At 44.8% G+C, this 60,948-nt stretch overlaps 1 protein-coding gene across 2 annotated transcripts; it reads right to left on the bottom strand.

The window, feature by feature from the left end:
* Positions 1-2,108: 2,108 nt before the first annotated feature.
* Positions 2,109-30,268, bottom strand: NGF (nerve growth factor). 2 transcript variants are annotated; one of them, XM_071578671.1, is made up of 3 exons: positions 29,964-30,268; positions 5,889-6,026; positions 2,109-2,935 (listed from the first exon to the last, which is right to left on the bottom strand). In XM_071578671.1, the coding sequence occupies exon 3, from the start codon at positions 2,921-2,923 to the stop codon at positions 2,237-2,239; it is 687 nt and encodes a 228-aa protein (XP_071434772.1). In that variant the 5' UTR covers positions 2,924-2,935; positions 5,889-6,026; positions 29,964-30,268; the 3' UTR covers positions 2,109-2,236. The 2 variants fall into 2 exon arrangements, with proteins under 2 accessions (XP_071434772.1, XP_071434773.1); XM_071578672.1 differs by lacking the exon at positions 5,889-6,026.
* Between the last annotated feature and the right edge of the window lie 30,680 nt (positions 30,269-60,948).

Raw genomic sequence — 60,948 nt, 5'->3', positions numbered from 1 at the left:
CGATGATCCTTGTGGGTCCCTTCCAGCTCAGGATAGTCTGTGATTCTGCTTTAAGGCCACTGAAGAGCACAAGTGGGATTCTGCTCCCATTCCAGCTTTTCCTTTGCTTCAGGACACTCAGTGTCACTGATGTTCCTCCACCCCTCCTGGGATGGCAGGGAGGTGGGTGCCACTGCCCCGGGTTAGAATCATAGAATAGAATCACAGAACCAATTGGGTTGGAAAAGATCTCCGAGATCATCAAGTCCAACCCTTGGGCCAACTCCAGTCCCTTTACCAGATCATGGCACTCAGTGCCACGGCCAAGCTCAGCTGAAAAACCTCCAGGGATGGGGAATCCACTCCCTCTCTGGGCAGCCTATTCCAATGCCTGAGCACTCTCTCTGCAAACAAGTTTTTCCTGATCTCCAGCTTCAATTTCCCCTGGCAGAGCTTGAGCCCATCGTGCCCCCTTGTCCTATTGCTGAGTGCCTGGGAGAAGAGACCAACCCCCACCTGGCCAGAACTTCCCTTCAGGGTTCTGCTGCTGCGTCAGGGCACCTGATTCCTGTGTGACTGCACTCAAAGTGCCTTTCCTTAGCCTTCCTTGCTCCCCCTGCCCCAGAACAGGGAGTTATTTGGAGGCTGTAGGACAGCCAGGAGCCTTCCTCCCTTCTCCTCGACCTTTCAAACTGGCTACTCCTGCAAACATCACAAATATGTGGTTCTGGACACAGCAAAACATTCTCCCTTGGGTGCTGCTGCCCCACACCATGACCACCTATCAGAGAGTGAAAAGTGATGGTCAGGAATGGTCTCAGTGCCTTCCACATCACACAGACTGGCACTACCCCACCAGGAAGCACATCTTGCCTGGGTTTGGTTCATTCCACTGCCATTATTCTGCCCCAGAACGTTTTCTCTGGAGATCTGCTGCCCTTCTGAGCCTCTTACATGGAGGAAGCAAATGTCAGCTCTGCTTTTGTCATTAAAGAACTGTGCACGAGGGAGGGCAGGGGTGAAAGTGCCCTCTAGGATTTGGGAGGGACCAAGATGAAAAACCTTGCTGGTATTTGTTTTGAAACAGTTTCTGCAGTTGAGAACAGCTGCCCTTCCAAAGGAAACAACAAGAGAATCTGCAGCTTTTTTTGAGTGTGCAGTGACTGGAATGCTCATCACAGGCCTTGGGTTCCACCGTGTGTTTTTGTAGACTGATGTTCCCCAACACACAGAAATTTTGAGCATCAGGTGATTCTGGGTCCTTGTTAAAACACAGCCTCAGTGGGAGGTTTTTATTTTCATTTTTTAATTTTAATTTTCTTCTGTCATGCATGAAAAGAGTCACTCCTATGTCAGATCCCTGTTGCCAAAATCCTGCCTTGAGAGAATTATCAAATTTGAATTATAACCCACATGAACTTTTTAGATTTATGTGAGTATATTGACATTTGTAATCCCATCACTGTAATACAGCTCAGAAGTAATGGGCTGTAAAATACCATTTTATCACAAAAACACACACTTCTAGATTCTATTCTTGTGCAGGCAAATCTTCCAAAATAATTCAAAATGGATTTTTTTTGCAATGGAAATAATTTGGCAATTTTAAAATATGCACTAAAGATCTTACTGAGAAATTCATCTGGCAACTGTGAAGAATTAGTGTGTCTATCAGGAGTTCCCTAAGATGATTAATTGTATGTGATTAATATCCTTATGGATAATTAGCAACACTGAGAGAGAGTTTTGAAACTTCTCTTTCGTTTTCTTGGTATTTGGACAAAACATTTTAATTTGAAGTAAACCCACAGTAAACTGGCAGGTTTTCTGAGGAACATTTTCTTGTGGAAAAGAGGGATATGTGTGACCCTGAGATCAGCTCAGCTGGTTAAATCTTGGTTGTAATGATGCCAAGGTCATGGGTTCAATCCCCCCTGTGGGCCATTGCCTTGAGCTGGACTCGATGATCCTTGTGGGTCCCTTCCAACTCAGAATGTTCTGGGATTCTGTGAAAACTGTGTGAGAAATGCCTTTTTCTTTGTGGAAAGCCCATTCAGTGGCTCTGTGAACACTTCAGACTGTAGGGATGACTCTTTTCAAAGCAAATAAACCACCAAAACACAAAAGCTTCCCAAAAGAGTTTAATAAATAACGAGGTCCTTTCTGTACTGTATAAACTATAAATATACCATGCAGTCCTTTATAACTTAAAATAATTTACAGACTGAGGTAGGGGGGTCGGAGGGTGCTGGAGGGCTCAGGCTCTGCCTGTTTTCCTGCTGAGCACACACACACAGGCCGTGTCGATGCGGATGAACCTCCAGGCCGCCTGTTTGCCCTCCATGGTCAGCGCCTTGACGAAGGTGTGGGTGGTGGTGCAATAGGAGTTCCAGTGCTTGGCGTCAATGCCGCGGCACCCGCCCGACACCGGCTTGGGCTCCCTGCACTTGGTCTCGAAGAAGTACTGCTTGAAGACGTTGTTGTTGATGTTGACCTCTCCCAACACCGTCACCTCCTTGCCCTTAATGTCCGTGGCCGTGGTTTTGTCCCCGACCCACATGCTGACGCTGTCGCACACCGAGAACTCCCCGCGGTGCAGCACGGGGTGCGCCGACCGCTTGGTCCTGGAGGTCCTGTTGAGGGAACCCTCGGCGCTGAGGAAGCCCAAAGCCTGTGCTTGCCCTGCCAGGGGCGGGGGCTCCGTGCTGAACAGCACCCGAGGGGAGCGGAACCGCCTCTTCCGAAAGAGTTTGGGGTCCACGGTGACGTTCACGGCGTGTGCTCTGTCGGGGGTTGCCTCGGGAACGGGGCGCCTGTGGCTCCGGGGGGGACCGAGCAGGGAGTGTTCTGCAGGGGACTCCAGGGGAACATTGTCCTCTGCCTTTGGAGCTGCCTGTGTGCCGATCAAAAAAGCTACAATCAGAGTGTAGTACAGCATGGACATTACGTTATGCACCTAGAACGAGAGAGAAAGGCACTGTTACTGCGGGCCATGTGGGCACAAAGTGCTGCTCCTCCTCCTGCTGCTGCTGCTGCTGCCCAGAAACTTCCAAGATACCCAGGATCATACGGATTTCATCAGGTATTCATGTGGGTGCCAGATGTCCTTCCGGAAGAGCTCATTCAGACGGCATAAATGTTCTTAATAAAGCGAGAACATTAGAAAATAATAGCTAGATTATTATTAATTCCTCTGGTATTTGTTATTAGAGCACTGTTTATGAAGCACTTGTTTGGTGTTATTAATGTGGAGACCATATGGCGACAGCATGTTCCCAGGAGTGGAATCTCCAGTGATTTTTGCAGCAACCTTTTTGGCCAGGGCTGCTCTCTTGGCTGCAAATACCCTGCAGAGGAGTGAAACTGGAAGCTGAACCAGGCTAAACCAGCTGTCCATCCCCTACACTTGTCTGCAGATGTGTCCCACCAAGGCAGGACCTTGTGCCATCATCACACCCTGGGCAGCCACTCTCACCTGCCCTGTGGCCAGGCCCCACCACTGGCTGCCTCAGCAGCCTCCAGCTGCTTCCAGCTGTGCCACCTGCCCTTTCAGGACACACCACACGGCTGACTCAGGGCAGATAAAGCCCAGGCTCTGTCCCCAAAGAGCTCAGGTATCCATGTCACAAAGGCAGGTGGGATTTTCCCACATTCAAGAACAAATATGGGTATTACACAGAAGCACTGTGGGTGCCTCTGGATTGGCATCTTAGGTACAGCAAAGCTAAAGCTGTTGTGGCCACAGTGCTGGGAATTCTGGCCAGGGAAACACCTGCCTTTATTCAGAATGCCACGAGCAAGAAGCTCCTCAAAGGTCCCTGCAGAGCAGATGCCGTGCCAGTGCTAGTCCTCCTTCCATCCAGAGGTTCTGCACATCTGTTTGGGTGTGGAAAAGCGTCAGCCAAATGTCTAAACCTTTGCTAAGACCCATTTTATGCTGGAAGAGCAGCAGCAGCAGCAATACCTCATTGGGCAACTACCAGGTGCTGACTAATTCAGCCACATGTCGGGAACAAGAGACAGTGAAAAACGCTCTGAGAATTGCAGTGAAGGGCAGACATTGTATTTCCTCTGTTAAGGCTTAATGAGCAGAGACGGGGTATAAACAGAGAAGCCCAAGCAAGGCTCCTCCCCGTCTCTTTGCCTTGTTTTCCTGACATGTCTCAGCTGGCCTCGAGCTCCTCTGTGTCCAGCCAGCAGGCAGGAGGCCCCACAGCCACTGGACAAACAGGGTTTGTACAGGAGGAATTGGGCTCTGCAGTTCCACTGTGATTTCCCAGCATGTCCTGATGTTTTTTCTGGGTGTTGGTCAGTTATTGTAGCAGTTTCCCCCTCTCTGTTCAGCTTTCTCAGACTAAAATACCAAACAGGACTGAAGGACTTGACTGGGGTTTTAGCTTTGCCAGAGAACAATCCTGTAGGAAATGCAGAATAACCCTAAGAGATCCCATAGGAGCTTGTGTGTCTTATCTCAGACAGGAGCTGAAATGACATAAACAGCAGGGTTTGTCCAGGGCTGAGCAAACAGTCAGGAAATCAGCAGGAGATGCCAAGTGAAGGTGGTGACTGAGGAGGGTGGAGATGCAGCCCCTGCTCCAGGGAAGGAACGAGGAGAAAGACCCAAAGCCACATGAGAACTTGTCTGTGCAACAGTTGGGCTGGAGGAACCGGGGGCAAAATGATCAAAATGATGACGAGCAGAGTCAAATCTCTGTCCCAGAGAAACCCCAAAGCTCCTTTAATTTGCCTGAAGCAAAGCTGAGGGTTCTGCTTCCCCACGTGCTGCTCGTGCTGGAGAAGTCGGCACCGTGAGCTGGGTGAGGAAACAGAGCTGGGTGTAGCTCACAGAGAGTAACCCCTTGTTCTACAACCAAATTAGAATCAGATGGTTCATTACACGTCTCAAGAATTAGCTTTCCCGACAGAAATGTTAATGGAAAAGGTTTGCAGAGTGAAATCCAGGCACAATTCAGCCATGCCAATAGCAGCCTCAACCTATTGTGTTTATACATAACCCCCTTTTTTATTATTTCCTTCTATAGGAAAGAAACGTTGCAATGTCAGCAAAGAGCTGGTTCTGGTTTTGTGCTCTACAAGATTTGCTGCTCTAAAATGCAGCTACATTTATGTCCCTTCTCCACATTGCTTGTGTTGCACGTGCTGACATTTTTGCTTTGAGGTCATTAACACAAAAGCAGAAAGATCCCCCCTGCTTGCCTTTTTCTTTTTTTTTTTTAAATTGCCTTGTATTTCCTCTCTTTGTAGCAAAACTTTCTGTGGAGTATGGCACAAACACAGACAAAATGTATTTAGGATGTGTGGCAGTTTTGCTGAAGATTCAGAGCTGAATCTTTTTGTCAGTTATTTTTTTAGTGGAGAACAGACAGTGAAACAAAACCAACAAGTGGACAAGACTTGATGACAACACAAGCAAGACAAGTTAAGATTTAAAGGACAGGCTGTGAGGGCTGTGGACTCTTTTGCTGGCATGGAGAGGTATTTTACAGGCTATTTTGGGGTGTTCAAAGGGGCTGGTGGGGTGGAAGGTGTCCCTGCCCAGGGCGGGGGGTGGGATGAGCTGAGCTTTGATGTCCCTTCCAACCCAAACCATTCCATGCTCCTACATCTAAACCTTGTCACATCCTGAGGTAATGGACCCTTTCATGGTGCTTTCTGGAGATGTCCTCAGTGCAGCCACCTGAGCCAGCAGGACGAGGAGCAGCTGCCAGTCCTGCTGCTGGTGGTGCTCGGGTGTCTGTGGGTGGTATTGGCCACAAAGGCATTTAGACCCCACAATTACAAACCCCACTTTTATGCTGGTCGAGTGTCATTCAGCCACTTTGCTGTGGTGCGGCTGCTGTGAGAGGCTGGTTTGAGGCTGCTGTGGGCAGGGACAGCTCTGTGCTTACCTGGGAGTGCTCTGCACCAAGAACTGCTCCCCCAGCAAGGTCCTGCTTTCATCCAGAGCTGAGCCACACTGGGCTGCAGTTTGCCATCGGGCCCTGGGCTGCACAGCTGAGCCTGGCACGTCCTTGGGCTGCCTTTCACTAGAAGGAGAAGGATTTGTTTCACTAATCAGCCAGCAAATCAGTGTTTTCAGCACCATTCCCCACTCGACAGCAGGAGGACAGGGACAAACCCACTTGCTTGGCTCTCTGAGCTGTGCCTTTTCCCTGCTGCTTGCCTAAAGTAGTTCCAGACTTTGCAGAGCAGCTGCCTTTATTCAGCACCTTCACCAATCCTGTTTCCCACCCCTCTGAGACCTCTCCCAGGCTCACCCAACCTGTGCAGGGCAGCAGAACCTGCTGATGGCACTGCCCAGATGGACACATGGGGGCTCACACCCCCAGCATCTGTGCCTGGGAAGCAAATCTGTTTCCAATTAAATTCAGGAGGAGAATCACAGATTGCCATTTATTGGCAGAGAGTTGTCTGATGGTGGCTGATATTTGAGAAGAATTGAAGACACCAAACTTTCAGACACATGAAGGCACTTCCTTAAATATTTGTCATCTTGCTACTGTAGGGGCAGAAATAACTCCAGTCTTAATTATTCTGCTGTGAATGGTCATACAGACCCCAGTTAAAAGAAAATCATTATTTTCTTCACCAATTAAATCCAGCACACTGACACTTTCTCAGCAAAGTACATTTTGGCTGTAAATTCCTGAGAGCCACTGAAAGGGATTTTATTAATCTTATATATTAAATAGCTTGTCTGTTCCATTTAATAAGGCTAATAGAGGTTGTATAAGGTACTCCTGTACTGCAGAAATGCTGCTGGAGTCAGTGTGGGGATTGAGGTGCATTTGCTAAGAGGGGCATTCTGCTCATGCCAAAGCATGAACTGGATTCTTTTTACACCTGCACAGTGTCTGTCCTCGGGTGAAGGGACTGCCAGCAAAGGCAGCCACTGGGTTGGGCTCTGGGACCAGCTCCTTGATGCTTAAAACTGTAACTGGAATCTCCTCAGCCCATTTTCATCAGTGCAGGGGTTTGACCCCTCTGGATTTGCTGCTCTGTGTGGATCCTGCTCAGGTTCTCCCACATTGTGTTGCAGGACCTGAGAGCTGAGATAGGTACAATGACACCAACATGTCAGGAAGGTCAGTCAGAGCTCCTAAATCCAAAACTTCAGGCCACAGATGGAGAGTGCTGCATTTTTGCAGGAATGTACCAGAGAAGCACTAACCCTTTCAGTGAACTCTGGAGGGTTTAGTACCAGTAATGACAGAGCTATAATGTGCTGGCCACTGCCAAAAATAATCCAACAACTTTTCCAACTGTTCTACCACCCTAAGAAAACACTGTTTCAGTTCCAACTGGCCAGTTTTTAACCACAAAAGAGTTTATTTTCAGCAGGACTTCTTTATTTTCCAAGCTCTTTTACCGTCTTTTTCCCGGATTCCTGGTTGTGGCAGAATCCAGTAAATGATGTGGTGTTATTCAGCATCCATGTACTATTCCTTTGTACCTACCACTCCCAGACACTCATAAAATATCCTACTCAACTAAGTATTTGTTCAGATTTACGTGTATTCAGGATGACAGACCTGGGGGGTAAAAAAAATCTCACTTTGATCTTATTTCCTAGTCTGAGCTCATATAGAATAGTCATAGAATCCCAGAATGGTTTGGGTTGGAAGGACCTTAAATCTCACCTCGTTCCACCCCTGCCATGGGCAGGGACACCTTCCACTATCCCAGATTGCTCCAAGCCCTGTCCAGCCTGGTCTTGGACACTTCCAGGGATGGGGCAGCCACAGCTTCTCTGGGCAACCAAACACAGCAGGAGTTGTGGCACTTTATAAATGTCTAAAATGCTGTTTGCACATGAATCTTCACAAGGGTTTACAATAAAACAAAGTCATCAGTATTTACCAATGGATCTAAGGGCTGTCTGAAAAAGGTAATGATCAAAATACAGGTGAGGCCCTGGCACAGGTTTGGCAGAGAAGCTGTGGCTGCCCCATCCCTGGAAGTGTCCAAGGCCAGGTTGGATAAATATGGAGCAACCTGGGCTGTCCCTGCCCATGGCAGGGGGTGAGACAAGATGGGCTTTAAAGTCCCTTCCAACCCAAACCACTCTGGGATTCTGGAGAGTGAATAAATGGGTCACATGAGAAAGCAATTGGTTCTGTGTCTTGAAAAACTCTTTGCTTGCAGGACCTGTAAAACTCCACAGGTGCCAAACAAAACAAGTGTAGGGAATTCCCTTTTTCCTGAAGTTACCCACAGAATCTGAGGAAAAAATGAACAAAACAGAGCGTGTTGCCTGGAAACTTATTAGAAGTGAAAATTTAATAAATTGCCTAAATTAATTGCTTGCAATAAGAATAGCAGTCAGTGCAGCCTCCTAATTGCACATTGATCAGATGCCATAAAGTAGCTCCTACACGAGTGGGAGAAAAGATAAATTAATGCTCAGTTTGGCTCAATCAAACACAGCAAGGACACCATTTTCTAAATAAAAATAAACACAGGGGATAAACACAAGCATAGAATGTTGTAATCCAAAGCAGGACACAACGTGGAATGTTGTTTTCTGTCATTCTCGGAGTTGTTGGCGTATTTCAGGGCTGTGCAAAAAATAAACAGAAGTGCTTGGCTGTCAGTGCAGCAAAAGGGATCGTGGAGGTCACCAAAAGAAGCAACAAGTGGGGCTTGAGTTTTGTCTCAGTTCTCTGGTGGCAGGAGAGGGATGAGGGAGGAGCTGGTGCTGGAGCTGCTGGTGAAGGGAAGGTGCCTCTGGCACATTTTCCTTGTGGAAACATTTGAAGAGTCGTATGAATGACATGAATTAAAACGTAGCATTAGCGATTCAGGGAAATGATTCCTCAGCCCTGGGAGGGCTGGAAGGGAATCCTGGAGCTGTTATGACTAAGAGCAGTGTCAGAGGCAAAGCTTTGCCTTGATCTTCAGTGATGAGCAAGAAAACGGGAATTTCTAATGGGCTCAACGTTTCATTCCTCTGTTCTATCTGCAGTGACTCAGCCTGCAGAAAGGAGCTTTCTGGGTGCTGCAGAGCCAGCTGGAAGATACCTGTGTCTCATACACTTCCTTTTTTTTTTTTTTCCCCCAAATGCCTCCAGCACTGAAATATTCCTTTGAGGATTTCTAGGGAGTGCAGCAGACTGAGAAAAATGCTGCCCTGCAGCAACGAGCATCGTGTCACCCTGATCCTCCTCATCACAGGATGTACAACGAGTATCTCCCTCCAGATCTCTGAGTCATGGGGAGCAGAGATAAAGATAATAACAGGGATGCTTCATAGGCCATTGTGCAGCTGTTAATTTGGGGTAATTAAGGGAGAGCAGCACTATGAGTGTTGCCCCATCCCTGGGGGTGTTCAAGGCCAGGCTGGATGGGGCTTGGAACACCTGGGCTAGTGGAACATTCCCTGCCCATGGCAGGGGGGTGGGATCAGATGGTCTTTGAGGTCACTTCCAAACCACAGCAGTCAGTGATTCTGTAATTCTGCAATTCTGCAGGGTGGGGATTCACCAAATCAGAAACTGGTAAGGCTTTGGAAAATGATTCTTAAGGTTTATTGTAGGCTTTTGAGGGGCATAAGTAACAGAAATCACTGAAGGGAAGTTCTGGCCAGGTGGGGGTTGGTCTCTTCTCCCCGGCACTCAGCAATAGGACAAGGGGGCATGATGGGCTCAAGCTCTGCCAGGGGAAATTGAAGTTGGAGATCAGGTAGAAATTCTTTGCAGAGAGAGTGCTCAGGCATTGGAATGGGCTGCCCAGAGAGGGGGTGGATTCCCCATCCCTGGAGGTTTTTCAACTGAGCTTGGCCGTGGCACTGAGTGCCATGATCTGGTAAAGGGACTGGAGTTGGCCCAAGGGTTGGACTTGATGATCTCGGAGGTCTTTTCCAACCCAATCCATTCTAGGATTCTATGAAATATTTTATTTACAGCAGTCTGATCTTATCCCTTCTGTCCTCCTGACCCAGTACAAAAAAATTTTAATTGCTGGTGTCTCTGTGGAGAAGCCCCAAAAGAGGAAAAGAACTTTATTGCCCATTGCCCTCATTGACACCCAGTTCCCTCAAGGGTGCTGAGTGAAGCCACCTGATGGGAGACATCCAGCCTGGAGCCACAGCTGGGGCTTCCTCACAGTAGGTGACAGCTCTGGTGACACAGGACAGGCAGAGCTCACCTTTAGAAGCCTCACTTTGTAACCCCCAATTGGTCAAACAAAATCAAGACTTGCATTTGTAAGAACGTCCCCATTTGTTTTGCAACTCGAATTCGTTTGACAGGGTTTGGCATCGTGATGCTCTCACTTCTAGAACGTGCTCCTGGGAATTTAGAGGCACCAACAGCATCAAAAATGTGGTTCCTTTGGCAAAAAAATATGGGATCTTCAGGTTATCATGGCCATCCCAGCAAAGACTTGCCATGGGCTGCAGCTCTGGCTGGGACAGATTGGCTGTTGGGAAGTGTTAAAGGTGCACAGAAGAGAAAAGTTTATCCCAGTTAAGATAACAAACTGACAGTCTTTAAATAAAAGATAAAGAAATTGCCTCTGCCAAGATAAAAACCTCTGTAAATACAGTGAAGGGAAAACAGTCACTTATAAAACCAGTGAGAAATCTCTGAAAATAAATAACAGAAAACAGCCTTTGGAAGAGCATGTGAAGCTGATCCTCCTGAAGCCAATGACCTCAAGGGCAGAAAAGTGGTCAAATTAAATAAGCTAGGAGTAAAAATCCTGGCTAGAAATACGCTCCCTGAGCATACCACAAGTTGTATATCATTCCTATATTATCATCCTAAAATTAATGATTGGCATGTGGTGATTGCTTTGGAACTTTCCATGTGGCCTCGAAGCTGGGGATGTATTTTATAGGACTCCAGGGTTTCGTATTTCCTAATTCACAGGCACAAAGGAGTGACTAAAGACATGAGGCATTAACTGACAGCAAAACTGCTGCGGGATAAATGGGAGAAATCCATCCCACTCACACCAAGTTGGAAGCCTCCATCCTACCCAATTGCTGCTCCCTGTAATTCCTCTCCAGGATTCATTCCCTGGTTTCTGCTTGAACAGTAAGTCCAAAGATCTTAATGAGGTTGGTGCATGGCCTGTCCTTCCCTCTACACCCTTCCCAAATGGATTAATATTTGGGGTTTTTTGGCTTGCTATATTTGACCCTGAGGTTTCCAACACAAAATGACCGGGAATGAAATAACTGGAATTTCAGACTTCACGAAACGACCCAAATCAAACTGGAATTCATCTGGGAGCAGAAAATATGAGGGCAGTCAGACTGTGATGTTACTATCCCATCTTACAGCCAAAAGCAGTTAAGGCAGAAAAATACAATATCTTTAGGGCCAGTAAACTTTTCCAACTAGTGATCTTATTCCAGCTATTCAGAAGGGAATAGAAATCCTGATTCTTGGCCAAACCCTGATTAATAAGAACCAGCTGAATCCCAGCAGCAATGTAAGCCTTTAGTTTTTATTCAAGCTCGTAATTTTCATTTATATTCTCCTTTTTCACTTTTCTACAACTGTACAGACAGATTTGTAGCAAAGGAGATTTCTCAGCGCTGCACAAAGTTGTGGTGGCTCCAGAGGGGAGACAGAAAACAAAAAATGAGCTGGGATGTCGTGAGAAGATTCCCAAAGGTGGATTCCATCATCTAGATCTTGAATTTGGAAAAGAACATTATGTGAGGAGGAGGAGCATCCCTAAATTATGGCTGAGATCCTCAGCTTTTCAGGCTTTTAATTATTTATGTCCAAGAGGAATTTTATCTTCTACAAATGTTTTCTAACAGTTTTAAATGACTCAAGGATATTTTAATGGTGCAGGAATTCTGAAAAATACCAAAGGGAACCTGAAGTGTGTCTGTACTTGGCAATCAAAGTGCAGAAAGAAGCAGCAAAGAAGGCAGGAGTTGAGAGAACTTTAAAACCTTTATTTTACTGAAGCTGAGGATGCAGCTGCACCTGATAAAAAATCCTGTGGCTGGAGCTGTTCAAACTGAGGTGTTGGGTGTTTTTTTTTTCCATAAAAAACCCCAAACCCTTCAGGACATGGTGAAAAGTCTACAAAATAAAACCTTCTGAAATGGAGGTGCTCTTGTGTCTGCTGAGATTGCTGAGATAGCAAAGGAACACTGAACACTGAGACAGAACATTGCTCTGCCTATGCAGGATGTTCCATCCAAAAATGTCAAGTTATTCTCCAAACACTTAATAAAATGATCCTCCCCACTCACTTATGGTCAATAGAATTTACTTCTGCAGCAAGAGAAGAACCCAAAGAACAACACAGGACCTTGCCAAGCAGTAGCAACGTTCCTCTTCTCCCTTGCCCCCTTCCTTTTATTTTTTTTTTAACTCCTAGGATATTCTTTCCTATTTCTAAATCTATTTTACCTTCCTGAGACCTACAGAACTGAATTACTTTCTTAATGACTGAAATTCCCTCTCTCCTGATTTACTTTACATGCAAAATATGGGAATGATGGGAAGAAATTTCAAATGAGACCTTTGGAATTGGAATTCCTCCTTTTCCTTGCAGCTGGAGATGGGTGTTGACCCCACAGCAGTCACAGTCCTTCTGTGCCCTCCTTACTGTAATTCCATATAACTCACGAGCTATGGGGATAACACCTTAAATTACATTTAAATGTCAAATCCAGCTGGTGGCCGGTCACCAGTGGTGTCCCCAGGGGTCTGTGTTGGGTCCAGTCCTGTTTAACATCTTCATTGATGATTTAGATGAGGGGATTGAGTCCATCATCAGCATATTTGCTGATGACACCAAGTGTCGAGCTGCTGGAAGGGAGGAGGGACCTGCAGAGGGATCTGGAGAGACTTGAGAGATGGGCTGATTCCAATGGGATGGAGTTCAACAAGGCCAAGTGCAGGTCCTGCCCTTTGGCCACTCCAACCACTGCAGCGCTCCAGGCTGGACACAGAGTGGCTGGAGAGCAGCCAGGCAGAGCCAACATGAGCCACCAGTGTGCCCAGGTGGCCAAGAAGGCCAATGGGATCCTGGCCTGGATCAAAACTAGCATGGCCAGCAGGCCCAGGGCAGTGACCCTTCCCCTGGACTCTGCCTTGGGGAGGCCACACCTTGAGTGTTGTGTTCAGTTCTGGGCCCCTGAGTTGAGGAAAGAGATTGAGGGGCTGGAGCGGGGCCAGAGAAGAGCAACGAGGCTGGAGAAGGGACTGGAGCACAAGTGCTGTGGGGAGAGGCTGAGGGAGCTGGGGGTGTTCAGCCTGGAGAAGAGGAGGCTCAGAGGTGACCTCAGCACTGTCTGGAACTGCCTGAAGGGAAGTTCTGGCCAGGTGGGGGTTGGTCTCTTCTCCCAGACACTCAGCAATAGGACAAGGGGGCACGATGGGCTCAAGCTCTGCCAGGGGAAATTGAAGTTGGAGATCAGAAGGAAATTCTTTGCAGAGAGAGTGCTCAGGCATTGGAATGGGCTGCCCAGAGAGGGGGTGGATTCCCCATCCCTGGAGGTTTTTCAACTGAGCTTGGCCGTGGCACTGAGTGCCATGATCTGGTAAAGGGACTGGAGTTGGCCCAAGGGTTGGACTTGATGATCTTGGAGGTCTTTTCCAACCCAATCCATTCTATGATTCTGTGATTCTTCAAATTAACGTGGCCGAAGTTGAATGGAATGTATAAAACTCTGAGTAATTGGGCTGTTGTTCATTATCAGTTTGATTTCTGTATCCTTGGACACATCCTGTAAAATTGAGAAGTGTGATTCCAGGATTTCTGGATGCCTGGACATTATCAGTGAGGGCAGGTCCTGCTGTGGGTGGGCTGGAATTAAAGATTTGAGCAGATATTTTTGCACCTCCTCATGGCAAACCTTGAGCTTGTCCCGCAGACTGTAAAGTTGGAGGGATGTTCAAACCCTTGTGCTCCACCTGCCTTTCCCCTCTAACTTGAGTTCAAACCAATTTCCTTAGAATTCCTAAACACTCCACCACAGAAATGTGAAACGTGGTGGGTTTTGCCCTCTAAACTCAGCAAATGCTTCAGTTGGGTGCAAGAAAAACTTTCAGCTTTGAAGGTTTTTTTTACCACTTGCTGGTGGCTTAAAAATTTAGTTCCTAAAGAGGTGGAAAAGAGGGGTTTGTTTCCCTGCACAGCAAGACCCTTTTAGATGTGGTGCAGCTTTGAAATGAGAGGGTAAAACCTCCTCAGAAAGAGGGTTGTAATAGGGCTGTCCACAAAACTCTGGAGACACCACCAAATAAAACAAAGCCAACCACAGGAGCACTGAAGGAGTTCTCAGGTTGCAGTGGCATCTGGTGGCTCTTGTTCACCAGCACAAGGAGTTCTCTCAGGAGAAACAGGAGACATCCAGGGTATTCTACCAAAAACCCCACGAATTTTTTACTATTGCTCTAGACCTTTGAGATATTCCTTCCAATGTTTTGGCTGATCTGAACACGACCAGAAAAAAGGAACAAGTAAACAGCGTTTCACCTTCGACTTGCAGCTTCCTGTGCAGAGGCAGAGCTGGTTTGGAAACTGTGGTGGTGCTGCTGGAATTTTTCCCCCTGGGCTTTCATACTTTGTATGTTTGTACTCAGCACTTGCTGAGGATTAAAGGACACTCTCTGTGCAAGTGTGTTGACACTACAAAATGCTCCATACCTACATTTTTTTCTCTGTATGTTTTTCTGAGTTCAGCCTGGAGGATCATCCTGATTAATTGGCACCAGAGTCAACCGCTGCAGAGCAGAAGAGTCCAGGGAAACAGATCCTGTTTCTTCACATGCTTTTTTTTTTGGCCTTATTGTCCTTATTTGTTCATTGTATTTTGCTCCGTGTGTGCCTCGAGTGGTCCAAAAACAAATGTGGTTTTACCAGGGTTTGTAATCCATATGAGCAAACCATATGAGTACCATCTTTCTCTCTTTACCAAAATCCTTTCCTGCACCTTTCTTTATGGAAGGAATTGATTAAAAAGCAGAAGGGTGGGAATTCCATCCCCAGGTGCATCAAACAGCTCCTGGTGCAGGAGCAAACACACACACTGTGCACTTGCACTGGATTATCTGCTGGTGGGGGGCCAGCCTGAGCTGAGCACCCTCCTGTGAGCAGACCAGCCCTGCTGAGCAGCCCTTGTGCCCCTTTGGTGATGGATTATCTCCTGGTGGAGGGTCAGGCAGGGCTGAACATCCTCCTGTGGGCAGAACAGCCCTGCTGGGCAGCCCTTGTGCCCCTTTGGTGATGGTTTATCTCTTGGTGGGGAGCCAGGCAGAGCTGAGCACTCCCTGTGAGCAGAACAGCCCTGCTGGGCAGCCCTTGTGCCTCTTTGGTGATGGCTTGCACTGGATTATCTCCTGATGGAGGGCCAGGCTGAGCTGAGCACTCCCTGTGGGCAGAACAGCCCTGCTTGACATCACTTGTGCCCCTTTGGTGATGGATTATCTCCTGATGGAGGGTCAGGCTGAGCTGAGCACTCCCTGTGGGCAGAACAGCCCTGCTGAGCAGCCCTTGTGCCCCTTTGGTGATGGTTTATCTCCTGATGGAGGGTCAGGCAGAGCTGAACATCCTCCTGTGGGCAGAACAGCCCTGCTGGGCAGCCCTTGTGCCCCTTTGGAGATGGATTGCTGGACAGCCCCCTCGAGGGTCCAGCTCCACAATCCTGTTCTCTGCATCCCAGCCCTGTCCTGGTCATGCCCATGTCTTAACAGACTGTTTTGTTCCCTCTGCAGCTCCAAGTGCTGGTCCACATGCTCTGACTCGTGTCTTTGCAGGTCTCTGTGCCTTCTCCTCTCACACATTGAGAGCAGCTGCCTCAGAGTTCCTGCCCCACACAATCAGCACACGTGGAACCTCTGCTTGTCTCCAGCTTTCCTGTGCTGGGGAAGGTATTTACTCACTGCTGTGTGATTGTATTAATTCTTTGCTGTCTTAAACTCCCCTGGTTGCAGCCCCAGACAACTCCTGGCAGCCCTGAAGAGGGGTGGGAACAAAGTGTAATGGATTCTGTACATTAGCAACAAAATATATTTTCAGAACTAATTCCAGCCACATTTTCTTGCTCTGAATAAGGACAGAGACTTGATTTAGGAGTTCCCTCATTCCTGTGCTCTGAGAATCTCAGCTGGGCTCCTGACACTAAACCTGGGAGAGCAGAGCCATGTGAGCTGGTCCATATCTCAGCTCTGCTGTGGGATGTGGGCTCAGGCCCAGGGAGAAATGGGGAGTTGGAGTTTTCCATCTTCCCATTCTGTCAGAGTTTGAGGCGAGGCAGCTGCTGTGGAGCTTTGAAGATGGGAGGGTTTTATTCCCCACTCAGCCATTTAAGGTGAAATGAATTTTAAGGTAACATTTCCATGTGTTTGTCTGCACCTGGAATATCCTCACCTCCCACAAAGCTTGACTGATGAGCAGAGGAACAGGCAGAGAAGAGGAGGATGTTGCAGAGAGCAGGGTGTCCTCTCTTGCTGGGAACCTGCAGCTGGCTCTGAAATCAATGCCTTGGCTCTGAACAGTTCCCCTGGTCACAGAGTTCCTCTGTGAAAAAGGACAGTTCAACACAAAAGGGTTTGAAAAGGAAAGGTCTGATCCTCTCTTGTACTGTGGGAATCCTTCAAGCAAAGAGCAGAGCTCGAAGAAGTTTAAATGGAGTTCAGCAACCTTTGCTTAAGAACAGGAAACAGGGAGTTGGACAGACCTGGCAGCCTCAGCACTTCTTATAAATCTGTATTTGGCAACTCAGTTGTTTTAGGAGCATTTGAAGGGTATTTATGTATTCTGTTTTCTGGCATCATCTGGTTGCTGAAAGCATTTTTTTGATACACTCAAAAAGTATAATGGGGATATGCATCTTTTCCCTTTAAACTGGGCCCTTGGAGGTTTCTGTCGTGCTTTCTAGAACTCTCTCTGGCCCTGCTCTGAGACTGGATAACTCCAAGTGCCTAAATTACAACAGGATGCTGATGGTGTTGGATGTCTTTGTGCTGTTCACACTTCAGCTTTCTGTGGGGTTCACTGACTTCCCTGATGTGCAGCCCTGGAAATGTGGGAATTCTCATAAAAGCAGGCCAGGATTAGAAGATCACTGTTACTGTGTTTGCCAGCACATTATTTTCCTTGCTGCCTTTTGTTATATTAGAGATGAACCTTTTTTCTATTTCCATAGTGAGACCCATCAATAGATTGGATGTTGGAACTCTTGGAACTGGGAGGACTGAAGTGCTGGAACAAGTTTCCTCATCCTACATTCATCAAAACATCATCTTGCAGAAGCTGATTAAACAAACCCTTCCCTTAGTGCTGTGTCCCAACCTCACAGAAAATACAGGGCAAGGAGTGAAAGTGGGAGGAGGAACTTGTGAAAGTTCTGGAGTGGTACTTTCCTGTAGGAAGGAGAAGCTACAGGACTAATAACTTGGAAATAACTTTTAGGCTGCAGCTGGTAAGTGAAATACAGCTTGGAGTTCCCAGGATCATGAAGGTTGGAAAAGACCTTTAAAGTCATGGAGTCCAAGCATTAACCCAGCACTGCCAAGCCCACCACTGACCCAAGTCCCTCAGCATCACATCCATGTGGTTCTTGGACATTTACAGGGGTGGTGACCCCCCACTGCCCTGGGCAGCTCTGCCAGAGTCTCATCACCCACTCAGGAATGAATTTCTCCCTAAAACCTGATCAAAGTCTCTTCTCTTTCAGTTTGAAACCACCCCCCTTGTCCCATCACTCTCTGCCTGTGTCCAAAGTCCCTCTCCCTCATTTTCTGAGCCCACTTCAGGTACTGAAAGGCTGCAATGAGACCTCTAAGGTGTCCCCTGAGCCTCCTCCAGGTTGAACACCCTCAGCTCTCCCAGCAGGAGAAGATGTTGATCCCACTACTACAAAATAAAGTGTGTTATTCCAGCCCATGTGGATAAAAAGTCGTGGCCTGCATGGAAAAGAGCTATCTCTGTGCAAGCTTTGATGGTAAAAAATAGTAACTTGAACTCACAGATGTACTGATTACCCTGCTAAAAGAAGACGTGGAATCTCTTCCCAGAATTACAGTGTTTTAATTAGAAGAATGTGAGCAAAGTCTTAATCTTGTTAGCAGGGATAGATACGGATAAGGCAGACACAAAATCCACAGCAACACAGCCCAGACATGAAAATCAGTGTCTTGGAGGCTGCAGCAGCACCAGAACTGCTCCCTGTCCCTGCTTTTTTCCTACAAAACTAAGCTTGACAGTGACTAAGTTGGAAAAAATACCTTTTGTACCTTGTACCACTGAGCTCCATCACACAGAGCTGTTTGAAAACACTCAGGGAAAGGGACTGTAAATGAACAGAGCAAAGCCACTGATATGTGATTACTGTCTTTAAATTTGCTTTTAGGCCTCCTAAATTCTTGGGGCAATCAAGGATCAATAGGAATCTCATCTGTAGCTGGTTCTGACAGATGTTAATCTCTGCCTTGGCTTTGCAGGCTGCTGGAAATGGTGCTTGTTTCTTCATGTCAGGCCTCTGGCAATGCTTATGGAGTCAGGATTACAGTCTCCAGTGAAGCCCATTTTTACTGTCAGTAACTTTCTGAACTGCTCCCCATGCCTGGCAACCTTTCCATGCTTGGTGGGAAGCTGGGAGAGCGATGGGGTTTGCCTGTCTGGAGCCATTGTGCCTTTAATTGAGATTTGTTTGATTTTGTCATTAAGTCCATTTACATTGTAGGCATTTCATGGCCATGATCACATACTGTGCCTGTTCACTGGCTGCATTTTGTTGTGATTTCCCTATAAAAAGAGGGAAAAAAGATCCATGCTCACTTAAAATTTTTACAAGTATCTGTGCTTTTTTCTTCCATTAATTTAGTTCATAAATTCAGCCAGTTTTTGGAGGGGGAATTGGAGATATGGCTCATCTGCAGATTCTGTTCTGTGATCTAAGGAAGTGACTGGATTTATTTAACAAAACACAGGTGTGGGGTCAGTACCTACTTGTCTAGAAGGGATTGATCCACTGTCAGAACCCTTATATCTGGGGTTTGGGGTTGATTCCAAACCAGAAAGCAACAGGAATGGAAATATTTCTCCAAGAAATGCCAAGGCCTTGGTGGTGAGCAGAAAGCTCTGGGTGCAGCATTGCTGAGTGTGTCCATCACTCACAGAGATGTGGGACAGCTCTGAGCAACCTGGGCTGGTGGGAGGTGTCCCTGCCCATGGCAAGGGGTGGGATGGGATGAGCCTGAAGGTCCCTTCCATCCCAAACCAGTCTGGGATTCTGTAATTCTCTGATTCTCTGACAGCTCTGGGGTTGCAGGTGACTTTCCCTCTCTCAGGATGAGTCAGGGGCGACCAAAACTCTGTGAGTTACAACACGACTCGATAGTGATCACTTGAGCAGCTGAGGAAGCCAAAGATTTGCTTCTCCAAAAGAAAAAGGAGAGCTGATTAATCAGCTGAGTCACCCAGCTCTGCCTCAGTGTTGGTATGAGTGGCATTCCCTATGGATCAGCCTATTCCCAGGCAAAAGCCAAACCATAATCAAGGCTAATTGACTGAGCTCAATCAAATGTTTCAAAATACCACCCCTGAGTTTTAGATCAAATAAAAAGTGGGGATTTTTTCTCAGTCAGGCAGTTAATTGCTTCCTGAAAACTTGTTCTTTGCAACAATTTGAAGATTTTCTCTGGTGCTCCCTACAAGTAGAAGAGTTTTATTCCGTTTTCTGGGCTCACAGAATTAATGCACAGATTAACAGAGAGGAACAAGACACCTGCCCTCCCTTGGATTCTTCTTTCTGAATGATGCTGCAGTGCTGCCTCATCTCTGGGACAGAGAATTTACAGCCTCTGGAAGTTAAAACAACTTCCCAGAAGCTTTTAGAAAGATAAATAACACCAGGTATTAGCAGCAGCAGCAAAACCCACTGTATTTCAGAGCAGGTTTTTCAGTTGTTATGTTTAGAGAATTAACCCCAACGGGATATTTCTCTGGGTTTTGTTGCTTCCATCCAGCAAAAATTGCTCCAAAGGGGAGCTGAAATGTCAAAATTTTTTTTGCAAGAGTTTGTCTAGTGGAGAGAGTGCTCAGGCATTGGAATGGGCTGCCCAGAGAGGGGGTGGATTCCCCATCCCTGGAGGTTTTTCAACTGAGCTTGGCCATGGCACTGAGTGCCATGATCTGGTAAAGGGACTGGAGTTGGACCAAGGGTTGGACTTGATGATCTCGGAGGGCTTTTTCAACCCAATCCATTTATGATTCTGTGATTGAAAATAACGGGGGGGTTCGAGGTATTTCTGTGGTTCCTGATGTGCCCCAGGTTGTGTCACAGCACTGAAAACTTTATCATCTGCACATCTGTCAGTGAATCATCTTCCCTGCATGCACAGGGGTTGCACAATTTTATTGATTCCTTGCTTTGATGAGTGGTTGGTATTTGTTATGTGAAGCTCTTCATAGAATCGTAGAATCAGTTGGGTTGGAAGTGACCTCTGAGATCATCAAGTCCAACCCTTGATCCAACCCCACTTTGATCACCAGATCATGGCACTCAGTGCCACGTTCAGTCTCATTTTAAAACCTCCAGGAATGGGGAATCCACCCCCACTCTGGGCAGCCCATTCCAATGCCTGAGCACTCTCTCTGCAAAGAATTTCTTCCTAATATCCAACCTAAACCTCCCCTGGCAGAGCTCAAGCCGTGCCCTCTTGTCCTACTGTTGGTTGCCTGAGAGAAGAGACCAACCCCCACCTGGCTACAACCTCCTTTCAGGGAGTTGTAGAGAGTGAAAGGCTCTTCCATCCCATTTGTAACACTGGGAATTCCAAGCACACTTGATAATTTCATTTGGTGTCACAGGGAATGGGCTGGGAGTGGTTTTGTGACCCGGTGCAGGAGGGCCCAAGGTGAGCCTTGCTCTGCAATCACCTGTGAGGCCAAGAGAAAAGGTACAGCACAGACATCTGCCTGCAAATCCTGCACCTGGACTGAGCATCTCCTCATCTGTGTGGCACAAACTGTGCAAGCAGGTGGTGGGACCTCAGGGGAGATCCAGGATTATGAAGAATCATCATGGAATTATTTAGGTTGGAAAGAACCTTGAAGCTCCTCCAGTTCCACCTCATGCCACGGGCAGGAACATCTTCCACCAGTCCAGGTTGCTCCAAGCCCTGTCCAACCCAGCCTTGATAATGTTGGAGGTCTTGTGCAACCTCAATGATTCTGTAATTAATTCCATCATCCTTTCCCCACCTAATTATGACCCTGCTTTGTGTTCCCACTGAGTGCAGGACATGACCCTGCACTTCACACCCACAAAAAGCCTTCAGAAAAGCCTCATTTCAAATCTGAATTTCCATGGGGTTTGTGCCCATGTTAATTAGTTCAAATAACCTGATCTGTTAGAAATTCACCCTCATTAGCCACTTAACCCTCATATGGAACCAGATATTTCCCTTGTCTGGATGTTTGATGTGCACCTTGTATTTATCACAGAGTTATTTATTTATTACAGTGTTATTTGTTAATGCCTTTGGGTGGGGAACCAACTGTCAGGCAGACACATGATGGTCACAGGAAAGCAGTTTTAGTCTGATTTGGAAGGAAGATAATGTGGGTGAGCAGAGGAGACAAAAGCTGACCTTTGCAGCCAGATGTGGGCTGCAAAATGACAATATTAGATGCTGTTGAATCCTCAATTTATTGACATCATTGTGACACAGGAATAGATTTTTCTTTGGGATTTGCCTGGTTTTGCCACAACTTTCCTCGGATGATGAATACACAAAGATTTTAGATTGTCAACACAAGAAAAATAAGCTTTTTCTTCTATTTTTTTTTTTTAAATAACATATGTCTGGCAGATTTCTGGAATATCTTTTTAAAGAGGCCTGTTGTGTTTGAATTTAGCATCTTTCAACTTTTCTCTGGGGTTTCTCTGCATTAATATCAGGTTCAAAGCAGATAATCAAGGTCTAAACCTTACAAGATCTTTTTTTTTTTTGCCTGCTTCAAATGGGAACCAGAGGGAGGGTTTGCTGATTAGGTGTGTCCTCCTTTTCTGTGCACAAAGCCAGAGTTTAAATCCATGTCACTTGGAAATGAGCTTTTGCAAATGCATTTCATTTCAAAGGGAGAGAGATGAACTTAAAATCTGAACTTTAAACATTACATCAGTTTTCCTGTGGCACTGGAAATGTGTTATTTTCTTAGAAAGTATTTCCCTTTGCTTTCAAGTGATGGCACAACCACGTGCTGAAGGCTGAATTCAGATGACTGGAATGCTTTTTAAAATTTGAAATATTGGACAAAAGGGAGAAATTCTGCAGTTCATTAAATAGTTTTCTAATTTCTTTGCTTTCAAATAGGAGGGGAGGGAAGAGCCACATGATTTGTGTGTCAGAACACACAGAGAAAAGAAGAGGCCTCCAGTACAGCCCTTCCCAGAGCTCATGGATCCAACTCCCTCTGATGCTGTGGATTCTGGATGCTTTGCCAAACCCAGAAACTCACACTTTTGGCACTTATAAAGTGTCCTGGAATGTGAGGCTGAGCAGTGACCCTTTGCACTCTCCTCTTCACAGCGTGTGCCTGAGAAAAGGAGCAGAGGAGGGTTTGGCAGGAGGGGCTGGGGCAGGGAGGGGTTGGATCAGACAGAGCAAAAACATGGATGTTGAATATTTAGAGCACTGATAGCACCAATCATGGAATCCCAGACTGGTTTGGGTTGGGAGGGACCTTAAAGCCCATCCAGTGCCACCCCCTGCCATGGGCAGGGACCCCTTCCACCAGCCCAGGTTGCTCCAAGCCCTGTCCAACCTGGCTTTGGACACTCCCAGGGACAAGGAGTCCACACCTTCCACCAGCCCAGGTTGCTCCAAGCCCTGTCCAGCCTGGCCTTGGACACTCCCAGGGATGAGGACTCCACACCTTCCACCAGCCCAGGTTGCTCCAAGCCCTGTCCAACCTGGCCTTGGACACTCCCAAGGATGAGGAGTCCACACCTTCCACCAGCCCAGGATGCTCCAAGCTCCATCCAACCTCCCCTTGGACACTTCCAGGGATAAGGAGTCCACACCTCCCACCAGCCCAGGTTGCTCCAAACTCCATCCAATCTGTCCTTGGACACTCCAAGGGTGAGGTGTTCACACCTTCCACCAGCCCAGGTTGCTCCAAGCCCTGTCCAACCTGGCCTTGGACAATGCCAGGGATGAGGAGTCCACACCTTCCATCAGCCCAGGTTGCTCCAAGCTCCATCCAACCTCCCCTTGGACACTCCCAGGGATGAGGAGTTCACACCTTCCACCAGCCCAGGATGCTCCCCAATAACAAGGGGAGGAATGGAACAGATTCTTGACACGGAAAATAAACCCACACCTCATTTCTTGGGCTTGTTCTGGGCTTATTGATTTCCCCTGCCACAGTTGGTGCACTTTGTCCTTCCAGTCAAGGGGTGCAGTTCCTGTGATCAGTTTTGCTGAGGGAAATGGATAAAATTTCTAACAGTGAGAAGAAGAAAGAATAAACTTTCTAACACTGAGCAGAAGGAAGAACAACCAACTTGGTCCCCATTAAACAGAATCCCTTTAACATCCTCTCAAAGAGAGTGACCAGGTGAAAGGCTCACCTTGGTGATGCTCTCACTGACAGAGGCAAAGGGAAGATCCCGAGAGCAAGATGAGCTTATTATGGTGCCAATAATTCCAATTAATGATTTGTGTTGCTTTGGGGATGTGTGTGCCTTCAACCCCTGGCACAAAGAGCATCCCCAAGGGAGGGATGGGGGAATAATGGGCAGGAAATGATGCATTTTGGAAGCCTCAGGCTGTGTCATCCACCACAGGGCAAAGCTCTTTGTGAACAACCACAGGTCTTTTTTCATACCTGAGTCATCCAGCACATAAAGTCGTCAATAAAACCCCTCAAAAAACTCTCTTTCAAAATAGAAAAACACATCACATGTCCCGTGAGCCAGAGCTGTTAAATGCATCATAATCAAAGTATTGCATAGCAATGAGGTGCTTGGCACATCCCCACCACAAAACTATTTGAAGAACTCTTTTTTTTCCCCCTTTTTCTTTCTTACTTTTTTCTTTTTTTTTTTCCTTTTCTTTCTTTCTTTTTTTGTTCTTTTTTTTTTTAGGAGCCTGGATCACATATGGTTGTGTCAGGACCAAAATAAAACAGTCAAAGCAAAGCAGTGAACCAGACCACAAAAAAAAAAAAAATCTGTGTCACCTTTGTACCTATACAAAAGGGAAAAATACAAAATGATTAAGAACAGGGAAAAAAATCAAAATAGTAATTTTTTTTTCCTAACAAAGCCATACTTAGCAAATAGAAAGTTATCAGAGCCATAATCTGCTTGCCAGCTGTATTTACACTGAGTTAATTTCCTCATTGTAGGTCAGAACTGTCAGAATCAGCCTAATCTTTATAAATTTTCTGGGCAGTTAACAAGTAACTGAGCTCAAGCAGTTTTTTCTGCACCCTCTTTAAGGCAGCAACATTTCTCACAAGGATGACAGTTCAAAAGAAATGACCAGCCCTGAGTGTAAGAACCAGAGCCATTTTATCAATTATTCATTCATTTCATTCACTTTATTCTTGGAAGGAGCCTCATATTTGCATAATAGAAACGGCCCTTATGGTTTAGTGGGTGTGGTGGTGTTAAATCAAAGCTTAGATCGATGATTTTCAGGGTCTTTTCCCACCTTAATGAGCCCATGATTTTGTCAATAATATGTAAACCAAGGCCCAAAACAGTCAGAGAAGTTTTCTTATGTTGTTTGATTCTTTTTTTCTGTCTTTGTGTTTGAATCTTTTCCCACTGAAATCAGTGGGAGTTTGGATTCTTAACAAGTCAATGGGAGCAGAATCTGATCTTTTATTAGCACATTGTTATGGACCCTATGGGAACAGGAAATTGGATTTTGGAGCCAGGAACATAAAGGAGGGAAAGACTTTTTGGAATCAGTTTAATGGTCTCTGTTCAGTGTTCGGTTTAAAAAAAAAAACCTGAATTAAAGAAGTCTTGAACTACATCAAGTGGTCTGGTCACTGCAGGTTTGACCTCTGTCAGTCTGGGGAGATGGGTTTGGGTTTGGGTTGTAAAGTCCAGGCCAGAGAATTCCTCAGGATTTTTTCTGTGCATTGTCCCCATCTCACAGTTTCTTCCAGGAAATCCCACTATGAAGGGTGGAAACCACGTCCATGAGATGGGACAAGGGGGAATGGCTTTAAACTGGGATAGGGCAGGGCTAGATGGGATATTGGGAAGGAATCCTTCCCTGGGAGAGTGGGCAGGGCCTGGAATGGAATTCCCACAGAAACTGTGGCTGCCCCATCCCTGGGAGTGTCCAAGGCCAGGTTGGACAGGGCTTGGAGCAACCTGGGCTGGTGGGAGGTGTCCCTGCCCATGGCAGGGAGTGGGATGGGATGAGCTTTGAGGTTCCTTCCAACCCAAACCATCCTGTAATTCAATGGGATAAAACTGATCCCAGCAACAGAATGTGGGTCTGATACATCTTGATTTGGGTCATCTGCTGGTGTCAACTACTGTGCCATAAAATCTCAAAGCACTGCTGTAAATTCAAGAGCCCAGGGGAAAAAAGAAGAAAGGAACAAAATCACTTCCTCCAAGATAAGGAAAATTCAGAGGTGGGAATTCAAAGGCTGCTACAGAAGCCTGGCAGTAAAGCCAACAAGGATATTATTTCAAATTATGCAGTCAATTGAATTTGGGATTTAGATAATGTGCCACAGGAATCTCATTCATGTGTGTGTGTGATTTCTAACATGCATTATCAGTGTAATTAGTGAAATATTTCCCTGCTACTTTTAACTAAAGCTTTATATATCATATTTTTAGTGGGAGCTGTTAGAAAATATTTTAGCTCAAGAATGAGCTTCAAAGGTGTCAGTTCAACATGAAGACCACAAAGAAATGAGATAAATTTGTATTTCCCCATTTACAGGATATTTCAGTGAATCCCACAAGACCCACCATGTACTTTCACAGGACTTTCCCCAGTAGCTCATTCATAATCTATTTAGACACTGATTTGCCTGAAGAGCTGTGAATCTCATCACTAATGTCATTTTGTGATGGGGATTTACATGAACACCAACCTACACCTCATTCTTGAGCAAAAATCAAACTGAAGGATGTAGTTTTACCTTTTCTTTTAGCCAGAATTGCCCTTTTTTTATCAGAGAACCAGCAAACCACAGTAAATACTGAGCCAGCAAAGCACAGTAAATATTACACAGTCACCTCTTTTTGCCAGGATGGGTCAAGTAGTTGCCCTGAGCAAAGCCCTGATGAGGAACCAGTAGAACAGAAGTGGCTGCAGGTCAGTAAGTGCCTCCTGCAGCAGCTGCTGATGGGTTGGAATGGCACAACCACATCTCCTTGGAGTGCTCTCCCACCAGCAATCACTTTGGATTTATGGACCCACAGGCAGCAGCTTTGCTTGCAGAGTGGCTGATTGTTTCCTGCCCCCTGTGACCCTCAGGGTGCCATGGAAAGGAATTCCACAGCTCCATTAGGCCTGGGGGGTGGAACCACCTTCCTTTATGTGCCACCTGCCAGTTTTATTACCCACTCCTTGATTTCTGAACTGGGAGACAAGACAACAAACAATTTCCTCTGAAACATCTGAAGGACAATTCTGACTATAAATATCTCCCTTACACCCCTTCTCTTTTCCAGCCTTAGAAATCATGATCTCTGTAGTTTCTCTAAATACAGAAAATACTTCAGTCTTTCATGATCCTGTACCTTTTCTTGGTTGACTTTATCCTTTATCCATGGAACTGGTGGCCAGAACTCCAAGCAGTGCCCAGGATTTGAGGGCAATATAAGTTAATACTGGGGGTCTGAGGTTTTCTTTCCCCCCAAATTCCATGGCTTTAGTATCAGTGGGACTGGGCAGGCAGGAGTGCAAATAACTCACAGTAAATGATCCTACACTCTCTTGGCAACAGCAAAAATCATGCTCTGCTTGACCACATAATTTTGGTATAAATACACACACACACACAAATATTTAATGGATTCCACAGAGTGCACAAAGGGCATTGTGTCAGGAGAACAAGCCACACACATCCCACAGGACATCTGTCCCTGAGACACTCTGGTTGGAGAAATGTCCTTAAAAGCATTGCCCTCTGTGACCAGGCTCAGGGAGAGCTTCCTCCTGGCTGGGGAGGGGACACGGTGGCAGCACCACTGCCACATTTGCCTTTGGTTTTCAGGGAATCAGGGAATCATTTAGGTTGAAAAGATCATTGAGTTCAACCATTAACCAGCACCGCTGTGGTCACCATTAAACTGTCCCCAAGAGCCACATCTAAGCGTGTTTTGAACCCTTCCAGGGCTGGTGACTCCACCACTGCCCTGGGCAGCTGTGCCAGGGCCTGACCACCCTTTCAGGGAAGAAATTTTCCATAATATCCAAACTAAACCTTCTCTGGCACAATTTGAGGCCGTTTTCTCCTGTGCTGTCCCTTACCTGAACCCCACCTGGCCACAACCTCCTGTCAGGAGTTGCAGAGAGTGAGAAGGTCTCCCCTGAACCTCCTTTTCTCCAGCTGAGCTCCCTGAGCCCCTCCTGCTGCTCCAGCCCCTTCCCAGCTCCCTTCCCCTGAGGCCAGTTCCTTCACCATGAGGCAAGTTGGGTGGGAAGAGGTTTTATCCCACATTTCTGAGAGTGTCTGATCTCATTTAATGACCACTTTGGTTCGTGGTCAGTGGCTGAACAAGCCCCTGAATTGCAGCAGCCGGCAGAGGTCACCGTTGCTGTAGCTGGTCTGGAAGGGGTTGAGTTTCATCAGCTTTTATTGGCCTCACATTTGACTTTGACAAATATTTCTAAGCCCACCAATCCAGCACTGCCTTTTGCTGTCAGAGCACTGAGTCTTTTGGAATGAAACCACGGATTTTATTAACCCCTTATTTTTTATCAGGGAATTTGGTCCTGAAATTCAGACTAAAAAAAAATTCACAGATTTCTGTCAACTTGTCAAAATTACCAGGATTTTTTTCCACTTGCTTTTAATTTAATTCAATAAATGCTAATTAATATATATTCAGTATTATGTTAGTCCTAAAAGCATATTGTATGGAAATAAACAAACAAAATCAATAGAATTTGTATTTAAATGAACATTTTTATATGGCCAAAGCTGTGGAGCAATAGGGGAATTTATGGGATTTATCCTATTGATCAAAATAATCCAGTTTTTAATGTGTTCTCCTTGACTTTTTTTCTAGGCACACCATTAAAGAAACACAGTTTACACTTGAAAATGCTCATCTGAATACATAGTTTGGGTATTTTTCTAACGTGACTGTTTAAATTAATGTCTTATGGTGATCTCATAGACTGCCCAGTTATTCTATGCAACTGTTCAGCATATGAGTTAGAACAGTGTCCGTGCTCACTGTAATTCTCCACTGAGCTTTAATCAAGGCATTTAAAAGATAATTGCAGAGAAAAGGGGAACTGCTCAGCCACGAGGGTGAGAGAAAGAAAGTCACAGTTACTTTCTCTCCCACCTTGCTGTGAGTGACAGATCCCTCCAGGGTGAGTGGCTGGGATTGATCAAGATGTGAAATCACTGTTACTCCACAGCCCAGATGTGTCAGGGGGGCTCCTCTCCAGACCTTGCTGAGGTTTGTTTAAAAATGATTCATATGGATGATTATTAATATATTGAAAGGCCAAGTCTTTCTTATCACACTTGAGAAGGCTCCAGTGTATTTAATTCTTCATTCCATCACTGTAATCTCTTTGGGAAAGTGCAGCAAATATTGTAACCCTCAGTGTTTCAGACAAATGCCTGAAATGGCAGTTGTCAGGGGGATTTTAAAGGCTTGTTTTCCACAATATCTGAACCAGCTCAGAAGTGCCAAGAGCAGGAACACACAGACAAATCAGCTCCCTCTCTATCTCCTTGCAGATAATTGTCACATTTGAGTTTGGCTTTGCAAAAAAAAGTGCCCAAAATACTTTATTGTGATACTTTAATGCATGAAAACATCCATAAATTATCTGTCTAACAGTTACAATGCAACTTCCAAGCTGTGACAACTTGGAAAACCAGCCTGACAAGCACGCTCACTTTTGGTGTTTTTCTAAAACTTCTTGAGCATATAAGGAGAATTTAAAGTGAAGAAAGAAGCGAAGCACAAGCACTTTCTGTTCTCGGCACACAAATTCCTTTTGTCTCCCTGACTGGGGTCCCCGTTTTCATCTCTGAGCAGTGTCTCGCCTAAATGAGTGTTATCACCGGCTGTAAATCAATAAACATTGTCAGCCCCATCCTGTCACTACGGGCGGGCAGCAGGGAGGTCGTGAGCTTTTCCAAGTGGACATCCGAGAGGATCCACGGTCTCCAGAGAAGAACTGCTCTGTCTGCAGCTAAAAGGATTCTGCCTTGGGCCAGTCATGCTTTGATTTAGCAGAATTCCTATTTATTTATACTAGTAAAGGAAGAAACGAGTTCTTATCCCGAGTAGAATCAGAGAATCATAGAATGGATTGGGTTGGAAAAGACCTCCGAGATCATCAAGTCCAACCCTTGGTCCAACTCCAGTCCCTTTACCAGATCATGGCACTCAATGCCACGGCCAAGCTCAGTTTAGAATCATCACAGAAGAAAAAAAAAAACCAACCAAGCAAACAAATGAGAAAGTCATAGTAATAAGAAGAAAGCAAGTAAGGAATTTTCATATAGGTGTAACTGCTGCAGAATGCCAATAAAACTAAGTTCTCGTATACCTGGGTAGAAAGAATAAGAGCACTTGCATTTCCCAAAGCTTAAGCTGCTCTCGCTAAAGATGTTTTTCAAGCTTAAGCTTATCCGCAGCTGCTGCGGGAACACCTTCCAGATGTGAAGGTGCGTTAACAGCTGCAATTTTCGCTGCCGCTTGCAAAAAAAAAAAAAAGCCGCTTTTAAGCGCCGTCTTTCCCAGGCATCCCATCGGAGCGAGCGAATAAACCCCCCTCTGCGGGCTCACTCACCTCAGAGCCGCGGGCGCAGCGGCTGCCGCGGCCCCTCCGCGCTGCTCCGCTCCGCGCAGCTCCGCGCCCCGCGCAGCTCAGCCATTCACGGCGCCGCTGCCCTCGCAGCCTCACGCAGCGCTGACTCACTCACTGCCGGCCGTGCGGCTCCCTCCGGGTCCTGGCGCTGCGGGACGTGTGGGAGCTGCAGGGACTCGCAGGAATTCAGCGCCTTGGCTCGCTGCCGAGGGAGGGATGGATGCGCAGATGTGCAGGGAAAGTTTCCGAGCGCGGCCGGGAGAGCCCGCGGAGGGAGCGCGGGGAGAGCCCTCCGGCTCGGCGGGGCCGCTGGCAGCGACTGAAACCCTCTGTGAGGGGGGTTTTGTGCTCAGCCTTTCCACGCTGCATCCTAATCCTTGCCCTCGATTTAAAGATGAGAGCTCACAGGATGAACCTCCCAGCTCCCCGATGAATGGGTCCTTTAGAGAAACATCTCCAGAGCCCTTTGCTCGTGGCAGGAGTCTACAAACAAACCCGCAGGAACGCCAAGAGTTAATTGGGGGAACAGTGCACTGTGTTCCCTGCAAAAACCGAGCAGTCCCCGCTATCAGCTGGCTTTGGCTGGGGTCAGCCAAGCACGGATCTAGAGCAGCAAAGAAATATTTGGCCCTGACTTAAGGCAGAGGAAAAGATTATATAAGTACCCTTCCAGCTGTAATATTCCATATTTAACACACCTTAAGAAACAAACATCCACAGAAATGTTTCCCAGTGTGTTTGAGGAGGTGCATTGATCCCACAAGAGTGGGGTTTAGGGACTGATAAATGTAGGAAAGAAATGTGAAAATGAAAAAATTACTAAGACATATATATATATATATACACATATATACACATAAACATAAACATAAATATAAATATAAATATATATATGTGTGTGTATACAGATGTGTGTGTATATATATATATGTCTATATGTGTGTGTGTGTATATATATATATGTATATATCATAGAATCACAGAATCATAGAATGGATTGGGTTGGAAAAGTCCTCCAAGATCATCAAGTCCAACCCTTGGTCCAACTCCAGTCCCTTTACCAGATCATGGCACTCAGTGCCATGGCCAAGCTCAGTTTAATATATATATATATATATATATATATATATATATATATATATATATATATATATAAAGGCAATTTAGTTTAAAGCTTTACTCTCAAAACAGTGGGAAACTCTGTAGCAGCCCCTCAGAATTTCTCATTCTGGTGCAGTGGAACCTTTGTGGTTATACAGACCTGAGGAAAAATAAAATTAAAAGATCACTGTATTTTATCTAAGTGGAAATAATCAAACACTTTTTGATTCCATCCAGGAGAGGGCAGCCAGTGGAGAGCCTGGTCCTTCAAATCCTTTGGGAAAGATGTGTGGAAGGCACTACGTTAAGTTAAAGAGGAAAAAGATTAAAAAGCTTTGAGATAATGATGTTATTTGCTATAGGGATATGCTGCTTTCTGAACCTGGAGCAGCCTTATCTTCATGTTTTATTAAAAACAGTAGAGAAACCTTAAATTTCTCGCCCACAGTGCCAAAGACAACAGTGACTCCAGTGCTAGATTGATTCTTGGAGGTGATGTGCTTTTAAAATTGCCTGGAATGTCCTTAAGGAAATTGCAGCACAAAATGTTTGATGCAAGTGCTAAAATTGCCTTCCCATTTTTGCCAGGATTATGCAGATTGCTTTGTTTTTCTCCACGAAAAATGCCTCAACAGATGATAGCAGTCACAGGCCAAAGTGTGATGTCCTCAGTTACACAGAGAGAGTTTCTGTAAGTCTTGCCTGTAATCCTTGACCTCGAGATTTGGGCTGAGCTTTGGGTTTCACGGCAGAACTGCCAGGCTGTTCTTGTGCTGAGCATTTGTCTCACTTCATTAGAATATCCTCAGATTAAGACTTTGTGCTGGAAAATTGGAAAAGAGCATTAGAGCCCATTGTGACTGTAGCAAACAACATCAAAAGAGATACAAAATGATAGGCTTGTGCTTTTCCTTACTTAAGGGTTAGTGCTGAGCATCTCTAAGCTGATTCCTTGGCAAGAGCTGCCTGTTTTTTTCTTAAAACTCTGTCACAAAAGCTCATTTGGACACAGTAATCAATAATAAATTGTGTTTGCACCTAATCTGTATCACAAGCACTTATTTCTGCCTTGAAGAAATCCTCCTGTTGTCCCATATTCCTGCACCTCTGGAGTTCACACCAGCTGATGTGTGTGAGCAGCCCAGCTGGGACAGTCCTGGGAAGAGGCACGAGCTTGTCTGCTCTTTCTGACGTTCCCATGTCACCCAAACAAACACCAGTTCAGCTTCTGGAGTAGGTGTGGCAGCAGAGCAGGGAGGAATTCCTGGTCCCAGGGGGTTGTGGCACTCAGAGCCTTGCAGGGAGGTGTGTCCTCCTCTTTCAGCACTGGTTGGAACAACAGGTTTAAAGAGAAAAGTCTTGCTTAACTTTTCTCCTCTGTGAGCTGAGAAAGGCTGGTTTTTCCTCAAAAACTGCTGCTTTTAAATGGAAAGGCCCAGACAGTTCTTCCTAAATGGCTTTCCTGAGACTTTAAGCAGCCCAAAAGACACTGATTCCAGGAGGAAACTGTAGAGCCCCAGAATGGTTTGGGTTGGAAGGACCTCAAAGCTCATCTTGTTCCACCCCCTACCATGGGCAGGGACACATCCCACCAGCCCAGGTTGCTCCAAGCCCTGTCCAACCTGGCCTTGGACACTTCCAGGATGGGGCAGCCACAGCTTCTCTGGGCACCCTGTGCCAGGGCCTGCCCACCCTCACAGGGAAGAATTCCTTTCCAGTGTCCCATCTCACCCTGCCCTCTGACATTCCTTCTTGTCCAGGCCCTTGTCCAGCGTCTCTCTCCAGCTCTCTTGGAGCCCCTTTAGACACTGGAAGGGGCTCTAAGGTCTCCCTGGAGCCTTCCCTTCTCCAGACTGGACACCCCCAGCTCTCCCAGCCTGGCTCCATAGGAGATATTAAACTTTCAATGCTCAGCTGGAGAAAGCTCACCCATGTTTCACCAAGCAGAAGTTAATCAAGAGGTTGGAAGGAATAATCACAATGCAACTTCTCCTCTTGTGTTCATTAGAGAAAATGACAAAGTTGATACAGGAATTAAGGGTCTGTTTTGCCTTTGTTGGTTTGTGCAGCATCACTGTGTGGTGGGAGAAGTTTCTAGAAAAACTCAGCAGCTCCCTTATGGGTCATGAATAAATGGGTCAGACAAACAAGTTCATTACTGATTTACTGTAGGGCCCAGCCTCCTGTAAATATTTTCTTAACTGTCTCTGCCTCCTGGCCTCAGAGCTGAGTCGATAACACATCGGGATGCAGCTTGGGCACGTCGGAAAATCGATGGGAACACGATGGGTTCCCAATCCCCTGCAATTCCAGCCCATCAGGGACAGGGACACTCCTTTGGGCTGCACTGCAGGAGCCACTGGGATGAAGCTTTGCTCCCTCTTTCACTCAGTTTTGTGGTGCACAGGAGAAGGAAAGCATTGGACTCAAAAGGGAAACCTCTCAAAAGCCTGAGCTGACTGAAAGCAAAATGTGTGTTGATGGTTCAAGTGCTGTTCCAGATGGGGAATGTGATTGGGGTGACAGTGACACACAGACAGGGCTATGAGAAAACTCCACACTCTGCTTCAGACTCAGCAGAGATTTGGCCTGAGAGTCGTTTGGAGAGATAGAACTGTGATTTTTTCTGGAATACAAAGGCTTGCACTTCTGTTGGAATACATCCTTTATTTAATATATATATTTATTAATGGCTTTAAGCTGAAAGACAGCAGGTTTACATCAGATATTAGGAAGGAATTCTTCCCTGTGAGGGTGGGCAGGCCCTGGCACAGGGTGCCCAGAGAAGCTGGGCTGCCCCATCCCTGGGAGTGTCCAAGGCCAGGTTGGACAGGGCTTGGAGCAACCTGGGCTGGTGGGAGGTGTCCCTGCCCATGGCAGGGAGTGGGACTGGATGAGCTTTAATGTCCCTCCCAACCCAAACCATTCCATGATTCTATTATTAAAGCTCAGCTATTGGTTGGCAAAGGATCATATGAGATATTTAAAATTATTCTATTTAAAATAGAGATTTTGAAAATCAGCACTCAGGTTTTTATTCCATGCTCTTTAGTGAGGGGATGAAACATTTGAAGATATTTCACTTAGTACCTGCAAAGTTTTTTCCCAGCAGTAGATTTTTGTGCTTGGCTGAACCAGACTTGGGTTGAAGTCTGAATTCTCCTTGGAACCCACCACTTGTCAGGCAGAGTTCATTAGTGGTGGGCTTTTGTAGGAGGTTTGTCTGCTTGGACTGAAGCTCCTTTGATGGGCTTTCAGAAGGAGCAAACGTGCTCTGGTGTGCCTTTCACATTCATCGTTTCAAGAGCCAGTAAAACACATCCTGCCCCTGCTTTGGGGTTGGGTGTTTTGGCTGGTTCTTTGCCACTGACACTGCACCAGCATCAATCTGTCCAAGATCCTCAGTGTGACAGTGCAGTCGTTTTTTGGGGGGTGTCAACACTGTCACTGAGGTTCAGCTTCTCAAAGACTCACTCGGTGTTGGTGTGAAATGAGACCTTTCTTTGTGAGGTACCACCTGTTGCTGGACATGGGACCATCATCTCCACATTCCCTGAGAATCTGTGGCTTCCAGCATCGCTCCTCTGCTTGCTGCAAAGGATTTGGGACCAGAGAGGAGGTTCAGCTCTGGTCTGGAATGACTCCTCTCTGCTCTGAATCACAGAATCATAGGATGGATTGGGTTGGAAAAGACCTCCCAGATCATCGAGTCCAACCCTTGGGCCAACTCCACTCCCTTTGCCAGATCATGGCACTCAGTGCCACGGCCAAGCTCAGTTGAAAACCCTCCAGGGGTGGGGAATCCACCCCCTCTCTGGGCAGCCCATTCCAATGCCTGAGCACTCTCTCTGCAAAGATTTTCTTCCTGATATCCAACCTAAACCTCCCCTGGCAGAGCTTGAGCCCATCGTGCCCCCTTGTCCTATTGCTGAGTGCCTGGGAGAAGAGACCAACCCCCACCTGGCCAGAACTTCCCTTCAGGCAGTTCCAGACAGTGCTGAGGTCACCTCTGAGCCTCCTCTTCTCCAGGCTGAACACCCCCAGCTCCCTCAGCCTCTCCCCACAGCACTTGTGCTCCAGTCCCTTCCCCAGCCTCGTTGCTCTTCTCTGAGCAATGAAATGGGCCTCACATTCTCCCTCCTTGCTCTCTCCCACTCTTCCACCACCCTCTGAACAGGAGCTGTGTGTCCTTGTCACAGCCTGGCCCCTCCCATGTGCCCAGACCACGCTGAGATAATGCCAATAATTTGCCCCTTTTTTGCTTTGCTCGTGCCCTCTGGCAGCTGCTTAAGGGATTTTATATCCAGGGGGGATGAGAATTTTAACCTGATCCTTTTTGCCATGTTAGTGGGCAAATGACACATGATCATATCACAGTTTTTCCTTCTTTCAGGCTCTCAGGACTGAATCATTATGTGCAGTAACAGCTCTCACTGAGGCCCAGAACGAGCCTGAGCTACAGGCAGTGCCCACCAGGCAGCAGGTTCTATTTGTCCTTAAGGGAGGCTTTGGTGGCCCTGCATGGCAGATTTCTATACAAAACATCACAAGAATTGTGGCCACTCTGCCAAAGATTCTCCTACACAAGTGTCTTCTTGTTTCAAACTGCCCCAAAACTTTTCAGGGTGCCCCTTGACCTTCATGAAGAAGAACTCAGTGCTATCAAAAAAGGTGGTGCTTAAATCCTGTGGAGGAGGTGGCACAAACACTTTGGCATTTGAGTTGCTGGTATATAATTTCTTTAAGTGTAAAATTGGGCTTTTCATTAAATACATTTTCCTGCTCTTTGGTCTGAACATGGTCTTTTTCTATTGACATGCTGCTTAAACTTTCCTTCTCACAGATCCCAGTTCTGTGGGAGGTTTTTAAGAGAATATTTGTGGAGAGCAGACAGAAGTACTAAGTGGCAAAATGTCACCAAGCTCTGGAGCTGAAGTAAAAAAGGCAATTTGGTGAAAGTAGCAATTATTTTGTGATAACAGGCATTACCTGCCTGCTTTAAAGCCCATGCAGGATTTGCCCAAGCTCTGGTACCAGGACAAGCTTTAAAATATCAGCCAATTTCTTCAAAAACTTGTGCCCTGTCAGAGTTTTCAGGCTACCTGTGCTGTACCATAAATCAGTTCCCAGCAGAGAGGCCAGACCTTGGGGAGGAGCCCAGATTGCCTCGTGGCAATTCAAGATTTAATTTCCTCAAGCTGAATTCCAACTTTGAAAAAGAATCCCATCTGCAGGATTCTCCCTTCTCTGTGTTTCCAAGGAGGAGCTCACTGAGGAGTTGCTGTAAAACACAGTTCTCTATTCCTTGCACTGTTGCAGGGCACTAATTAAAACCAGGACTGGTGTTCACTCTTTATATACCAACAATGCCTGAAAGTGAGAGCTTTGTTAGTCTGAGTTCTGTGGGAAATGTCCTGGGTTGGGTTCAGTTGGGTTTTTCATTGGAGATACATATATAATTAATTATATATATTAGAATATATTATATATATTATTAATTAATATATTATTACATATATTATTAATTAATTTTTACATATATAATTTTTTATATATTTAATTTTTTATATATATGTGTGTGCATTTATTTATTTATTTATTTATTTATTGTATTCATTGTTTATTATTATCATTGTTATTGTTATAATTATTATAATTATTATAATCATTATTATATTTTTTCCTTTAAAACAGAAACAAGTGTTTAACTACTACAGCAGATTTATATTAATAAAAAAAAAGTGCTTTGTCCCCAGAAGTGACAGCAGGTGATAAGATTTCCTCCCAGCCACTGAAGGCACACCCCTCCCCTAATTCCACTCATATCTGGATGAACCTGTTGCCCATGAACTTGTCTGCCTGCAGGCACTCTTTGCTTCCTTTTCTGGCAGCACTACCCAGAATTTCTCCACCATCCCTTGTACCTGTTCTGAACTGATCCCATGTGAGTGTCCACAAGGCTCAGTCCTCTCCGGGTTCTTGGACAGCAATTCCACACTCCCCTCATCCACCACCTCCATCCTTCTGTAAACCTCCATCCTGTCCTGCCCCACCTTCCTCCCCAGCCCAAGCAGCCCCAGCCTTTCCTGCCTCACAAGGCAGCACTTTCAGCATTTTAATCTCTTTCCATGCCCTTTTGTGAACTTTTCTATCTCCCCTGTGCCCTTCCAGAGCCTGGAGCTGCACATGGACACAGGGGGTGGGTGCAGAGATGTGCCCCAAGTCTGTGTCAGTGATTTCTCAGCCTTGCATATTTTCTGATACATTTACAGCAGTGGTGATATCCAATGAAGCCATTTTATGTCCACAGTATCAAGCCATCTGTTCCCTAAATGTTCATAAAAACCCAAGAAACCCTTTCTCCATGTGAGCAAATCATTTTGCTCTTCCACAGGAGTGTGTTCCAGCTCCTTGGTGCTGGGTTTGCAAGTCCCTGCAAGCTGATCCTTGCACTGCTGTCCTTTGCTCTTGTCACAGGGCAATTGTATTTTCAAAAATAATTGTATTTTCAAAATTAAACTTCAGTTAAGAAGGAAAAGGTGCATGGAGAGGCCTCCACTTTGTCAGGCTGATCCCCAGTTTTCCTGTTGGTTTAAATCCTGCAGATATGGACAAAGCCTTTCTGCTTTCCCAAGAGTAGGAACAGACCTGGCTGCAGTTTTTCTTTGGGGATGTGGGTGATGTCCCAGCCTGGACACAACTCCCCAGGCTCAGAGCACCTGCTTCTACTTCTTTTAGAGGGAGCCCATTTCTTTTCAGGCAGTCATCACTAATTTTTTAAATCACCTTTTTTTTTAAACTAAGGATCATAATATCAGTTTTATTTTAAGTCATGAAGGTTGTGCCCTGCATTTACAAGTGTCCTCTCACTCTGTCTGACCCACACTCCTGCTCTCAGCTCTCATCCCTCCAGCACTGTCTGGGGGAGGTGCAGAGGATGTAACAGGGAATCCTGCCATGGAATTAGAAATCCAGACTCAACATCAGTCTCAGAATGAGACCCATTTGACTGTTTGACTCATCCCTTGAAGTGTCCAAGGCCAGGCTGGACAGAGCTTGGAGCAACCTGGGCTGGTGGGAGGTGTCCCTGCCCATGGCAGGGGGTGGGATGAGATGAGCTTTAAGGTCCCTTCCAACCCAACCCATCCTGAGATTCCATGATTCTGTTGGGGTGGGACATTTCAAAATAGTTGAAAGGATGTGCCCAGCTGGAGGGATCCTGCTCTGACACCACAGAGCCAACGGATGGACTTGCTCTTCAACATCTCTCTGTCCAGTATCTTCTTGTCTTTAGTGATAAATCTCCAAGAGGCTTTAGGGAAGGCTGAAAAGGATTGCAAATGATTGCTTTTAAAGCAAAGCTCAAAGAATATTTCATATCCTACTTGTCTTCCAGGACCTGAGCTTTGTATTGTGTAACAATAGAACTAATGAAAGTGTAAAAAAGCTGCGACTCTCTGCCAATGTTACAACTTGTTTTTGCTACTAAAAAAGGCAGTAAATTGGGAGGGCACAGAACAAATGAATTGCTCTGCACTTGCCCTGGTTCCTACACTTGTTTTCTGCACATCTTCTGGGCTCTGCTGGAGGCAGAACTCCAGGCCAGAGCTACCTTTGGGCTTAGCTAATCTGGGAGTGCTCATGTGTGTTAAGTTGTTCTGCAAGAAAAACACACAGTTCTGTGTGTGAGAATCGTTCTGAGTTGAGAACTGAATGAAAGCAAAGCTTTTCATTTTTGCTATCAGGGAAAATATGCCTGGAGTCAACCTCTGGTAGGGCTGTAACACACACACCAGGTTTTTATTTCAATAATACAGACTTTGTCTTGTCTTCACCGTGATTTTCACCTCTATATTGTTGGGTAGATCTTCTCAGAGTCTGCAAAATAAAACCCTCCAGTTCTCAGCAGTGAAGTGAAACTCTCAACCAACTCATTTTTATATGTCCTGGACTTTCTTGCCCTGTGTGCTGATGTGGGACCACAAGAATTACCAGGGAGGTGGAGGAGACTGGGGAACACAAAGCTTTGAGGAGGAGCAGTGGAACATCTGAAGTGGGGATGTGGGACACTGCAGAGGAGAAGGTGGGATGTTGGTGAGAGGTGAGGTGGGAAGGAGGCACTCAGGACAAGCAGCAAGGCCACCAGTAAGCACCAGTAACCACCAGTAACCTGCTGCACAAACCTCCATAAATCATTGTCAATGGGCTTGTAGGTAAAAGAAGAATCTTGGGGAAGGGAAAACGACCTTCTTTTCTTTGGCCACATCATTGTAGTGGATCAAACCTTGCAAACAGGATCAGCTTTGCCTTTCAGGGCCATTTCCACCCCCTCCTCCCAGGGGTGTCCTGAGGGGCATTGTCTGCAGACCTGCAACACCATGGAATGAAAGTCCACCTGTGGGACTGTGACCCACACCTCCAAAGGCAGGTTTAGGACATGCAGCTGCAGCACTGGTTGAAAATGGGCTTTGCATGCCCAGGAGGAATCCAAACCAATTTGGGTTTGAGGAAAAGCAGAGTTTACTCCAGGTCACAACACACAGCGTGTGCAGATCATTGGACAGCTCAGTCCTGTACAGATCATGCCTTTTTATGGGGACATTCCAGCTCCAAAGAAAGCAAATTCTTCTCAAACACATTGTCTTGGTTAAACTTTTAATGTGTTTTGATATTTCTAGCAGCAGCTTTTTATAATGTGGTCATGTAGTGCTCAGCAAGCAAAAGTCACTCTGTGTGCTCTTGAAGAACTGAAGCCCAGGGATGGAGTGGAAGTGTTCCCACTGTGGGATTTGAGTGTTTTATGGCTGGAATCAATGGGTTAAGTACCTTGTCAGCACTGCCCTGGGCCTGGTGAAGTACAGAGTGTTCCAGAAGCAGTGGGAGGGAGCGTGGGGTTGGCCAGCTCACCTTGAGGCCCGTTGTGGAACTCAGAGTGGCAGGAAAAAGCCCCCACTTAGACCAGATGATCCCCAGACCAGGTTCTAACCTGGATATCCATCTCATTCCTCCTTTCCTTAGTGCAGTGCACAGGCCACATCCCCTTTCCAAGCATGAAGAAGACAAGCCTGGAGTGGTCATTGCCACAAAAAGGAGTTTTCATTGCCCATCCTGTGGTCGCTACTTTGAAAAACATGAAGAGAATCCAAATTTCTGGAGGCTCTGCCTCATCCCCTCATAGAATCACAGAATCACAGAATGGATTGGGTTGGAAAAGACCTCCGAGATCATCAGGTCCAACCCTTGGTCCAACTCCAGTCCCTTTACCAGATCATGGCACTCAGTGCCACGGCCAAGCTCAGCTGAAAAACCTCCAGGGATGGGGAATCCACCCCCTCTCTGGGCAGCCCATTCCAATGCCTGAGTACTCTCTCTGCAAGGAATTTCCTTCTGATCTCCAACTTCAATTTCCCCTGGCAGAGCTTGAGCCCCTCGTGCCCCCTTGTCCTGTTGCTGAGTGCCTGGGAGAAGAGACCAACCCCCACCTGGCCAGAACTTCCCTTCAGGGAGTTCCAGACAGTGCTGAGGTCACCTCTGAGCCTCCTCTTCTCCAGGCTAAACACCCCCAGCTCCCTCAGCCTCTCCCCACAGCACTTGTGCTCCAGTCTCTTCTCCAACCTCGTTGCTCTTCTCTGGACCCGCTCCTCCCATGTCCCTGTGCTCTGGAAGTCCATGCAGAGCCCTCAGTGACAGGACAGGGACGTGCAGCTGCCTCAGGGGGAGCATCATCGCTGGCTCCTGCACGGCTGCCCAAGAGCCTGGCACTGCAGGAGCTCCTGCCATGCTGCTCTGTGTGCTGGCACCCTCCCCCTGCTGTGCTGGGGCTCTTTGGAAACACTGAACCACTTTACATCCTAAAGCTGCTCTTCATTATGCAGGAAGGGAGAGTTGGTATGTTGGGGTTGTCCTGCTCTCACTATTCTCTTCAGGAAAGCGAATACATTTGTCATTCCAAAAGCCTTTCCAGAATTTTGTGTCATTCCAACTGTGCAGGCTGTCACATGGGTAGAGTAATTCTGCTTGGGAGTTAACCTGGGAGCTGGAAGTGTTGCTATATTAAGAGCAGAACTCAAACTTGTAAATCTCATGTAATAAATTTGCTTGATGTTTTGCTGCAAAGAAGCCACTCTGGGGTTCTGGGAGCTCAGGAGAACTTCAAGGATGTCCAAAGAATCCCACTCTAATTCTTCAGCTCTCACCCTGATTTTCTGCCTGCAGATTTTGGTGGAACCTGAGTCATTTCACAGCCTTGGGGCCAGTGGGAAAGGTTGTACTGTTCACGTGCCTTTCTTTTTTCATCCTGGATTTTCTGTTTATTTGTGGCCTGCCAGTTCCTTGGCCACTTGATCACAGCACTGTTCCCACAGTGTCCTCTGGGAATGAAGCCAGGCTTTTGTGACAGCTCTGCTGAGGAGGAAGGGACATCCCTTACCTGCAGTTTGCTTGGAATGCTGAAGAATTGGAGATGCTGAAATTGCCACCCACAGTCTTGGCTGTCAGTGAGTGATCAATAAATCATCACCCACGACTGCAAATCTTAATTCCCAGGATCTTAAGGGCATCCTCCAGGCAAAGCAGAAAGAAAAAGGGATGCAGGAGGGTGTTCTCAAGGTGGTGGAAAACACTGTTGCTTGTCTGAAGCTTAACTTAGCACGGGGAAGGCAGGGAATGGGAAGACTCTGCCCAGGGCTGGAGTGGAAGTGAACTGTTCATCTCTATTTTTAAACATCTCCCTTTCTTTTAGAATTATATTTGACATTGCAAAGCCTTTAGATGTCCAGCAGTTAAATTATTAGCACTTAGAGCTCTGATGAGAGCCAGCAAACCGAGCTGTGGTGTGGCTGGCAGGGAAAGTATTTATGTAAGAGGTGACTGACAGCAACTTGTCCCCCTCTGCAAAGTTTCTTCTGTGACTTCTGTGTCAAAAGTGAGTTCTTCAAAACCTCCAGCTCCCTTCATTTTTTAACCTGTGTGCTGGGAACAAGAAAATGCCTCTTTCCCAACATTCTCCTTTTCACATTGGCCTGGTTGCAAGGAAGAGCTGAGTGAAAAGGAGAAAAACCCAAACCAAAAGAAAAAAAAAAGAACAACAACCAACACAACCTTCATTCCAGAGTCAAATTTGCAATGAGAATCTTTGAGTCTATTTTTGTCCAATTCCATTTGGACAAAATTCAAGAATTTGATTTTTCCCATTGCTTTACTTTGGACTCCAGTTGACTCGGAAAGCACAGGCTGAAACCAACACTGAGCTACAAAATTCAATTAAAAGCAGCGAGTAGGCAGGGAGGAGAAATCAATGGCTGGATTAGTCCATCAACTGCTGTTCCCATGATCTTCTTATCTTATCCTGGAAGAGCTGTTGGGAAGTGGAGTTGCTCTCAAATCAGAGCAGACTGCTGGGTGCTGTCAGCACAGCAGAAAATTGGATCAATATCCAGAGCCTCTTCCTCTTTGCTTTCCTTGGAAGCAGCTGGACTGTCAAATCCACCCATAGTATGGGGCTAATCTGGTTTTTAATCCTCTGCTCTCCCACTATGGAGTGAAACAACAGAGCCTGAAACAAGCAGAGATCAGTACAGATGCCAGGTTGCTTGAGGTTTATATATATATTTATGTAATTTGAGATATTTTCCTGCTGTTCGTGCATCAAGGAACTAAATCAGACATTTGGAACAAAAATATTTATCAATCATTAAATGCCTCGTGTGTCTATTGGAAAAGAAAATCTAAGGTGGGAGGGAAACATTCTAAAATAACAATATTTCATATTTAATTTGTTCCTACTTCTATCATTTATGTCACTATTGATGTAGAATATAATAGCAGCACTTCTGGAGTTTCCCATCAAGGCTTGTAAAGATCAGGGGAAGTGAACAAAAGTGTTCCTGAGCTTTGCATGAGCTGCTTCTAAAACTGCCAATGATGATCTTAAAAGGTCTTTTCCAGCCTTGGTGATTCTAAGATTGGTAGAGGGACTTTTGTGTAAATGGATGGTCTTTATTTCGAGAAGGCAATGACCAAAATATGCTCCTTTTTATTCTTTCCCTTTGATTCACTGATAATATTAAATTGGTTTTCTGGTGGAAAACTGTGTGGATAGTCCTGAATGGCCAGAATTGGCCAGAATCTTGGAGCAAAGAGGGATTGCTGGTGGTTCACTTCAAATAAATGGCCAGAACCCTGGGGAAAAGAGGGATTGCTGGTGGCTCATAGTCCTAAATTGCCAGAACCTTGGAGCAAAGAGGGATTGCTGATGGTGTCACTCCAAATACCTTCCCTGATGGGCACCTGCACTGAGCAACAAACCCTTTGGTGATGAACCAGCTGAAACCTTCCACTGTGGGAAACGCAGCTCAGCAAGTCCATGTGCCTGGAGTGGAGGTTGTAACTCCTGCTTTGTGGTTACACAGGGCTGGTTCTGATCTGTCAGAACTGGGAACTTGGTCTCACAAAAAATTTGGGGCTTTTTAGGTGGGTTCAGGTGGCAAATGGCAGTGTTTTGGTGTGGAGGAGGGAGCTGGAAGGTGTTTGGGATGTGGGATGAGCTCAGCCTTGTGCAGGGATGTGCTGCATTCACAGACTCTCCTGTGGGCTCAGAGGGAGAATCCCAGAATGGTTTGGGTTGGGAGGGACCTTGAACTCATCTTGTTCCACTCCCTGCCATGGGCAGGGACATCTTCCACCAACCCAGGTTGCTCCAAGCCCTGTCCAACCTGGCCTGGGACACTTCCAGGGATGGGGCAGCCACAGCTTCTCTACCCAACCTGTGCCAATGAGAGCAACATCCCCATCTGCTTCCACAAACGGATGGATGGACACAATCAACTTTGCTCTGGATCCTTCAAGCAGCTTCCTGAGTGTTCATCCAAGAGTGTGTTGTCTCCCTTGAGCACCTCCAAGCACCCATAAACACATGTTGCTTTCTGCACTTCTCTCAGTATATTTATTTTTGCAGCAGCCAGAGGGGGAGATGGAAAATCCTCTGAGCAGTAGCCACAGAAGCTGATCCACCACTGAGCAGGCACATGGCCAACTGGATGCATGGGCATACATGCAGACAGCCCAGAGGACAGATGCATCAAATCAGATTTATGAGGTCAGTTTTCCCAGCCAATAAAGCCCAGATTGCTGTCTGTCTGCCCTGTTATAACCTTCCTGTGTGGAGCAGATAATCCAGCCCTTGGCGGGAACAGCGCTGATAAAACACAAACATCACTTCTGTGGCCACAGAAGATTATTTTTCCAATTCAGCAGAAAGTATTGGCTTGAAGATTGTTAAAGAGGTCACAGTATTTTTATACCGGTTGTGTGTGAATAAAAATTTTCTCAGTCCAGGAGAAGGGCCAGAGGATGCTAATTAATTATTGTGATATAGTGGAGCACACACAGCTGGAAGGGAATGCGGATTATTGCAATGAGAGATGGCCTGAGCAAACCTGGGTGAGTGACATCTGCTCCTGAAACTCCAGAAGAAATAGTCCTGAGCCCTGGGACAGGCTGGTGGTTCCCTCAGGTGGGAGCCTGAAGGCTGGAGCTGTCTAAGAGGTCGTTCTATAGACTGGGACAATATTTTGAGAACATTTCATCCCACCATTTATAATGAGAACTGAGCCTTTTATTTTCCCACACCTTATAAAATGAAATGCAAATGTCCCACTAGGATGGTGGTGTGTCCATTATCTCCAGTACAGATGTCTGAAAAAGTTGAATTTTCCCTTTTATTTTCAGTAAAACAAAGCAGTTTTCCAATCCATCAAATTCTTTATCTCAGCAAACGAGCCTGAATTCTTTTGATATTGTTGTTTGAATCTCTATTTGCTTATCCTATGGGAAAAAATGCAAAATAAAATCTGAATGTTACATGCAAGACACTTCAGGAAGATATTGAAATTGTATAGTAAAAATAGTTTTCTGATGGGAATACATTAAATAACATTGAACATAAAGGCTCATTGGCAGTGTCATTTGCCAGCTGCAAAAACAGTATTAGGATGGGAAACATGCTAGGAAGAAGCAGGCACTTGGGAAGAATACATTAGTAAAAATGCTATTTTTATTTAAAGTTCTATACAGTCAAAGTTCATCTTCCAGTGTTTTCTAAGGATTAGACTTTCAGTGGCAACTTTTGGCCCAAACATTCCTGGAATCACATTGTCCTCACTGGAATCGAATGAGAAGAAATAGATGGCATTAAAACTTATTCTTGTGGAGTTCATAAACTACTTTTTTTTATTCTCATAGTTTTTGTTTTGCCTTGTAAAGCTGTGGAATGAAGTGATAATTAGTGCCCTTAGAAAGTGGGTGGTTATATTGGTGGTTAAACCAGTAGGTCACACAGGAAAATTCTATAGAAAAGAAATTGCAAAGGGAGACAGTTCAGAATTTGAGCTTTACTGAAGTGAGATGTTCCCTGTGGAACCAGCAGAGTCAAAAGGCATCTTTGGGAGAGTTCTCAGATGGGACCTTCCCCATATTCTCTGAGAAGCTTTCTGACATTTGGAGTTCTTTTGTAGAGAAAAAAATTCTTTAACTTCTCCAACACCTTTAGATGAAAATGTGTTTCTGTGAGAAATTAGAGCTCTGCATTGATTTCTCAGGCAGCCCAAATCTCACCTGCTCTAGGGGAAGGTGCCCCTGCCCATGACAGGGGGTGGAACTGGATGGTCTTTAAGGTCCTTCCAACCCAAACCACTCTGGGATTCCTCCAGCTGTTTCTCTGCTTCAACATTTCACGCTGTGGAAAGAGCAAGAATTTGGAATGTGCTGCAACAGTTTCATCAAGAGAAGTTAAAAACAGGTCTTGGTAAATTTTAGCTTGAGGTTGGGCTGCTGGAGATAAATCTGATCATAGAATCCCAGAATGGTTTGGGTTGGAAGGGATTTAAACAGCATCACGTTCCATGGGCAGGGACACCTCCCACCAGCCCAGGTGGCTCCAAGTTCTGTCCAGCCTGGCCTTGGACACTCCCAGGGATGGGGCAGCCACAGCTTCTCTGGGCAACCTGTGCCAGGGCCTGCCCACCCTCACAGGGAAGAATTTCTTCCTAATACCTGACCTAAACATCCCAATTTTTTTAGTTTAAAACCATTCCCTCTTGTCCTATCACTGTTTAATGCAGTTGGGAAAAGAATCAGAGACAGATTCTGTGTGAGAAGGTGGTTGCACCTCAAAGGAAAAAAGAGCTTCTGTCCTTCAACAATAGGACAAGGGGGCACGATGGGCTCAAGCTCTGCCAGGGGAAATTGAAGTTGGAGATCAGAAGGAAATTCTTTGCAGAGAGAGTGCTCAGGGATTGGAATGGGCTGCCCAGAGAGGGGGTGGATTCCCCATCCCTGGAGGTTTTTCAGCTGAGCTTGGCCGTGGCACTGAGTGGTAAAGGGACTGGAGTTGGCCCAAGGGTTGGACTTGATGATCTCAGAGGTCTTTTCCAACCCAATCCATTCTGTGATTCTGTGATTCAGCTCCTCTGCTGACAGTTATTCCATTAATTCCTGGGATGTAAATGTTAAGCACATGGTGAAAATCACTTCAGAAGTGTGACCTTTTCCATTCTGTTCTTCCCCTTCCTCAGCTGAATGGGGGAGGCAGTTCTGGACCTGCCAACAAGCCGTGTGAGGAGCAGTTAACAATGAGGTGATAGTACACAAATGTCAGAGCTCATCAAATTAATCCCAGGACAGTCCCCCGGATGCGTTTACAGCAGATAATCTAAACACAAACACAACGTTCTAATCTCTGCCCTGGTGACTCACTGACAGATGCCGAACTCATCCATCTCACCCTCGAGGCAAAGCACCAGCAGCTGTTCCAGGGATGCTGGAGAGTGTTTTGGAGGTCCTGCTTTGATTTTCATGCCTGTTGCAATCCCATTTCACAGTATTCAACTGACCCTTGGAATTCTCAGAAGTGAGAACAATAAGCAGTGGAAAACATGCAGGAATTTCAGATGCAGTCAGAGAAATTAAGGAATTCTTCCCCCAGAGGGTGGTGGGCACTGAACAAGCTGCCCAGGGCAGTGGGCACAGCCCCAAGGCTGACAGAGCTCCAGGAGTGTTTGGGATTCTGGGGTGTCCTGTGCAGGACTGGATGATCCTTTTGGGTCCTTTCCAGTTCTATAATTCTCTGAAGTTAAGGATACTAAACCTGAGGTACAGCATTCCTTGTTTTTCTTTGGACACTTTTCTTTGGAAAAGGAGAAGTTTGTGGTCTGGAGGACACCAGTGGTTCTTCAAAAAGTTCTAGACTGACATGTTATTATCAGAGGTTGCTGGAATCTGTTTATTTGTCCTCTTTTTATGGTGGCTGAAGTGGTTCCATGGAGCCCTCCAGGCACGGCTACCACGAGGTTATTTCCTTCCCCTGGATGCTCTGAAGTTTGGCTGCTTTGGCACAAGGTGTTGGAATGAAGGGAATTCTGCAGGGTCTTCCATGGAGGGAAACAAAGGCTGATTCCTTCTACTGGGAGTCTGAACTCGCCCTCACAGGCAGGAAAGAGCCCAGTGCAGAGGGACATTTCTGAGGATTTAATGTCCTGAGGAGCAGGGACTTTCCTGCTACAAAATTCACCTCTACATCACCAGGTTCAGATGTTGATGGATTGGGATGTTTCACATTTACCATTAGCAAATATTATTTGATAATATGACATTTCAGCCATTTAAAAATAATTTTAAAAATAATTCCTTATAAGAAAACTGAGATCCACTGACTGGCACTAGGAGATGAGAACAAATTCCATGGAGCTCCTGAAATGCTTCCAGGTGATCAATATAATATTTATTCTCAGATAGTGCCAAGTTTCACCTTTATTGCTCATCTGATCTCAAACTCTTGACTTTAAATAGGTCAAGATGGTCAATTTGTAGCCTCAGAGGATTAATGTCAGACAATAAGGTCTCCAAAAAGGGGTAAAAAAATCCAAACTTGAGTTTGGGGATGGAGAAACGTGACTCCATGACACAAAAAAGGAGCTGAATGTTCATACAAATACTGACCAAAACCACAGCAGAAAGTTCTCAGACCAAAACTCCCCAGAGGACATGGACACACAACTACAAAATAAATACTGGGGGATCTGGGACATAAGAAGTTCTGGAAAAACTGTAATTCTGCCAAAAATATCACCTCCCATCCAGCCCAGAGAAAAGGTGACATTTCTAAGTGGTCTCTCATTCCAAAGACTTTACAGGAAGGGATTCAAAGTGCAGAGAAATCAGAGGGTGAAGTTTGGTCACAGTTTAAAATAGTGATGTGGGACAACCTCTGCTTATCTCCTGCTCTTCCATCAGCTGACATCCTGCTGGTTGATTTTCCAGCTAATGAGGTCCCTGGAGACTCAGCAGTCTTGGAAGGGCTTTGGGGCTCTGGAATGAAGGGACTGCCTTCCTTGAGCTCCCAGGAGGAAAATTGGATCAGGTTCCAGGGGGGTGCTGGTCATCTCTCCTGATCCCAGTGGGATCCCAGTGGGAATGCATCCAGCAGGTGTTCCAGAACTTGGGAACATTCCTGCTGAGCTGGAGGGTGCAGGTCCAGCCTCCTCAGCACTCTTTGGGTCTCTGCAGGTTGGCCTGAGCTGCCAAACCTCCCTCCTCATGGTCAATCCCTGCTCTGAGGGTCTCATTCCCTCTATGTTTTGGTGCAACATCTCAGCACTTGGTTGGGAATTCCAACTGAGGTCAACCATGGAAAACTTCAGTGTTTCAATCATTGATTTAAAATTGTGTGGAAAGATTTGAAGTGGTGACATGTAGAATTCAGGAAACTGTTGCTATTAACAGCAATTGAGAGAGAAACTGCCCTGGAAATTGTTGGCAATGCTGGTAAATTTTGATATCACTGTTTTTTATGAATTTTTGTTTAATGATTTAAGTGTCTTATAAAAATGGAGACTCTGTTTTCATAATGGAGACTCTGTTTTCCTGGTCTTCAAACTCCCTGAGGAATTGCAGGAGAACGTTACTACAATATATGTCAAACAGAATAAAAGATAAAGGTCAGTGGAGGTAACAGAAAGTGATGCACAGGGTTCAAATTATTAAATATTAAATGTCATTAAAATTATTAAATATTTTAAAAACCCAAACTCCCTCAAAAACCTGATGTTACATTTGCAGTAATTGGCTCTGAGCTGGCTGTTCAAAATCAGGAAAAATCCCTGAAATAGTCATGGAGGGATTGGCTCTTAATGAGTCTGTAGTGGTGAATAAAAGCAAGGTGAGTTGTAGATTAAATCCTGTCCTTCAGATGATTATAGGAAGGAAGATATTTAACTAAACACATGTTTGATCCAATCCACTTATGTGAAGGCACTTTGTGTTGGGGGGAAGTTAAATATTTGTTACCTTTACTTGCCCCAGTGCAATACAGAATTTATTGAAAAAGGAAGGCAAGTTTTTTGCAGTTTTTAACTGGAATAAGACTCGAAATTGGACATTTTCTTTCCACTCAGTATTTTTTTTTGTCTTAACAGAAGGTTGAGTGGAGGAGGGAAACTTGTTTTCATGTTGCTGCTTTACTGTATGTGGGTTTTATACCATTCAGGTCTGGACAAACAGAGCACTTAAAGCAGCTCCTACCTGAGACAACTTTGATGTCAGTGTAGGCACAACAAAGAGGGAAAGGGTACAGAAAAACAGTGGATAATTCCTGGAATACAAGAATTTTTAAAAGTCAAAGGGAAAATTTTGGGTAGTTACTGTAAGACAAGGATGTTTTAAGAGTCAAACAGAAATTTTTGGATAGTTACTGTGAGACAAGGATTTTAAAGAGTCAAAGAGAAAATTTTAATATCCTATTACATTTCTGGTGATTGCATTTATGAATACATAATGTATTGCATATATCACATATTATATAATATTTCAAGATATTATATATATATATATTTATGTATTTATTTATTTCTGGGTGATTCTATCAGTCATATGGTTTCATTTTGCATATTCCTGCTTGGAGCAGGGACCTGGACTCAATGAGCCTTATGGGTCTCTTCCAATTTTAGAGATCTTAGGATTATTTGAGGAAAAATATTATGATTGTCTGGGGTCCCAGCCCAGAGCAGGCTCATGTTGTGGCTTGTGCTCGGTCAGACCCTGAGCTCAGGCTGGTCCCTCCTGGGCTGGGGTGGGAGCCCAGTGGGCTTTTGTCGTGTGTTTTCTCCCATTTCTGCAGGAAAGGCTTTTAATTTCAGATTTCTGTACAAAATACAGCAAATTAGAGGCTCGGTGGGATCTTCTCACTCTCTGAGGAGGAGCCAGGGGGTGTTTGGGTTCTGCTCTCAGGGAACAGGGACAGGAGAAGTGGAAATGGCCTCAGGTTGTGCCAGGGGAGGTTTACATTGGGTAAGGGAACATTTCCTCCCTGAAAGGAGGCTCAAGAATCGGCAGTGGTGGAGTCACCATCCCTGGAGGTGTTTGAAAAATGTGTGGATTGGGCACTTGGGGACATGGGTTAGTGGTGGACCTGGCAGTGTTGGGCTTGCTGATCACAGAGGGCTTTTCCAACCTTAATTCCAGGATGAGAGCAGTGACCCTTCCCCTGGACTCTGCCTTGGGGAGGCCACACCTTGAGTGTTGTGTTCAGTTCTGGGCCCCTCAGTTGAGGAAAGAAATTGAGGGGCTGGAGCGGGGCCAGAGAAGAGCAACGAGGCTGGAGAAGGGACTGGATGTGGCGCTGAGTGTCCTCTGAAACACCTCCAGGGACAGAGAATCCACCATGTCTTGATCCAACCCCACTGTGATCACCAGCCCAGGGCACAGAGTGCCCTGGGCTGGTGATCACAGTGGGGTTGGATCAAGGGTTGGACTTGATGATCTCAGAGGTCTCTTCCAACCCAACTGGGAAGAGCAATGAGGCTGGTGAAGGGACTGGAGCACAAGTGCTGTGGGGAGAGGCTGAGGGAGCTGGGAGTGTTTAGCCTGGAGAAGAGGAGGCTCAGAGGTGACCTCAGCACTGTCTGGAACTGCCTGAAGGGAAGTTCTGGCCAGGTGGGGGTTGGTCTCTTCTCCCAGGCACTCAGCAATAGGACAAGGGGGCACGATGGGCTCAAGCTCTGCCAGGGGAAATTGAAGTTGGAGATCAGGTAGAAATTCTTTGCAGAGAGAGTGCTCAGGCATTGGAATGGGCTGCCCAGAGAGGGGGTGGATTCCCCATCCCTGGAGGTTTTTCAACTGAGCTTGGCCATGGCACTGAGTGCCATGATCTGGTAAAGGGAGTGGAGTTGGCCCAAGGGTTGGACTTGATGATCTCAGAGGTCTTTTCCATCTCAGTTGATTCCATGATTCTATAACTCCATGATTCTGAAGCCTCTGCTCCAGCAGCCAGTAGCACAGTGGCTCGTTAATGCCAAACACAAGCCCTTGGTGGGTCTGGCAGCACCAGCAGAAATGGCTTCAGAGCACACAGAGAAGATCCTCACGGTGTGGAGGCTGGAAAACTGCTGAACAGCATTAACACCTCAGTGTTTCTGGCACAGCAGCTGCCAAACCTGCCAGGAATTTTGTGCTGAGAGTGTGTTTTCCCCACCCCAAACACACCTGGAGCTCCCTGGGAGCAGCTGCTCTCCCTCTGGCTGATGCAGGTGGAAGGTTCTGCACCGCGTGGAGCAAAACATCCCAGATCACACGTCCTCCAAACCCTCTCCAAACCTCACGTCCTCCCAAAATCCCCCCAAGTCTCACATCCTCCCCAAATCTCCTCCCAAAATCCCCCCCAATCCTCACATCCTCCCCAAATCTCCTCCCAAAATCCCCCCCAATCCTCACATCCTCCCCAAACCTTCCCAAACCTCAAGTTCTCCCTGGACAGAACCTGGGACAAGAATTGGAAGCTCTCACAAAAATTGGATAAACTCTTTCATAGCTTTCACTTTAAAACCTCAAATCATAATGAGCCAACTTACGAACTGCACTAGAAAAAATTAGTGTGCTGCAAATGGTTATTTGTATTTCTAGTTTAGTGGAAATACTTGATTTTTAATTTATTGGAATTTCTGATTTTTAATTTATTGGAATTTGTGATTTTTAGTTTATTGGAATATCAAATTTTTAGTGTATTGAAATATCTGATTTTTAATTTATTGGAATATCTCATTTTTAATTTATTGGAATATCTCATTTTTAGTGTATTGAAAGTACCTGTTTTTTAATTTATTGGAATTTCTGATTTTTAGTTTATTGGAATATCTGATTTTTCATGTATTGAAAGTACCTGATTTTTAATTTATCAGAATCTCTTATTTTTAGTGTATTAAAAATACCTGATTTTTAATTTATTGGAATATCTGATTTTTAATTTATTGGAATATCTGATTTTTTTATTGGAAACACCTGGTTTTAAATTTATTGGAATATCTGGTATTTAGTTTATTGGAAATATCCAACTTTTAATTTATTTGAATATCTGATTTTTACTTTATTGGAAATACCTGATTTTTTAATTTTATTGGCAATATCTAATTTTTAATTCATTGAAAGATCTGCTTTTTAATTTATTGGAAACATCTGATTTTTTATTTTATTGGAATATCTGATGTTTAGTTTATAGGAAAACTCTCCACATTTATTGATTGCACCTTGCTCTGTGGTGACTCAAGATAAAAATGAGACTTCACTAACCAGGGTTTTGTCCCAAAACCCAACACCATTTACCATTAACCTTCAGAAAGCATCAATTAACAGCCATAGATCCATTAAATATTTAGGGAAAATCCTCCCTCACTGAAATGCCGGTGAGGTTTGTGTGAGCTCTGGGGATGGCAGGACCTGGGTACTTGTTGCCTCAATGTACCCACATTTCCACTGATCCAGGAGCCACCAGGGCTGTGCTCCTGCCCTGGCACAGAACGGGCATTCCCACCCCATTCCTGCTGTGGGAAACCCTCTGTGAGCCACAGACACTCCTTTAACTCCCTCTTTGCCCTCTGCTTTCCATCCCTGTTGGGCTGATGAGTGGTTTGGTGGAAGTGTCCCTTGAGAAGGTTTCTAATTTTGCTCCCTGGGTGAGCTGAAGCTTTTCCAGAGCTGCTCTGGGTGGAGGAGGGCTGGGAAAGGTCAGGGCTCCCATCTGGGCTGGCAAAGCCTGGTGACATTCTCTGCTTGTGACACCAGACAGACCATTTCCCCCCTGGAGATTTATAAGACTCTTTGAGGTTGTGGCATCCAGGAGGCATCCAGGATCCATGGAAAAAGCTGGGAAAAGTGCAGGAAGAGAAAGGGAGTGAATGTTGTTGGGCTGGTCCCAGCAGTGCCGGTCCCAGCAGTGCCAGTCCCAGCAGTGCCAGTCCCAGCAGTGCCAGTCCCAGCCGTGCCAGTCCCAGCTGCTCTCCCCAAGTTCCTTGGGCACAAATCACAACTGGTTGCCACAAGAATAAGCTTGGACAATCTATACTTGGAAGGCAAAATGCTGGAAAATTTTCTTCCTGTAACTCCAAAATATTCCTTTTTTTTTTTTTTTTTTGCTATTTGGGTTTTAAACACAATGTGGTCTCTTTTTTTGGGCACACATAAATATAGTGATGCTCCTTCTGTGTCTCATATTCCGGCAAACAAGCTGTCAGATTCCGTAAGCAAAGGGTATATTGGAGCAGGAGATTTATGAAATTGTTCCATCTTGCTTTTAAGTGAATTAAAAACCCTTTGTGGTTTGGGGAAAATCAAAGCTTTTGCAGCAGCTTTGTGGGTTTGTTTCTTCAATTGGTGAGATGGAGCATTTCCTTTGAAAAAATTCCCCCTTCTGAGGAGTTCACACGAACGGAGCTTTTCTGTTCCAAGCAGAAAACCTAAATTGTGTGACTGATGTCATCTATTTTCATAGTCTGTTTAGACAGCCTTGCAGGCTACAAAGTGCATTTTCTGCAATGTGGATCTTTGTTTTCTGGGGGAAAAAAGTATCAGATATCTGCTGGGAAAGGTTTGGGGGGGTTTGTGCCCCTTTCCCCCAACACACACTCAGGGTGTTGGTGATAGTGGAGCATCCAGGGACTCCTTGTTAGCAAAGCAAGGTTAAAACACACCGAGTTTAACTTCATATTCCAGTGTTTTTTATGGAAAGTGGAAACAGATGGACCAGACAAAGGGATGGTAATCATGTGTCTAACACTGAGCAGAGGGAAAAAACCAAAGCAACTATTCCCACATTGGTGTCTGCCTTTTCTTGTTGAACATGTTCATGCAGTTCAACGTTTGTTTAAAAAACTTAATGAGCACGTGGATATCTCCTGGCTCTTGGCCTGACAGGGAATTCCAAAGGAATGGCCTTGCAGAGGGTGATGGACTGGGGTGGGATCAGGAATGGCACTGAAAGGTGATTTTAATCTGACTTTAATCTCAGCTTAAGGCAGGAAAAGGAAAACCAAGTAACTGACTATAAGGGTGAGCAAAGGTTTGGATCACCAAAAAATAGTATTAATTTTGTCTAAGCCTTTTCACATTAGAGAGGAAATTTGGTAGTGCCTTTCTTGGTAAGTTCAAGGGAAAGATGACACTTCTACAAAGTCTCTGTGGACACAGAAATATGTTTAAAAAGCTCACACAGAGGTCAAAAATAGCAGTACCAAATTATAGTAAATAATAAATAAATAATACAAAATTGTAGTAAATATAATAAAACCAGTAATGCCAAAAAATGTCTGTCATTGAGACTCAGTGAATGAATTATAGTAACACTTAAATAGTGTATCCAAGTGACAAAGACTCCAAAACTTTGTTATTGAAGGAAACACTTTTTTGGCACATGCAAGGTCTGTATCATAAATCAATGGTTTGGAAAAAGTTCATCTAGAACTGCTCTATTAGACTAAATTATTTGTCTTGACCCATCTCCCTGAGCTGTGTTAATATTTGAGCTCAGGTTTTGTTTCAGAGGATTTCTTTTGCTTTCACCTCCTGCTTCTACAGTTCCTCCCATTCAGAGTATTTCCTTAAGGATTGTTAATTCCTTTGTACCAGGTGGGTACTGACACACCAATCAATATGTATTGATTCATTAATTACTAAGACCAAACTCATAAATTAACCAAAGCCAAGACTTCCATCCCACTTTGGTTGTCTATTTTGATTTTTTTCCTTAACTGTCCCATCATATACATCCTATTGCTGCTCAGCATTTCTATATATTTGGGTTTCATCTGACCAGGAGTTCTTTGATGTGACAGATTCTGTATTTGTGACATCAAAATATGTTACTATGGAAAAAGTTATGAGTTCTAATTAAAAATGTAGAGGTCACAAGTTTCCCAGAACCAGGAGGGCACAGATCTTAGGAGGAAAGAATCACAACATAAAAAATCCAGAGATATGTCAATCTGCAACTTTCCAGATCTCAAAAGGGAACAGCAAATGGTCAGGAATAAACAGGAGGCTGAAATCCTCTCAGATGATGAATTCTCCCTTCCCACTGGCACAAGGTGCTTCTGGAATTCATGCAGAGCACTGAGATTGGAAATGTCATCTTAATGCAACTGAAAAAAGGGCAGAGAGAGAGAAATTAGATGGGCATCAGTAGAGAGAGAAATCAAACCAGGCCATCCTTTGGAATCCAATACCAATATTGCAATAATTTTCATGTAATTGGTTGAGTGTTTGGTCAACTATCTGTGTCCATCACATCCTTTGAAAGATCATTCAGGTTGGAAAAGACTCTCAGGCACATGATGGGATTTTGGGCCAGGAGTTGGCCTTGATGATCCTTGTGAATCCCTTCCAGCTCAGGATGTTCTGTGATTCTCTGATTTTAGTTGTCACATCGATTTCTCTTCAATACCTCTCTAGTTGTTTAACTGTTTACAGTTACCCCTTTTACAACTTTTTATTTGCAAGCAAATTCTTTTGGTTTCTCCCTCCTTTTTCTGCAATTAGCCAGAATATAAGAATTATCAGTACAAACACAGCCTTGAGTCACACTGAGCTGTGACAAGGTGTGGCCACACAACACTTCAATATCTCAATATCTCAATATCAAGTCCTTCACCAGAGCACAGGATTTAAGATCATCTGTAACCAAGAGCTGTAACAATCCCCTGCTCTGGTATGAACACACCAGTTCTGTGCCAGGTTGGACATCCCTGCACTAGTGTGGTACATGAAATATTTAAGACATAGAATCATGGAATATCCTGACTTGGAAGGAACACACAAGGATCATCCATTGCAACACTTTTACTCAAATGCATTTAACTCCTTATCCCTTGTGGTGATGGAGCTCTCAGCTCTCCCACTGCAGTCATTAATTATGTTTAAATGATGAATATTGTGTAAATGTGCTCCCAGTTTGTCACCCTGCCCTGCAATAGGAGGGCAGAGCTCTTTGTCTCTCTGCCCTCACTGCTGCAGTTCAGAAGGGAAGTGTTACTGCTACACTCAGTGATCTCCAGCTCCTCCCAGGACAGCTGGGCAGGGTGTTTCTGTCTTAGGGAGATGGGAAACCTGTGGGCTGATGGGTCCTGCACCCCAACTCCTCTTCTAGAGGTCCTGCACTTTGGCCACACCAACCCCTGCAGTGCTCCAGGCTGGGCACAGAGTGGCTGGAGAGCAGCCAGGCAGAGGGACCTGGGGGGACTGAGGGACAGGAAGCTCAACAGGAGCCACCAGTGTGCCCAGGTGGCCAAGAAGGCCAAGGGGATCCTGGCCTGGATCCAAACTAGCGTGGCCAGCAGGACCAGGGCAGTGACCCTTCCCCTGGACTCTGCCTTGGGGAGGCCACACCTTGAGTGTTGTGTTCAGTTCTGGGCCCCTCAGTTCAGGCAAGAGATTGAGGGGCTGGAGCGGGGCCAGAGAAGAGCAACGAGGCTGGAGAAGGGACTGGAGCACAAGTGCTGTGGGGAGAGGCTGAGGGAGCTGGGGGTGTTCAGCCTGGAGAAGAGGAGGCTCAGAGGTGACCTCAGCACTCACTACAACTCCCTGTTGTACCCAGGTGGGGCTTGGTCTCTTCTCTCAGGTAACCAACAGTAGGACAAGAGGGCACAGCTTTAAACCCTGCCAGGGGAGGTTTAGGCCGGATATCAGAAAGAAATTTTTTACAGAGAAGGTTGATCAGTCATTGGAATGGGCTGCCCAGAGAGGTGGTGGATTCTCCATCCCTTCAGGTTTTTAAGGTGAGACTGGATGTGGCACTGGGTGCCATGATCTGGTGATCACAGTGGGGTTGGATCAAGGGCTGGACTTGATGATCTCAGAGGTCTCTTCCAACCCAGCCGATTCTATGATTCTATTCTATGATTCTAAAAATAAAGAAATGAATAAATATCATTTCTTTCCTGGCTGAAATAACCTGGTCTAGTGGAAGGTGTCCCTGTCCATGGCAGGGAGTGGAAGGAGATGAGCTTTTGCCCTCCAACCCAAACCACTCTGGGATTCTGGGATTCCACAATTCTGTATTTTGATGAACAATCTGTGAACTTCCAGCCAAGGTTTCAGTTCTCTGCTGAAGATCCTTCCAAAGGTGCAGCATGAGCCTTAGGCAGAGGACTCCCCATGGCAGTTGGATGCACTGATGGATTTGGGATTTTTTTTGCCAGTTCCTACGAGAATTCCATACTTGTTTTGTTGCCAGAGTTATTTATAGTTCACCATCATCACTGTGGCCTGAGGCCACAACCCTTAAACTGAGGAGACAGACAGTCAAGTGCAATCCCAGAACATGGAGCTGAGGTTGTTGTTGGCATCACTACAGAGGTTGGCACTGGGTTGTGTTTCAAAGCCTATACACATCATTTTGGTCTGATTAAAGACGCTGTAATTGGGAAATCAACAATAGATATCTACCTCACCCCCTTTTTTTAGGTTTTAACCTACTATATCTAATTAAGATGAGGGCTCAGTGCCTTCCTGAGGCCTTACAAATGCTGATCTATAGTTTTCTGAATGTAAAAAACGTCATTCTGCTGCATTTAATGAGTCTTGTTTATAGTTTTGAAGTCTCTAAACTCAGCTAATTACCGTGCAAGATTCCAGGCAGCTGCCTTGGAACTGCTTTACCAGCTATTTCCTTTTGCCCTGCTTTGTTTTTTAACAAGGCAAGAAGTTTCCAGATAGCTCCAGACCCCCTTCAGGATGGGGATCCACATTTATTGTCTTTCTATTCAACTGCAGCAACGTCAGATCTTAAATTCCTTTTTCTAATCCTAAACCAAACTAGATGAGGAACTGTGTAAATTCAGATGGCAGTTTAGAGGCAAGAGAATGCACAAACTTTACTCATTTATGCATTAATGATTTCTTTTTATACCTTTTAATAAGTGCAAGAATTGAGCTCGTAATTTAAAAATACCAATACAATACAATGCAATGTAATACAATGCAAGAATAGACTAGACTAGACTAGACTGGACTGGACTGGACTGGACTAGACTGGACTAGACTAGACTAGACTAGACTAGACTAGACTGGACTAGACTAGAATAAAATAGACTAGACTAGACTAGACTAGAATAGAATAGACTAGACTAGACTAGACTAGAATAGAATAGAATAGAATAGAATAATGTTTGTGAATTGATTATTTCATATTTGCCACATAACATTTATAAATATTAATTTATATTATTATGGTATATTTTAATAGTTAAGATACAAATTTATATATTTGCTATATCTCATATTTGAGAGAGAAAATAATACAATTCTCTCTTTTTTGGTGGGCAGATAATACTGTTTTATGTTTTAAACCAGCTCTGTTTTCTATCATAAAGCAAAAAAACCCCAATATACTACACTCATTTTCCAGAAGCTGCAATTTCCACCTTCCCATGTTAATTTGGAGGTATTTTTATTGCTATCCCAGCTTTCTTTTCACCTTATTTTCAAAAAAAAACCCAAGCAAGACACTCTGCAAGTGCAACCCCCCAAAGGGAAGCTGTGGAACATCTTCCCTTGAGTGGAGTCCCCTGAAAAATTTCTCAGCCCTGCAGATTTCCGAGAGGCAAAAAGCCAAAGCAGAACTGTTGGGAAGAGGATGGAGCAGCAGGACAGGCCCTGTAGGCTGATTTTGCTCTCCAAATTCTGCTTCCCAGTGTTGCTAAGAGCAAACAGAAATATTTCCCTGCGAGTTGCCAAACAAGCGGAAGACTCTCTGGGCTTCTTGTTCCCCCCTTTGGAGCTCTTGGAAAGGTGGTGAGAGGGGATGGAGTGGATCTGGCAGGGGCTGGGGCAGCACCAGGATGGGTTTAACCCTGTTTTTGTTTCTCCAGGAGGGTGTAAAAGCAGCCCCAAACCAGCAGCCTCATGATTGGAACCCAATTTATTCCACCAGAAGGCACAGAACAATGTGAGGGGCTGAGAAAGGAGTTGTGTCCTCTGGAAATTCGAATTAAATGCAAAGCCACCGAGTGATAATTCCATGGGAAGAAGTTTCTCATGATTTCACTTAATGAAGACAATTATGTGAAAATGTTTTGATGTGATTATAGCATGAAGAAAAAAAACATAAAAATCTGTGTAGTCATTAAAAAAACATTTCAGAACGAGCCATATAAGGCACAGAGGCTTCTGCCCTGTGACATGGGCCAGGCTGGAGATCAACAATTAAAGGAAAAGAAGCCTTGGAACAGCAGCAGCTCCTCCCTTTGGGCTTCCCTGACCCAACTCCCAGCACTGATCCTGTCCCTGCTCCTTTCCTCAGGATTTTTGCACCTCTGCTTTGTGTCTGTGTGTTCTAAGATGTGGCTATGAACGGGCTTTATGGCTGGTGGATTGTATATTTAATATTTATCATTAATAATAACGATCGATATTGTCACCATAACAATTTAATATTTCATATAAAATATTTAATATAAAATATTGGATATTTACTGTCTTGTATTTGAGACAGCAAATAGTAAAGTTCTCATTTTTGTGTGCAGATAATACAGCTCTTTTTTCCATCACAAAGCAAAAAACCCTCAGCATACGACAGTCATTTTACAGAACATGCTATTTCCCTGTTAATTTGGAGGTATTTTTATTGCTAAGAATATATATATTTATTTTTTAAAAAAACTAAAACAGGAAAGACACTCTGAAAGAGCAATAAGTACTCCAAAGGGAAGATATGGAGATCTTTCCTTGAGTGGAAAGATCTCCATTTATATCTATCTATCTCCAATTAAATATATATATATATATGTGTGTGTGTGTGTATATGTATCTATATGTATTTATATATTTATATATATATCAATACATATATAATGTATATATTTTTATATTTTTATATATATATCAATACATATATAATGTATATAGAATGTGTATATATATGTATTTATGTATTTATATATATATCAATATATATATACATACACTTTTATATTTTTATATATCTCTCTATATATACCAAATCTATATATACATATACATACATATATACATATAAATATATATATACACATAAACATACATATATACATATAAATATATATAGAAATACATATAGAAATATATAAAATATATTAAAATATAAATATATAAAATATTAAAAATTATATAAAATATGAAAATATTTTATGTTTATTTATATTTATATATAAACATATAACTATATATCAAAAATATTTTTATATTTTATATATATATATCAATACATATATAATGTATGTAGAATGTGTATATATATGTATTTATGTATTTTATATATATATATCAATATATATACATACACTTTTATATTTTTATATATCTCTCTATATATATACCAAATCTCTATATACATATACATACATATATACATATAAATATATACATATACATACATATATACATATAAATATGTATAGAAATACATATAGAAATCTATAAAATATATTTAAATATAAATATATAAAATATATAAAAATTATATAAAATATAAAAATATTTTATATTTATTTATATTTCTATATAAACATATAAC

This window comes from Pithys albifrons, chromosome 28 (genome assembly GCF_047495875.1).
Source record: "Pithys albifrons albifrons isolate INPA30051 chromosome 28, PitAlb_v1, whole genome shotgun sequence".
In the NCBI taxonomy this organism is placed as follows: Eukaryota; Metazoa; Chordata; class Aves; order Passeriformes; family Thamnophilidae; genus Pithys; species Pithys albifrons.
The sequence above is the reverse complement of the archived record's forward strand: the minus strand, read 5'-3'. Positions and strand labels throughout refer to the sequence as shown.

What these genes read in the sequence shown, in the direction of transcription:
- NGF (XM_071578671.1), bottom strand. Translation starts at nt 2,923, where the DNA reads ATGTCCATGCTGTACTACACTCTGATTGTAGCTTTTTTGATCGGCACA.